Source organism: Enoplosus armatus, chromosome 7 (genome assembly GCF_043641665.1).
Source record: "Enoplosus armatus isolate fEnoArm2 chromosome 7, fEnoArm2.hap1, whole genome shotgun sequence".
NCBI lineage: Eukaryota > Metazoa > Chordata > Actinopteri > Centrarchiformes > Enoplosidae > Enoplosus > Enoplosus armatus.
The window spans coordinates 17,077,634-17,148,950 of record NC_092186.1 but is presented as its reverse complement, the minus strand read 5'-3'; the positions used below and the strand labels follow the sequence as shown (position 1 = coordinate 17,148,950).

Below are 71,317 nucleotides of genomic sequence, written 5' to 3'. Positions count from 1 at the left end.
CATAACTTGTTTTCCAGACAGCGAAAAGTTTGTTTTGTACAGGTTGAATATTTTGCTTGCACTATGATGCAGAACTAGTATCTTGCCTTTGAATGGATCTGTAGCTGTTGATGCACACCAGAAGAAACCACATGTTTATTCTCTAAAGGAACTTATTTACTGCCCTGTAGCAATAAAAACAAGAAGAGCACAAACGGATGTGTCACTTGTGAGATGGTAATACATTCTGTGGGAATCAGGAAGGCTGAACATGCACTCAGTGACTTTATGATTGGCTGGATGTTGGGGTTTGGGGGATTAATTACGATGCTTCCAGTATGTTATTTATCATGCCGCATTTTCAATGCCATAATAGTGTATTTCCACAGGCGAAACATCCCCTTAAAACCCAGTTTTCATACAGCATACAAGCATGTAATGACATGAATAATTACTATAAAGTAATATAATATATATGTGTGTGTGTGTGTGTGTGTGTTATACTGTATATCATGTTAAATAATAAATGTACCGTCTTCTAAAAAGTCAAGGTTGGGATGTTGGAGTGCTCAGTCATCCTTTCTGAGATCCCTAACATGATTTATGAGGCATTATGAATAATTCGTTTTTTTCTTAATAAAAGTCTTGATGTGTTTTTCAAAAGGTTATGTTCATTATATAATGTACAGCATCTATTTTATCACATTTTTATGATGGTTTTGCAGTGTCATCTTCTGCCCTTACTTTACTTTCGAAGCTATGACACCACATTTAAATGAAACTGCAGTATGTTCTTTGAAGACACCAAACGGAGCTACAGAGCTTTTCGGTTTAAAGGCTACGTATCTTAACAAAGGTCAACCTTAAGCAAGGGACTAAGAATTTCTGCAGAGTAGCAGTGACACCTCGGAAATCAATATACTGTCACTATCAGTCTTAAAGGTAGCTTACTTATCAAGCATCTGAACCAGGGTATAAGCAAAACTCTTCATATAGTTATTGTTGATGGCAATGCTTTGGCTTCTGGCTGCATGAGCACAGCTTTCTGGACACACACTAATTTATTCATGACAGTAATTTGAAGTATTTAAGTGTTTTATAACTATGAGAGCAGGGGAGCATCCTTCTTTTCAATGGTTTAGTGTTACTGACTTGTGTTTTTTGTGATGACAATATAGAAAGCAATGCACCTGCATGTAAGGCCAGCTTAGGACCTTAAATGCGGCTTAAATGGCTTAAATGTGTTAGTAGGAAACATTTCAAAATGTCATCATTTTAAGCGCTGCTGAGGTCTTGTAGCTGCAGGCTGAAAATATTAATATAATTACTTACCATTCAAAATTGTTTCAGTTTTTTTCCTTTTCAACCATCAAAACCTGAACGCAGATCTCGGCAGAAGCCCAGTGGACTTCAGGGTACCAAATCCATCAAAACGTAAATTGTGAGGTTCACTTACAAATTACTTTAAAGTCTTAAAGTCAAGATCTTCAAGTTTCAAAGAAAAGAAAATCATCAAAATCATTTTAAAGAACCTAGTCTGTAGTGTACAGTATCCACATGATGAACTTCATTTACTTCATCTATATTTATGTAAACAAGGAAAAAGACTCAGTCAAGATTGACCAACTTCAATATCTTCAGCATCAACCCTGACTTTTTAGGCATGTTGGTATTGTAGTCTGTCTCTTCAATTAAAAACACTTAAAAGTGGCCCCTGCTGGCTGTTACCTGTTGTTACCATTCAGAGCACTGGTAATGCGGATTTGGTGATCCTAAAAAGTTGGATTTTGGATCAATCCAATTTTCTTTGAAAAACTGGTACAAAAGTAAGACGGTTTACCTGATCCGGGTTAGAAAAAAGGGATTCCCAAATCCGGATAATTCTGATCCAGATTATGTTTTTCGAACAACTCGCCATATGCCATAAACACATTGCATCCAAAATTGGACTTCAAATCTCTTCCACCATTTACAACAGTGCCATGAACTACTGCTGCTGCAACCCCAGCACGAAGTTACCTATAATATGTAAAGTTATGTATACAGCATGTAATACTGCCCTCAAGTGGCAAAAACATAGCCTCTGAGGGGAAAAGAGAAAAAAGGTAAAAATTAAAATGCATTGTGTTTGTAGCATCCATCTGCCATCCTGCTCATATGTATGATGTGGCCTTTAGCTTGTCCAGTCAATACCGCTATCTGCCCACCCTTATGACTTAAGAAAATTAGCAACATGTGTCTGGCATGGCAGCTGTGAAACAGACACTGTTGACAGCCAGCATTACTACTGCATATGAATTGCTCCAGTAAACAAGGATAAAGACCACCATGGATAATGTTCCATGACTGCCAAAATAAGGGTTAAAACTTACCATGCCTAGTTCTTAAACACAACCTTTTACTTGAAAAGAGTTTATTTCTCCTTTCTATCAGATATTAGTAAAAAGTTTGGTAAAATTGTCCCTCTGCATTTCTTCTGAGAGTTGGTTTCCTGCCTCAGGAGTAAGTAAATGACACATACATAAATTGGAGAAACAGTGAGGTCACATAACAGTTGAGAACAGGAAAAGTGTTGTCCATCTGTGTTCATTCTTGACCAGTTTTGATATTAAAGTTTCTCTGGGGAGTTTTAGACCTCTGGTATGAAAGTGTTTTTCTATGAGTGGGTCCCTGTTTTGTTTATCTCTTGCATGAGGACGCACATGCATGCGTACGTGGGTGACACGATACAGTCCTATCAATGGTTTCACACTATTCCACTGATCAACAGGTGGCGGTAACACACAAAGATATGATGCAATGTGCCAGCAAAGGAAGGGAAGAAGAAGACTGCAAGCAAGCAAACGTGGATGTAAACAATGCTGACTTTCCAAATGTTTTATGAGGAAGGGAATGTACTCAACATATTCGTTAGACCTCAAGGATAAACACAATGTGTTTTGCTGAGTAACACTGAGTGTACACATAACTTTTGTTTGTTTACAAGAAAACTCCACAGGGCCCCTTTAATAGAGCCATAACATCCACCCACAGTCATAATCAATTGTGTGGAAGTGTGTGTGATTGTATTTTGCTGTGTGTTGAGTCTTGGATCATCTAGATCTGAACGTAAATGGCCTGAGGTGTGGAAGGTGGCTACATGTGAAATGGGGCCTGTCGACCGAGGTGGCAATTGATCCTGTGGCCGAAGGCATTTGCAGGCAATTGGCTCATCCTGAGTGACATCAGCCTATAAGCCAAGCTGACGCAGTGATCCTGCAGGGCAAACCTTGCCTTCCTCAACTCAGCCAGCTTTTTTTAGACATTGTCTACTTTGTGATTTGTAAGCTGAATGGGCCATGCTGATGGCATTCCTTGTTGGAGGTGTAGGGGTGGGCTGCAGGTTACTGGTTTTGCCTGTTTATTTTTAGCTATGCTAGCGGTGAGGCTCTAGAAATGGCAATGTCGGTCTGCCACCACCTCAGTCCACACTGACGTATCTCCACAACTATTGGATCGATAAACCTGACATTTTCTACAGACATTCATGGTCTCCAGACGAAGCCTCTACCGCATCCAATAGGTTAACATTTGTGTTTTTAAACAACTACTTGATGGAGTGCCGTGGAATTTGGCACAGATATCCATGGTGCCCAAGGGATGAACCCTAATGACATTGTTGGTCCCCTGACTTTTCCTCTAGCATCTCCATGAAGTTGAGTTGGTTTTCAGTGAAATGTTTAAGCAACTATTTAATGGATTGCTGTGACATTTGGTACAGAAATGCACGTACCCCACAGGATGAACTGTAATAACTTTGGTAATCGTCTGGACTTTTCATATAGCTCCACCATCATGTCAAAATATGAATTTGTCCAATACTTTGGTTTAATGACATTCCCATTTAGCCTCAGCTGTGCTTTATGTTTATTGCTAATTAGCTAACATGCTTAACTGAGATGGTGAACATGGTAAACCTTATTCAGTACCTGCTAAACATCAGCATTTTAGAGTTACACATTGAATGATGAAAACGTCCATTCAGGTGCCAGAGTACTTTGTTGTACTGAAAATACAATCAGACAAAGACAGATTTGGATAAATTACGGCTTCTTTTGCTGTTATCCTGACTGGGCTTACTTCGTTATTCTAAACAAGGATTTACGCCCAGTCACTCATGTACCAAAGCCGCTACCGCCATCTACTGGCAAAAGTGAATATCGCCCTCAGGTAAAGGAGGTGAGTTTTCCACTGTTTGGGAGTGACACAAGACATTTTAAATGTTACTAACAAGAAAAATTAATTATGGGGTGGACCAAGGTAACGACTAATCTAAGATAATAATAATTCTGGGCATAATCTTAGCCTAAAATGTCCAAGGTGCCACATTAGCATTGCTATTGTTAGCATGCTGATGTGAGCATTTAGCTCAAAGCACTGCTATGCATAAAACAGTCTCACAGAGCCACCAGCATGGCTGTAGATGCTTCATCTTTTTAGTTAGGCAAGTTTCAGTTATGTGGTTTTGTGAGGTGATTTATGTTACAACACTAGTTTGTATCTAATTTTGTTAATTTGTTGAGTTGACATTGATGTAAATCTTTTTGTTCCATTATTCTGAGAATTGTAATAAAATAAACAATTGTCCATCAACTCTGTGGCTTGGACTTGAGAGTTCATCTCATGTTGTGCCTTAGAAACCCATAAACAGTGCATAACAATCAGTCTTTTTCGGCCAACCAAATTTCCCATATCATGCCTGTCAAACTTATCCCACGTTCTTCCTGCTGTGCCACTGTTTGTCATGTGATTTCCCATTCCCAGTTATTTTCTCCTGCATCAACAAATTAGTACCTATTCATTAACTCCATCTGGACTGATGCATTATGTGTCATGTCAAATATTCCCCAACTGGACTCATTTCCAGAAATCAAATCAGCCTTTTCATGAGAAATCATTAAGTAAAGACATTTTGACCTTTCAGTCAATGATGACTTTTTACTTGCAGTGGCACTATGAGTAGCAATTTCCTATCCACACTGATTCCTAAACGGTTTCCTAATGTTCTTATTGAATAGGAATTTCGTGAAAGGCATACATACATATACAGCATATGTTCATTTACTTCTTTGGGTTGTTTATCAAAACATCATGCAGCATTAAAATTCATCATATTTACACAGCAGCCATTTTACTCTGCATGCATAAGAACGTGCAGTACACTTCAGGGTCCCTGTTTGGGGGTTTGAAAATATGGTCACCCGAGGTTGAATGCTGAGGTTAGCTGTTAACGATAGCTAATGGGTTATCAAATATGTTATTTTACCTTGAAATATGGCTCAATCTCCCTCTGGTTTTTCATTATCCATTGTATTTTCAGTTGCTGATCAATCGGTGAAATTATAACTTTTTGTCAGATTCCCTACGTTTATACGTGGTAACCCAAGTACAGCAACACAACATTATCCTATTGATAACAGCACTTAAGCTTCCCACCCTGAGCGTGACGTCTGAGGAAAAATGGCCGCCATGTGAATATGGGGGGTAGCACCTTATGTTACTGCAATATCATAACTATAGAGAAGTATACAGTGTTTATTTCTCGAGCAGAAAAGACATTGTGATAATAGCAAAGACAAGACAAGAACCATTTCTAAATAGTGGCTTCAGTCAATATCGTCTTCATTATGTACATTGTGGACATTGCAGCAATTTTGAGAACAGGCATATTATCTTTCTGCATCTATTTGTCAACCAGCTCTAAACACAAACTGAAACTGTGATTTTGTCACCATAACAGAAATGCATGAAAATAAAAGAACAAGAGGATTTCTTTCTCTTGTGTCTTTGCTGAAGCTGCTTTCATAAAATCATGCAGATGATTCTTTGATGGGAGGATTCAGTTTATAGGCCATTATATTTTAGCACTGGTGTGATGTGGGCGCTTCAGTAAAGTTGGGTGGTATTATGCCTCAGAGGATATTAATATAAGACACAAGTCTTTCACAGCTGAGAATATAGGCCTTTTTCACAGCAGACATATTATACTTGTCATAATTGGAAAGGTAAAGTTGCCAATAACATTAATGATGGCTCAAGTGTCCCACTGAATATGAGTGTGACAGTGAGCCAGCATGCACAATACCAGGAACCTTAAACTGAAGCAGCTAAATGTTATTAAGCCATTATTCATTTTATTATTTACACCTTCTCCTACTTTGACATGTCAAAATATCTTCTGTAAAAATGACTTCATTGTATTTAAAAAAAATCCTCTTACTTTAAGGTCTGAAGTGTATTATCTCATTATCTTGAAAAGTCATTTTCACATTGTTATGGTTAATTTTCCCAAGTTAACAACATGTTGTTTTCATCTAGTAAATAGATAATTAACTTGTTATCATGAGAAAATAACATCACACACCACTCTGACAAAGTGGGTGAGAATTCTGACCACTAACCACTTGTCCCTTCTGGGTTAATCTTACACATTACATTATCATTTTCTACATATGTTCATTTTGCTATAATTTACCATTGCTTTTGTAACATTGCATCACTTACTATCCCGGGTTTGTTTGTGTTAGCGTTAGGTTACAGGTCACATCAAAGCATATGTAGGTTAAAGCAAACACACAGTCATAAGTTAGTTTCAGTTACCTTTATTTGAGTTGCAAAGTTTGAACATGGTTTAATTGTTTGTTTCTTTGTTCATACTTACCATTGTTTGCTGGGGAGAGAGAGAGGGGAGGCCGTGTTGCCATTCAGATGTGCTGTTAGTTTGAGTTGCAATGAGCTAATTTTCTTATTTTTCGTTGTATTTTTTTTCCTATTTTTTTGAGTTGCATGTAAATGGAAAACACTGTAAATAAAAAACATCACCTCTGGGAAATCCTCATGACTGCTGAGTCTGTCTACCTACCACCTTCCTAGACGCTCGAGTTGTTGTAAACTATCTCACAACCACACAACACATATCCAGAGATAATGACAACTTGTATTCTTAAGATAACGCAATCACAAAAATTGCATCCATGGCTGCTTTCAGTTACACATAAGGCTTTGTGCGGTGCAAAACTATCCATCCTGCCACTTAAAAGTGTTTCATTTACTTTAGATAAGTGGATGGGCACTATGTTATGGTTATTTAGGATGAGGAGTGCTTCACAGACATCATTGAGCATGTTGACATCTCTTTTATTCTACAGGGTTTTTGTGATATATATATTTTTTTGTATATTTATTCTTTAATCCCATTATTGGCATTTTCTTATTGGCACATATTCCACAAAAGCTTTGCAATAGACTAGCAAGCACACCACCAATAGTGCCCCATTATCAATCTGAATGTATTATTAAGAGGAGTTTAGAGGAAAGTAAATTAATCAACCAACCACAGTACATGAGGTTGGTTGATTATTTTTGTTCATTTCATTAACTAATTGTAATAAGGTTATGATTACAGTCAAAATGGTAACCACCCTTGAAGAAAGTAAATTATGTGTGATTTGAGACCACTTTCTATGCGGTCGATCATCGTGGCAAGTATACAGCAATACAGCAGAATTCTTGTGGTAGCTCACAATACTGGCTGGGTGTTGACCATGTATTTATGTTGTGTGGATATGGGCAGTAAAAAAATCCTCATCCAATAAATTTAATCCTTATTTTGGGCCTACATAGAAAAATAAAAATAGGCCTGTTTAGCAAGGGTCAAAGTATGTGAGGAGAAAAAGTATTTAGGGATTTACTTTTTAACTGGCAAGTTACATTATTTCTGGAAACTGAAGTCTAGATTTCTGATACATGTGTAGTTGGTATTTTTGCCATTAAAAGCCAATGTGTGAACCTGCTTCATGCAATTTTAAAGACACTTGACAGACACATCAGTTGTTACAACCTCTAACCCCCAGGCATCTCAGCCAGCCGATATGTGGAACGATGTCAGAAATAATGGATTTCCCTGAACTGACAAACTGTCATGCTGTCATGGCCATAACTGAACCTAGCTTGACACCACGGTGCCAAAATCAAGAAATCTGACAATCCAGCTTAGCATGTCACCCTCGTAGTGCTGCACTATGAGTGAATTTGGTATGGAAATGGAATGGAAATGTCCTCAGTTTGCCTTAGCTTTGGTAGAGGATGAATACATAAAATGCATGCTTTTGAAAGCAAGAGCAACGTTTTGTTTAATTGTTGTGGTCCTACTAAATAGAGCTGCAAACATGCAGAAACTTGAATGTCAGGATTTAAATGCATCTGTAGCTGCTGTGATTGTCAGTGATAAGCAGAGGCATGAGCAGATATGTAGCTGGACATTTAATAGACCAATCTGGACTGACAATGACACTGGTGCCAATGACTTCGTGATCCCGCTCAACCTACACATTGAGCTCCATTTTGCACATTGCCATTCTATTATCTAGCTCAGTCGGTGGCATTATTCAAAAAGATATTCTCCTTTTCCGCTAGATCTGAAAGGTCAGTGTGATCACCTATTAACATGCACCATCATTCATCATTCACGAAAAACAAAAATGCTATGTGATACCTGTGTGCTATTAAATTATTCATTCTTGTTATCTGTATCTGTTACACCTGAAGTGAGGATTACTTCATGAAAGTTCATTAAATATGACAGGTCAGGTAACAGAATTACTTACCAATGTCAAATTGATCACTGAATAGGCAATCAGGCTCTATGAGGCTGTGTGATCACTGGAATACATTTAAAGAAGTCTGTATGATACACAGTTCAGTGAACTGGGAGCTCTCTCATGAAATAATCTTGCCCTAGGCTTCTGTGTCTTGATTATTCAGTCTTGATTAGCAGTATTCACTGGAAATTAAAAACCCACCAACTTTGTTAACGACTGCAGTAATGTTTTCTATAAAAAAATTAAAGATCTTGACAAATCATAAGAATGAATGTTTCCAGAATAATTACAGTCTTCAGGGGCTCTGGGAGTTAACGATTCATCACAAGGTTTCATCAGTGATTTATCTTAATAACCTGAACCATCAAAAAAGAAACGAGATCAGATTTAACTGACTGACTTTACGTTAATGAGTTAAACCTGAGGGTTTGGGATTGAAAATACAGCTGCCAGGCAGTAATATTTATCTACACAAGAAATGTAATTTCTCAATTTAATCTAACTTGGGACAAGTACCTGATATGAACAGCTCTGGCTTCTGCACTAATTACTTAGTGCTGTTATGAGTTCCATACTATGAGTTCCACTGTCATTTAACGCAAGACAATTTTAAAAGGTTTTTGTTAGTAATCTTACGAGGAGCATATTTCAGTAGCATGTTAGCAGCTTCACATTCATCCCTGGTTCACTCCAAAAAGCTGCCTGTTACAATCAGCTGCCAACTGCTGAGCAGTTACACTAAAGCAGCAGCAGAGTGCAGTTTGGCTCTGGAGGTTGAGTACCACTGATGACTTCCACTGACGTCACTGAAGTTAGCAGAATCAATGAATCAATCTTTTTAATCACTTCTCAAAGCGTATATTTTTAGAGAAGCTTTTTATTAATACTAGGACACTATTTTATCTGTTTTTATTATTATCATTATTATTGTTTTATCTTATATTATTATTGGGTATTTTATTCCATTGTATTTTTGTATTATTTTTATATTGTCTGATATTATTTCAATCCTGGTTCAACAATATAAAGCACTATATAACTTGAAAAGTGCTGTGTAGATACAGTTTATTATTTTCTATTATTATTACTACCTCATTCAACAGCACCTTGGCATCATTTACTGATAGCGATAGAGTGGGAACATTAGTTAGTCACTTTACCCGCCCAAATTTTCTCTGCAAGTCTCCAGTAACTTCTGACTTTAGTGACTGTTACACTACAGTATGTACGTATGTAACAGTACGTGTATTCAGCCAGGTTAGTCAAGCACAAATGAGAGACCAGAGCTTGAGTATCCTCCTGTGACATTTAGACTGAGCATGACGGTTACCCAGTTAGTTACAGTGGAAATTGACAATGATTAGTGTCAAACTGTATGCCGACATTGTTCAACAGAAGTCGGGTCTGTCTATGGAAACAATTCAAACATGTAATTTACGCTAGCATCACCCGAATGTGTCGATTAGCAGAACGAGACAAAACCAGACTGGAAGGCGAGTCCTTCTCCCCACTGGCTGGGGCCTTTTTGTGTAGCGTTTGCATGTTCTCCTCATGCCTACGTGGATTCTCTCCGGGTACTGGGTCTCCCTCCCACAATCCAAAGACATGTAGTTTAGGCTAATTAGCGGTTTAAATTGCCCGTAGGTGAGAGTGTGAATGGTTGTCTGACTCTGTGTGTCAGCCCTGTGATTGGCTGCCGACCTCTCCAGGGTGTACCCCGCCTCTTGGTTCAAAAATACTTACCATGCCAACATTAGCTTATTAGCACTTAATACAAAGCACAGCTGATGCTGATGCGAATGTCAGTAGTTTTGCAGGTATTTAGTCATAAACCAAAGTATTGGATCAAGTGAAATTTTGACCTGATGGAGGCACTAGAGGAAAAGTCAGCAGGCTTCATTCTCTGCGGTCCGTTAAATTTCAATTGCTGAGATATTTTAAGACTGGACCAAAGTGATGCACAAACCAACCAACCAACATTTCCAACCATTTCACTAGCAAGGCTAATGTGATTTTACATTATTTCACTGTCAAAAGCTTCTGACAAAGACATCATATAAAAATGTGCTAAATGGCATATTAATATTTGCCAAAACAGCACAATATCAATGCATGGTGCTACAGAATAATGGATCAGGACAGAGCTTGAGACTCATGTTGTGTCTGTAGATTTTTTGGTGGCACTCGAGTTTGAATGTCATTTTCATGGCCAACACTAAGAACACACTCAGAACACAGCTGAACATCGCTAAAGTAAGTAGTAATCTGCAACAAAGCAGCACAAGAAAGAATGGACAAAGTGGAAAATTAAGCTGCAGTGCACGATGCCACAGCTGAGGTTTTATAAAAGCATTGAGCAAAAGTAATTTGGGTGTATCATGAGACTTTAGCAACATCTATTCATCGTCACTTTGAATCTGGCTCCTTTATTTTAAGCATGCTTTCTCAGAGGTGATGTAGGTGACAGAGCTTTCAGTGTGTCCCTTCTTATGACAACAACACCAAGTACAATTAGGGTCAGATGAGGATATAGGAGATATATTTTGTCTATCTGCTGTGAGACATCTACTTCTGCAGTACATGTTGGTAAGAAACAGGCGGTAAAATAACAGAGAATGGGGTGAGAGTCAGATTAAGGAGGGTGCAAAGACAGACAGACAAATAACAGAAGCTGCTTGCAGGCACTGAAGAAACTGTGCTGTCTCTCATTGTTTGACATTTCCCTTAAATAGTTACATGATGCAAGTCACGTAACATTTTAATTAGAGATGGTTATATCTGATATTGCAACAACAGTAAAAGCTCATTTTCACACATCTCTGCTATTTGGCTTGTGTGATAAGCCAAAATGAGGAAAATACTGATTTAATTACCAACTATTTTTAATCTTCTAATTAATGCTATTTAAAGGGACAATCTCACATTTTGAGAAAAACACTTCTTTGCTATCTTAAACAGAGGCAGATGGAGGAACAGACTCTTTGCTGTGCATTCAATACAGAGATAGGGTCCAGGACAGTTAGCCTAGCTTGACTGTGGTGCTAGCATAGCTGCATCAGAAGTGAAAAAGAAAATGTAAATGTTAGTGTTACAGTTGCCTGGAGTGCTCACACACATGCTCACAGGTTGTGCACACTGACATGTTAACTAAGCAACTAAAAAATGAATTAAACACAAACTCGGACAGAAATTAAGGAAAGGAAAATAGGAAAGATAAACAGACATGGGCACTAATTACTAGCTGACACTGTGCCAGACATTGCTGCCTCCCTCCCAAGGGAACTACTGTAAAGGACGGAGTAACAGTCGATTTGCCTATAAATTGTCTCAGAAAGCCAGCACAATTAAACAAATTGGTAAATTCTTAAATGCTTGTGGCACTGCTGAGTCGACTGGACCAGAGGATGTGCACCTCTGAGTGACATCAATTTGGTTACTTGTCGATGCTGAAAAGTTAGGAGCCTTGGGCAAACTGGCAAAATGACAGGTCTCTTATCTCCAGGACGAGCACCTGCCCTTGGCCACCTGCGGACACTGCTCCCAGCTGTCAGCCACAATAGTGCCATTTACCCAATCTATGGGGCACTGCAATATGGCCAGGGTCACATGTAAATCCACACACAGAATCAGCCTTGTGTACTATGATGGGACTGCTACCTCTACAATTCGCCAGCAAATCAATCGCTGTTGGAGCAACTCATCGCATTTGCTCTCTGGGTCAGTGAGAGACGGTTGGAGGGTCAATTTTACAGTCTCTTGGCCCAAATTTATCTCTCTCCATAACTGATGTGACCAGAAAGTAAGACACTGGTCCCCTCCACGTTTTGAGAAGAACGGCATGGTACTGAGTTAATCTATCTCTCTCTGTTTTGTTAAATCTCTCCACCAGGCCATCTGTCTGGGGATGATAAATGCTAGTCTTGTTTTAATGGATACCCATTAATCTGTACAGCTGGTGCAATGTGCCTGACATAAAGGACTTGCATATGTCAGGCACATTTGGTGAATATGGGCTGCCTTGAAAATCCTCTCGCCAATCCTTTTAGGCACTGGCAACTGGTCAATATTCTCACCCGTTTGAGAGTCACAACTCTCTATAATAATTCTATATGGTCTATCTCTTGCCAAAACAAAGTGAAGGTGGGTGAGTACTGTGCCAGATTGTACTTGCTGACTATCAGCGTTGTGTATTGAAGTGAGACTGCTCCAACGGAAAATCTTCCATAGGTGAAAATTAAGAACATGAGGGCGCTCTGCCAAAGTCTCCACCCCTTTCCTCTCCCCCACAGGAGCAGCATCAGCCAGCTGTGTATCACCTGTTGCGACTGTGCTTCCTCTTTGTAGCTCATTGCCCCCTCGAAGCTGGTCAGTCAACCGAAATTTAGAAGGTGCGTAAGGTGGGAGCAAACTGAGCTCTTGATTATATGCCTGCTGCATGCACATACATATATAATGTGTAAGGTCACCATAAGTTATGCATGGGTATATGTTATGTGTACACATAACCTCCAACAATGTCTCTGGTTGCACAGGGCATTCATGAATCATGCGCTTTGACAGATTCTGGCTGTATGCAATCACAGCCAGAATCTGTCAAAGCGCAATATCTACCCCCTAGATCCTTACTGGTACTCAGTAGAGCCATTTATGGTTATTGCATAGGGATTGTTCCTGACACTATGTGACTGGTGTTAACTGTTCGTCAGAGTGATGGCTTGGTCGTTTTGGCGTACAGTGCTCTGTAGCACCTACCAGAGGGAAGAAGTGGGAACAGGTTGTGTCCAGGGTGGGATGGATCTGCAGTGATGTTTCCTGCGCGTTTCCTGACTCTGGAGATGAGTCCTGAATGGAGGGAAAACGAGACTGTGATGGATGTGCAGAGAACAGACTGAATCCCACTCATTCCCTAGTCACCCACAAGTTGTCATTACCTCCTCAAACATCTCCAGGAACGTCTTTAAGTCTGCCAGTCAATCTCCTGCGTCTCCTTATACTGGCCACCACTTTAACGAGGTTCCCTGTCTTTCTGGGGTTGCAGAAGCACACAGGGAAAGAGTAGTTATATGCCAGCACATTAACACAACTACCCAAAAAGAGGAACTTTTGGAGAGGAGATGAACAGACATGAGCGCCTATTGCCAATTGACTGCAGCACTGTGGGAGTCACTGCCACTTCCTTCCTCAGAAATAAAACCAACACCCAACTTTCACACCATGGCTGAAAGTATACTTGTATACTGGTGCCAGTGGATTGTGGTTTTTAACTAATATAGAAGCAGACTGCAAGACATTCAGACTAGAGGACTGGAAGCTCAATACCCAGAAGTTTTTTTTTCAGTGTCGTCTCAGCTTGAAAGGCAGCTCATATCATTACCCTATTAACATTACAGTAATTATACTGTAAGTGTGGGTAGAATTATAAATGCAGGAATATCTGCATGTTCATGTGTGGTATAGAGAGAGTGGAGGTGAGGGAGGATGACGAAGAGAGAGTGAGCGTGTGTGTGTGTGTGTGTGTGTGTGTGTGTGTGTGTGTGTGTGTACTATATGCATGTGTCTGTATGTGTGATCGAGATGAGGAGAGAGCGACAGACGAGGTGGAGAGTGGACTGAGAGAGCAGCACATTGTTCACACTCCACACAGGACACCAATCTGTGTTTCCACCAGGGAATAACAACAAAAGGAACACACTAGAGGTAAGAAGATTTATGCTCTTTGGAAAGCTAAATATCATGAGTTCAGGGATAAATCACTGTAATGTATATCTACTATCCATTATAAAAATTCCTCCATCATTCACTTATTCATATAGAGGATCAGCTAATTTATTCGCGTACAATATTTTGTATTCACCTTTTTTTTAAACTTTCTTTTCAATTCTAAACGTATTTCAACAGTTTGACTTTTTAATTAATAACTAAATGATTGATATCACATTTTGGGATTTAAATTGTTTACTTGATAAATTGGTGTTTCATATCAGGGACAGTGCACATTATTGGATATTTCTGTATTTCTGTTACATTAATATTTGTGCATGAAACCAACATAATTTGCTTTAGCTACAACACTGAGGCTATAATTTAATATTTGTCTCGTCTGTGAAGTTCAGTTATCTAAGTGGTGTCTTTCTGTTAAAGCCACTGCCAAGTTCAGCGTAACAGGATTGCGAGGGAAAGAGTCATTGAACTAAAACCAATGAAATGTAATTAGAGTACAGAATCTACATGAATGAATGCATCTCTGCTAAAAACACAAATAGGACCTTTGTTGAGTAGTCATCCCTCACCTAGATTCTGTTACCTCCTTTGTAACAATACCAAATACGAATAAATAAGTGTAACTGTACAAATAAAAAGTAAATGACAGTGACCAGAAAAGTACATCATCTTGGAGTAATAATTGTGAGGAGGGAGCATAAACATCTAATGAAGTCAGAAAAGGTGCAGCATACTTATGAAGATAGAGAGACAGAGATGTTCTGTGTCGTTAGTGCATCAAGTGATGGATCAAAATGTCTGCAGTGTTATTAAAGTGATACCTTAAGATGACTTGTGGGCAGAGAGGAGCGCCTGAGAAATTCCACATTCAGGTGTTGCACATTTCCTACAGACTGCTCTTGACTACAAAGTGAGTAAAGATAAGCAGAAGCAAGCGTTCATGCACTTAAACACATTTAGTCACAAAGCCACAAAGAAATAACATTTTTGACTCTCATATGAAGCAGTGTTGTTGATCTCAATGCAAAAGGTGGATCAGGTTGTTATTTTGGTCTGTTCACTTTTCTCTAGGCAGATTATGACATCTTTCTAGAGAAACATTAAAGCAGAGATGTTTGCACTCCAGGGATAAGAACTGACATGGGCACTAATTCTTACTAAGAATGTAAGATTTGTGCTGTTTTATTTTCTATGAAAGATGCACTATAGGCAGAGCATGTGCATCAGAGAACTTCCAGGAAAAGTATTGTTAATCAGAGATAATAACCAGGTTTATCAGTGGTGACAGACGGACTGTAGCCTGTTGTGAAAGGAGTGACACATAAATAGCGTTTTCTGCTATGTGCAAGGTTTCCTGCATTAAACCAATCCATGTTGAAATTCTGTTTTTTCATTTTTATTTTTCTTTGAATTATAATTTCGGTTGAAATAACTAATTTTGACTATTGCATGTCACAAACAATATGTAGTTGAAGGGCTCCTCTAAAAGTCGATGGCGGCGTGCTGTTGGTTTGAAAATGAGCGTTTTCTTCCACTGTTCCACTAATAGAAGTGTGGAATAGGTCTGGCAATGCACAGTCCGTTATTGATTATTTAGTTGTAAATATGCTTACTGATAAAAGCTGCAAACAATGATTATCCTCTCTGGTAGTAAAATTTAATAATATAATAATATAATCTAATATAATCTAACATGAGAGATTTCCATCTGTGGCCAACAAGGATCAAATGGGACAGTTTACAATTCTTTCCCTGACAGCCAATTTCTTCATCAGTTCTAGGAAAATGCGTGTTGTGATGTGTTACTCATTTGGGGTCAAGCTCAGCATCAAAATACATGGTTTTATAGTTGATTGCATATAAAACTTAGCATATTGCTGCATGGACAGCATTTAAAACAAACTGCAAGATGTATTAAGCATGAAAATATTCCAATACATCAAAAACAACAAAAGTATTGAAACTTTTATCAGAGATACGTGACTTGCAGATGAGGAAGATATGGTGTGTCATCCATAAATGCATCAAATCCACTGTAGATCCTGTTTCTTGCAGGACTGAAATATTCATTACAGTAGTAGATCTATATTTATAAAGCATACTATGTTATTCTCCGGAATATACATTGGACAGAATGCTAATATGCTCTTGCATCTTAAACCCCAAATCTTGTCTCTGAGCTTTCCATCTGCAGAAGATGCTAATATAATTATGCTAATTTAATAAACCATAATAAAACTCCTGTAAGTATGATGGGCAAGTAACCACTGGCTTGATGGACATAGTAGGAAAATCCTATTGACAAAAGAAGTTAATTATTGCACAGTAGGGGCTGCACCATAAAGCCACAAGGGTTTATGCAATTTGTTGTAATGATGTGGATGTGCTGCTACAATACACTGACAGCATGCCCTACCACTGATTGTGTTTCAAGCTCATTTTCTGTTTGGATTGAAGGCTTTAGACAACAGACGCAAAATGCATCCTGATGAAATACATAATACAGTAACTCTGCCAGAGACAGAAAAGACCTCTGACTGATATATGTACATGTATAGAAAAATCAATGTTTTGTTTTTCTGCTGCTTGCTTATTATCAACAGTCATTCATATGTAACAGAAAGGAAAGTGTTTCCCCATCTTTCTCATTATCCAGCTTTCCCTTGGAAAAAATGGCAGTGTTGTTACACCACCTCCTCGACCAGTTCTTTTTTTCTCCTTCGTCAGCACAAGCGTGACAGAAGGCAAATACTTTTTTTGGGGGGGGGCTAACGTCACTGCATCATATTGAAACGTCCCTTTGTAAATACTTCCCAGTAGTTCCTCTGCACATCAGTCAAATTTCCTTTACGTTATGAACTTACAAACCAATAATTTAACAAAATTCATTCATATGCAAGCAGCCACTTAATGATGGAATTATCAACAAGACAGATGTTCTGAATCTTGTCCAAGTTCCTATAAAGCCCTTCACCCAGGAATATAATTATTACCAAATTACTTTGCTCCGATTGGAACTTCAAAAGCCTCCAAAGGTTATATACGTAATGAGTCACTGCTTTCTGATGTGGGTTCCTTTGAACAGCAGGTACAGTATTTCTCAAGGACACACTGCTGGCATTGAGAAACTGCTGAGTTGTCCCTGTAATGCACAAGCAGTGGCCTAAAGGTTAGAGAAAGGGCACAGGTTTGATCCCTATACTGGCAGGATACAACTGGTCGGGGTAGTGAAAGAGCAGCGTTAGCATGCCCTAATTACCACTGTTGAGGTGGCCTTAAAGGAATAGCTTTTCACTCTCATGTCTGTGCGGTAAATTTAAGGCTATTGCCAGTGGTCAGTTAGCTTAGCTTAGCACAAAGACAGGAAACAGGGAGTAACTGCTAGATAGACAGATAGATAGATAGATAGATAGACAGATAGATAGATAGATAGATAGATACTATAAACACAAGGAGGCTGTAAAGGTGGACTAGTGAGTAGATGACTTTCCGTGTTCAGCATGAAGATGTTTAATATCCTCGACAACCACTGTAGTCTCATTTAGCCACTTGTTAGCAACTGCCTTTTTTCAGCTGTATTTAACATATTTTATGCCGTAGAACAAAACATGAAAATCTCTTCCCACAGAACTTATTTCAGGCATCTAACCAAAAACCCATTCAAAAAAACAAAGAAACCGAAAGTGTAAAAATGCTGCAGCACTCTTTGTACAGATTTCGCAAAATGTTGAACTATTCTTCTATGCAAAATCACAGTGCAGCTTCTTAGGTGCCAACAGATCAGAATAAATAATAAACTGAAATATGAAGAAGAATTATTTGGCACAGGATGTGACACATAATAGTGACTCATTGCTGCGAGTACATGCAGTACAATTAACAGAATGGATCTCTCTATTGGGAAAAAAAAATCAGAACAGCAACAGCGCTATTATGTACTGAGTCATTCAGGGAATGAAGCCTCCACCACTGCCACTGCCACTCTTCACCCAATGAGCATCAAAGTGTCAAGGTAATGGAATTTTAAAAAATGCAGAAGACCTTTCATTGCAGTCTTTAGGAGTGCTTTTGCTTCCTCCTGCGTATTCACCCCCATTCCACTGTGCTCCTGCCAGTGAAACATCTCCACTGATTGGGCAATTCAAAGAAATACTAAAATGGATTAAAGGCATACTATGCAGGATTTGTATAGACTCATACAAAAATAATCCCTCTTAATCATCACGTATGACCCACTAGATGTGTGAGGAGCTACTCAACAAGCTACTCTAGTGGAATCCCAGAACAAAAATATAGAGCTGAAATTACCATATTATGGGAGGCACTATGGCCGCGATTGGAAATAGCCCCCAATAAATGTGCTATTTACCCCTGCTTGATTAATGTTTGCTAAAAACTACATTACCCAGCTGTTGTAGCATTTAAAAAAAAACAAATAGAATTAAATATTTGTAATCCATTTTAAATATGCATTAATTGAATTCGTTTTTGGCCACTTTGGGGGCAATGCAACAAGCTGTAAACACAACACTGACACAGAGCAACATTAGAATTCATTTGGATTCTTCTTTCAGGCAAACGTCCAACATTCATTTTCTTTTCAGCTCCACCAAGTCCAGAGAAAACTATTGGTCTTTGAAGCATTCACCAGCTAGTCGCTAACGTTATGTCTCCTTTGGTGCTGAGCAGGTAGTTTTCAGTGGGTTTTTAGAGCTTTTTTAAATTAGAACAGCTGCAAAACAGCTCTAATGAGAGTGGTGACACAGAACTAAAGCAGTAAAGCCATAAAAACAAAACAATGAGTTGAGATAATCTAACACGCTCTGTAGAGCTGAGGGTAACTGCAGAGTCAGTGGTAATTATCTCGGAGTTGGTCGTATCTTCAAACGACCCCTCTCAAATTAAACTTGATTTCATGCTTGATAATATAAAAATATTAATTAGAGCAGGTTTAAAGGTTTATGTCTTTGTAGGAACAAATTGACTTTGGACCAGTCCCAAATCCATGGTTTTCCGATCATTGACCATAAGACAAATATAGAATAACACCAGGCTCAGGCTCAGTCTTATGTCTCTCACTATAGCACCTCTCATTGCAGATTAGTCCAGTCGATTGTATTTTGTGGCTGGCACCAACAAAACAGTCTCTCTGATGTTTACTTTGCAATTAGTTTCAAGGAAATTCTGCATATATGCGTTCATTGAAGCGCAGAGGCAAAGGTTGTAGAGATTCTGAGCTCTACTACAAGGGCAGGAAACAGATGGCACTTCAAGCTTATTCAATCACTTAGTCTTTTGTTTGCTGTCAGAAGTGAATTCAAACCTCATTGGCAGAAACAGCAGTCACAGCTAATCTAATTCAGAGTTTTGGGAATTGATCAGGAAACATAGAGAAGAGAGATGAATGTCAAGATGTGAAACAGCTCCTTCCCTATTTGTGCTGACACATTTGCAGAAATCGACAAAACTTTGATTACTGTTCAACCATAATTAGGAATCTATTTTGCAGAAAAAACGTTACCCACAAAAAGTTTGCTCTAAAATGGCCTTTGATACTGATTTCTGTTTCATCTTTTTTTTTTTTCTCATATAGCGAGTCTGACTACTTCAGCAGGATGTCAGCCTCTTACAACTGCTCTTTTGATCTAAAGGCTGAAAAAGGCGGGTGGCTTTGTCCCCTGGGGGAAAATTGTGCCAATCTGACCTCTGGCGTGAACAGCAGCCACAACAATCTGGAAGATGCATGTCTGACAGAGGAAGAGTACCTGGAGAAATATCTGGGGCCTCGTCGATCGTCTGTGTTCCTTCCCGTCTGCCTCATCTACCTGGTCATCTTCATGATAGGTGTGGTAGGGAATGTGCTGACGTGCACTGTCATCGCACGAAACAAAGTGATGTGGACGCCAACAAACTACTACTTGTTCAGCCTGGCTGTGTCAGACCTGCTGGTGCTGCTGCTCGGCATGCCATTAGAGCTGTATGAGCTGTGGCAGAACTACCCCTTCCTCCTGGGGAAGGGCGGCTGCTACTTCAAAACGTTCCTATTCGAGACTGTTTGCTTGGCGTCTATCCTCAACGTGACGGCACTGAGTGTGGAGCGTTACATTGCTGTGGTGCACCCGCTACGTGCAAAGTACGTTGTCACGCGCACCCATGCCAAGCGGGTCATCCTCACAGTGTGGGGTGTGTCGGTGTTGTGTGCGTTGCCTAACACAAGTCTGCATGGGATCGACATCCTTTCCAGTCGCTCCTTCGGCCCTTCTGGGAACATAAGTGTGGAGATCCCTGACTCTGCAATCTGTACTGTGGTGAAACCGCAATGGATGTACAACCTGACCATCCAGGTGACCACCTTGCTATTTTTCTTCCTGCCCATGCTCACCATCAGCGCTCTCTACATGCTCATCGGGCTGCAGCTGAAGCGGGAGAAGATGCATCAGGCGCTGGAGGCGAAGTCAGGCTTTGGACAGGACAGCTTCTGTAACGTCCGAACACAGCAGCAGAAGGCACGTCGACGGCAGGTCACTAAAATGTTATGTGAGTATCAAAATCTGATCTTCTTTTTTCCTTTAATCTTACCCAGAGCTGTGTGCCTAACTCTCCTGTAAGCAAACTACTAAGGGTTAGAGACAGTTAGAGCCCAGTTGATACTAGAGTTTTGAGGCTGATACCAATATTTGAGAGTTTTGATGATGTTGTGATGCTCAGAAAAATGTATTCATTGTTTTACAACCGCCTTTTCTAATGATTGTGTATGAGGAACATGCTTTTTGGGACAGTGTGCACCACATGATACTGCAGTACCCTGTGAAGCCACTATGCCAAAATCACCTGACAGCCCAGACTTGTTCCTGAGGGCTTGCTTTTTAATAAAAGGGGGACCACCTCACCACCTAACGAGCGAAACTGGGCGGAGTCATCGGCTCTCATTTATTTTCTGAGAAGAGGTAAATCCCTCGCAAGGAGCACCATAGGGAGGACAGCGGCGAGAAATGGTCTCAAATAAATGCATTACTTCAACGATTAGTCCGTCACTTTGTCAAGAAAAAAGTAATGGTGAACAATTTTAATAGTTGATTAATATTTCAAGTCATTTATCAAGCTAAAAGGGCGTCTTAAATGTGAGGTTTTGTTGCTTTTCTCTGTTTTATATTATTGAATATTGAACTTTCAGTCTGAACTTTTGATTGATTGAACTAAGTCATTTGAAAACATCACATTAGGCACTTGTGATTGACCTCTTCACTTTTTTCCACATTTTACAGATTTGTTTTGATCAATCAAACAACAGTAATTAAACTGTGACCTAAAAGGAAAGGACAGTCAAGCACACCTGACATCTGCTGCCTTTTAATGTACATTTATATTGCAGCTGCTGTACCCATCTGTATCATGGGGATTAACCATTAAATACATTAAATACTCCCTGTGTTATCACTGTTTCATATGTTGATAAAGGTGTAATCCATGAGGCATTACATTCCCCCCAAACACATCTGACTGAAAGTTGCTTATGATCATGAATAAATAGTGATGATGAAAGGTGACACCAACCATGCAAATAATATTAGCCACTTTCCTCCATATGAAACCAAGACATTCAGATCTGACAGGGTTTGTCACGGACATATAAGCTCATATAAGCTTACAGCCTTCGTGCTTTTGTATCGCTCAGAGGTGAAGGTGAAGGCAAATTTAGAGGTCGACATTTTTCATTATGCATAAGCATGAGCTGTGTGAAGATATTAATCTGTACCTTATCTTAACATGCTGTGACATTGATTTACATGCTCTCAGATGCTTGGCTGTACAGGCACTTACTTGCAAATGTAAAACAAAATAAAACGGATAAATAATCTTGCAAGACTTGTTTTACTCAGATGTCACTTTGTATGATTTATTGAATTCTGTTTCAGCACAATCATGTCATGTCCACTGCCGTGCTCTAGTATTTCTTTTTTATTGTCTGTCTGTCTGTATCTGTGTGTGTGGGCATGGCACTCCGTCTCCTCACTCTCCCGACTCCCGATTACCTGCCCACCTGACACCTCTCAGATCATCAGCCTTGCAGTATTTCAACCCCGGCTCTTCACCTACACAGTGCCAGATCGTTATCTCGACTAGCCTCCGTCCTTCTTCCAGTCCACCTGCCATGTGGTTTGTTAGCCTTGGGTTAATAAGCCTGCAGCCTGCCTGCATTGAGCCGTCTAGCCCGCCACCTGCCTGTCCTGAGTCAGCCTTCAATGTCATCTTTCGAGGGTACTTGCCTGGACATTTTCACGGGACCCAGTGGAGGCCACAAAGGACAACGTGGTCATCATGGCTCCCATTGGCAGTCTCAGCTGCCCAGCACCCCAGAGCCTCAGCCACCCAGCATCCCAGAGTCCCAATCGGCCACCCGGACTGAAGCCCTGCCTGATTCCTAGTCAGCCAAGCCCACCGACGCCAAGCACAAGTTGCCTGATTCCCTGTCACTGTACATTGGATATTTTGATGTGCGTATGAAGTGACTATTTTACCTCTAGCCACACAGTCAGATGTCTTGCAAGCTCAGTTGCATGTATTGGACCAATCAGCATGGGATCTATGAGATGGTTACATGAGTCACCACCTCTTGAAACTCTCAAACCTCAGGAGACTTTACGTGTTACAGATGTACAATAAAGCATGACTCAGCATGGCCTATTTCTTGCGTAAATGAAAACTGATTTCAGTGAGTAGTTGCGTGGTGCGTTTGGTATAGGGCCAGTATCATGTTTATATCTGTGAGAAGGGGATATATAGAGATAGATATATATAGATAGTATAGCCTTTAAATATTCTAACCCCCTCCATGGATTTGTGATCTTGTGTTTGAAAACATTTTTTTGTTGTAATTTTCTCCAATACTCAAAATATTACCACAAAAAAAGTTTTAAGGATACTTTAATTTTCTTTCTAATTACTGCTATTTTACAAAGGAATTATTCTAAGTCATGGCTGTAACAAGCCTTGCTCAAACAAAAATGAAACCTCGACTTTGTCAAACTATCTTCCCTGGAATGTAAATGCTGCAACATTTGCTTGTTAGGGACAACCGCATAAGTTAGCATTCTGCCCTAACAAGCTGCATCAATTCAGATCTTCAAACCAACGACACACTGATTCTCTAGTGTAAAACTGGAATCTTTGAAGGAGCTTGCAGGGAGCAGTACAGCCTTTTCAACATCATTGCAGTCTGGGTTTTTTTTCATGGAAATCTTTTATAAAAAGCTGCTAAATTGAGTCTTTTTGGGCCACAATAATCCCTTTCAAGAACTCTGTGAGACAGAATAATTTCTCCCACAAGCACATTCCCCAATAACTTTCAAACCACAATGGGAGTGGTGAAAATGTAGGGTTCTCCTCCTTCAGTCTTCATGCACTGTTTTTATTCTGCTTTTGGTTTCTGATCATGTGTTGAAATTATGACTGGTGTTTCATTTATTTAACACAGGGCTAAATCAAAGGCTGTGTGCCCAGGACAGAATATCTCTGCATCACTGACACACAGCCCCCAGAGGGACAATTTAATTGAGACCAGAGAGAGCATGTTGGCAACATCGATCAATGTACTGCTACTAAAATCTCCATACCCATGCCTTCCATTGTCTCTTTCTCTCTGTCTCTGTTTTTCCAGTCATTTTAGTGGTGGTTTTCGGGATCTGCTGGGCCCCGTTTCACACTGACCGCCTCATGTGGAGTTTCATCAATGACTGGACTGACAACCACCTGGAAGTCTTCCAGTACGTGCACATCATCTCCGGAGTGTTTTTCTACCTCAGCTCAGCAGTCAACCCAATCCTGTACAACCTCATGTCCACACGTTTTAGAGAAATGTTCAAGGAGGTCATGTGCCATCGGCCACATCACATCGCTCCCAGAAAACACTCGCTCAGTGTCACCCGAGTGACGCTCCGCAGCACCCTAAGTGATGCGCCGCTCAGCAACGGAGCCGCTGTCGTTGAAGCTGAGGCAGATGATGGAGAAGTGAGGATGAAAGATGAGACCACTTTTTCATGTTAAAAAAAGAAGTCATGGGAGACATATTGTTGGTAGGATGGTATGGTGTTTAGAAAGACTGTCCCGCTTTGAGCCACTGCATCCATCTACTGTCATCAACAAGAATGCCACATTGAGTCACCTGGCAAACCAAGCGTTTGCCAGCGTAACACCCAATGTTCAATGTTGAAAAGCAATTTAAATGAAAAAAAATTTGTGAGTACTTTATTACTTGTACTTTATTTATTTAGTACTTTAGTTTTGGAAAATGAGTTTAAATTATGACAATATAGTTTGCAAATCCTGGCATTTATAAGTTGAGACGAACCTGGCGTACCAATGAACACAAAAGTTTATCTAATTCAGAAAGAGATTGAAACATTTATGTACTTGGTCATGTGCAGTAAAGATAAGTGAAACACAATATTGTAAAGTAACAATAAACTGAAGTTCCTGGGTTAACAAGAGAGGGAAAAAACATTAAAAAAGGGACCAACATGTAAAAAATGATGATGGATATAAGATATAATATCATGGAAAAGTGATTGTCTCTTTTTATTCACGATACTGCTACTGTAATTGTCAATTATGTAACAGAAAAAATACACTGTATGTCAAATAATTTCGTATTATCTTATCACTTGCATTGTTCTGTCAGGATATGTGCTGTATAGAAAATGTTCAGAAAACAAAAATGCTCGTCAGTCCTGTGTACTTTCAGTAGTGTTTGTGTGTAAAAGTAATTTCTGCTAAATGTCTTGATGTTTTTTATTGTTCAAAGTGTACTTGCTGCTGAGACATCATATTGTTATAAACACACAATAAAATACAAATACCGACACATTCGGACCAGTCACAATGATTATTACAGTAAGATGACCAGCTGATCCCGGCGCTGTGTGGAGAACTGGTCTATTTAGCACTGCTGTGTAAATAGCAAGCGATGTTCGTCAGACTGCTGTCTGAATGTTATCAAATAACTGGTCACATATTTGCTGAAATACAGGCACAAGGTGATCGCAAGCAATAAATTTTAATCTACACAACGTAACACATTCACACCTCCAGTGTAGACAGGAAGTTGGGAGACAAAATAACGGTGTCGGAGCACTTCCTTGTTGTTGAGTCACATGAGGTCAATAGGTCGTCACCTCTCAAGTTGTGCTTGTCGTACTGAACATCTTGTGATTTCGTAGGAAGAATCACAAGGGGAATGGCTTTTGGAAGCATTTAAAAACTATCAAATTTTTCAGAGCAGACAACCACAGCAGTGCTGGAGGCAGTGCAGGGTAGACATTGTTGTGGCCAGAATGTAATGACTGCACTTTTCTTCCTCTCTAATACTCTGTTAGACCAGAGGCATTATCACCATCATCACCAGTATGTACTATTATTATTATGTTGTGTACCTCCTTGATGTTATTTAAAAGGGGGATGTGTTCATTCACTCCCAAATAGATGTACTCTTCCACGGTGGGGGATTCACAGCTGTCACAGTTTTGTTGCAAATGCAATGCTGTGTGAAAGGTTGTCTCATGTTGTGAATCTTGTGTGATAAATCAAAATTTCAATCTCAGTCCTGATGTGGCTTTCTGCCCTAGCAGCTGGTGAGGTAAAATTGAGTCTTCTTGGCTAAAAGTGAAACAAAATGCTCTGACTTCCAAATCTGGATATTCCCATTTTTATCTGTGAGGATTTTTTGAGCTACTATTACAGCATTTTGTTAGTATTTCATCTTTTAGTAGAAGCCATGAAAATCCCAAAACATAGAATATTTTCTGCACTGGATGCCAAACAGTGTAACTAGTAAACATTCTAAATTGAGATTGACAGCAAATTGTGATATATTCTGCCAGACCACTTCAGAAAGTGATCATATATCAGACAAGCACATCAGCCAGGTGGAAATGCAACCACACCGCATGTTCATGTTTGTGAAAAAGAACACAGTTTGGACAGATCTGCCTCAGATCAAAATATAAGCTGTACCGGTGCCATGTCTAATGGCCCTAAACCCACTATGTTTTTGCAGACTGTTGTTTGCCAAAGCAGTGGTCAAGAAAATCTGAGCAAGGAGGTTGATGTACTGTACTGAGGAAGGCATGGATGTCAAGTTATTATCTCTCCAGGGTGTAAACCCAGGTAAAACACACTGAACCATAAAATAAGTGCCTGTAGCAATGCGCCGGGCTCTTTTGTGATTGTGGCAGCAGCTGGTCAGCAAACACTCTCTGAAAAGACAGACCACTCCAATCCCATTTCATGCCATATCTAATGCCTGTGCACAAGGGGTTGCCAAGAGCATGAACCTGCATGACTATATAACATTCAGTAAGATGGAGGCATCTTCAAGTGTCTAGTCTACATATATAGAATGCCTGGTACTTCATGGATATTAACTATTAACAATGTATCTCACCAAGAGATACATTGTTAACAGGCAAGGGACATGATTTGTGCTTAAAAAACAGAAAATGCTCTAGCAGGGCCCTCCGCACTTCATAATATCACAACTACCCGTCCCGAGTTGATTCTGTGTTTCTAAAACTAATAAATGGTATCAACACTTAATCATGCTCTGCAGGAAAATCAGGACCTGTATACTCTGTTCTGTCATGTGGAAGTGATCCAGTTTCTCAGAGCTACTAGAGCTTCTTCAACACAACACAAGTCCAGTCAGAGCTCAGAGGAAATGCCAGGTGCAAAACAAACACTCTAAATTATGGAAGTGCGATTGACTAACACAGGGCTGGACTGGCCATCTGGCAGACCGGGCACAAGGAGGAGAAGTGGTCGGACATGGCCACTCCAGGCAGAGGAGCAGAGAGAAGAGCAGGAGACTGTAGTTGAAGCGGTAAGCAGAGAGACAGGGACTCAGTGAGGGTGCAGGGAGGTAGTGCATGTGCCACGATGACGATGATGAATGATGATTAATTCAATGACTATGATAATAAAGCGATCATAAAGTGAGACCACCAGACTATTCTAACATTAACTAGCTAACGTTAGCGTTGGCTAAGCAGTGAGTGACTGAGGTCCATATCGTTTCATCACCTTAGATGTATGCCTGCTTATGTATTAGCATTAGAAAAATACAAAACACACAGTATACATGGTCTGTTATTAATGTATAGAGATTGACCTTGGCTGACGTTAGATTCCCGGCCTGAATTATTATCCCATGGAGGAAAGTAAGGGTGTGGAGGTCAAGATGGTGGATGGGTGTGAAGCATATCTGACTTTCATGCAGGAGAACATAATTCATGGCCTGTCACAGACCTGCATGCAACAACCTTTTACAACAGTAAACATGATCTTTTCCTAACCTTGACCAAGTGTTAAAATTTCCTAACCCTAACCTTACACTATAACTACAGGTCATTTACCCATGTCTAACCTTCAGAATTTGAAAAACATTGGCATTGAACGTAATCAGGAGTTTTGCAGAATCTCTGAGTACTGACGTTCTTCTTAACTTAATTTTCTTAATTAGCCGAACAGCCACAGCGGTGCAGGTTCACAGATGAGTCACCAAATGGGAAGAAGAAAAGGACGAGAGTCAGAGAAGCTCATCAGAAATAAACAGGCGCACTGACCATACAGACCATGATATTCAGTAACAAAACGTCATTCAATATAATCACATTACATACATTCTATTACTCAAGTGCATTTGGCTCTTTATCAATGAGCAATGATACTAATAAACTTGCACTAACAAAATAGCTTCTGGTGATTCATCTTGATTGATCAAATGAATCATGAAAAGCTTTTGCATCTGATTATTTCTCATCACACTACTGATTTATCTACCTTTACCATACAGTCACAAAGACACAGCATATCTTTAAACTACACTTATACTTACATTTATTGTGCACGTCTTTTTCTCACAAATATTTAATTCAAGGTACTATTGCACATGCAATCCAATGTAGGACATTTGCATTGCACAAATGTCCATTTTAGAGAGATTTTATGCTCTTGCCCATCTTATTGCCCCTGGTCAGATGAATAATGAGGTACTTCACTGAAGGCTGTAGCTGGGCATGATTGCCTGAAATGCTTGTCAAGGCTTCAAATTATACCTTTCAGCTAAGTGAGAGGCTCAGCTTAGAACGCGCATCGGGAACATCACAGGAAATCTTCTCTTTTCTTTTATTTCACCTTACACAATGCACTTGATTTGAGTATTATCCGACTGCCTTAGCCCTCAGCTGCACCACCACTCACTTTTCTTTCTTTAAATGCTCAGACTGGACTCAGAAGTACATGTTCTACACATGGTTAAAGGAGCTGTATGCTTTAGACCCAAGGTCATTAATACTCCAACCGTGATCCAGGTCCAGCTCCAGACACTGTCCTATCTGAACTTGGACATATAACCGATACATTATTGAGAATTATTACATTTTGAAGAGGAGTTGATCTCTAAATTTGCATATTGCAAATTATTGCTTTAATTAGCTAATTTTGCACTTCAATTTAAAGAAATAGTTTGACATTTTGGGAAATACACATTCACGTTCTGGTGAAGAGTTAGACAATAAGATTATTATCATTTGCGTCCATCAAACATAAGGCTACAACCAGCTGCCAGTTAGCTTAGCTTAGAACAAAGGCTGGAAACATGGAGAAACAAGTCACATACCCGGGTAAAAAAGACAAAATGTTGAGCGTTAACTTTAATACACTTCGTAAGCAAAAATGCATGATGAGGTGTTCCACTATGAGAAACATTTAATGGATGAGGTGGGGATGAAGAACATCACAATGTAAAGAAGTCCATGTCAGTACACCTCAGAGTGAGTCATTAAACCATTATTTAAAAGTTTATTTTAATGGGTTTAACCTATGCTTTGGTTGGGTTAACCAGTTACTTAACCGGTAACATACTGTGAGTGCAAAACTGTGACATCTGCACAAACAAAATCATTGCCGAAATGAGACTCAATGGATCACTAGTATTGTACTGCACACATTATATCAGACAAAATGTTATCTCAAATGCCTCTAAACTGTTTGAAATGAATCCCCAAGCCATAAATGACTTCAATAATGCCAGGTGCTTGAAACCCTTGGACCAGTTGTTAAGATAAATTAGGCATAGTTAAAAGTCTGGGCACAATATTGATACCACCGAAATACTCCTCTTGTAAATAACAGCCAGTGATCACCTCATAGCCAGCTCTCCCCAGAAGTGGAGATGAACATTGAAAATAAGGCCTCATCAATGCACAGGCACAACTCTCAACTGAGTCCCTCAGTAACTTGTGAATGCACACACACAGACTTCACTTGGAGCCATCTGGAAGAGCACAGACAAAAGCTTAACTCTGAGGTGAAATGATGTTGTCACAGAGGAAGCATATTAACTTCAGATTGCTGCCTGTTGAGCCTGTTGATCTTGTTTGAGTTCTCACATGAAAACAAAATGGACTATATCTCCATTGTGCAAGTTGCATATTTTTGGGCACCGTCGTCACTGTGTCTTTTTTGTAAGATGTCACTGTCAGCATTTTCAACTAAATTTAAGATAGCACTCAGTGGGTAGGAGTAATTGGGGACAAAAGACAGAGGCAAGTGTAGGGCAGACTGAAGCTAAGGTGCCACAATAACATGTGGATTATTCAGCACATTAACTCTACACATGATTGAAAATTATGCGGCTGAAGAGCAGACTGCCTGAAGTCGCTCCACTTCTGAAACATTTCCAGTGGATATTGAAACGACGAAAAAGATGTGATGAAGATGGCACCAACGCAGCTGAATCCAGTGGATGTGAGGAGTAGGAGTCTTTCTGCGCAAGCACTCGACCGAAGAGTCACTAATGCAGCGACAAGGATGTGATTCCTCAGGGCATGATTCCTCACCAGCTTCACACCCACAAACAGAGCGAATTGTGTTTGTTGGAAAGCAAGGTACCAAAGAAGTATTGTTATCAGGATTTACTCTGAGATGGTGATAATTACCACTTGGACACCAAATAGACTCTAACAATGTGGATTTATCTTGATTATTATTTCTCTTGATCTCCATGATTATTCAGAGTTGGTGCAATTTACAGCTCTATAACAATGCCCTTGTTCACAGATTACTGTTTCCATACACCAAAATCTGACATTTATCATTCATCATTATTATTTTATAGCTGGAAATCTTTATCTAACTCAATTGTAGCTTAGCCAGTGATCTGCAGCATCAACAAAATGGACCCAGGAACTGAAGGTACTACACGATAACCAGCAGCTGTGCTCATGTTTAAAATATTTTTTTCACATTATCAACTGCCTTGCAACCCCAAAGTACTCTTCCAAATACTGGAGAGCTCTGAAGCTTATGCTATGTGCTCTGGTCTCTGGGTACTGACAGCAATCAGATGATGTTGCTATAGAAACTGGATAATGTCTCAATGAACTCGAAGGTGAAGGCAAGCCAATTGTCAAGTCAAGTCAGTTTTATTTATATAGCCAAATATCACAAATCACAATTTGCCTCAAGGGGGCTTTACAACCTGTACAGCATACAACGCCCTCTGTCCTTAGACCCTCCATTCGAATGAGGAAAGAAAAGAAAGAAAAAACAAAACAGGAAAAATGGAAGAAACCTCAGGAAGAGCAAGAGAGGAGGAATCCCTCTCCAGGACGGACAGACATGCAATAGATGTCGTGTGCACAGAATAGATTAACAATTATCATACAATTATGACGACAAAATGTAGATTGTAAAATATAAGTGAAGAGGATGGATCAAGGAGGACAATTGAGGAGATTCAGGTGTCGCCCACTAAGTAGGATCTGAGCCCCCACCACCTCCTAGAAAGAGGACAGGCCACACAAACACAGAAGAGGACAACAGCAATCACACAGAGAGAGAAAGAGTATCATGCAAAATAGGGAGGGAAGAGGAGAGGCTGAATGTCCTGGAGGATGAATGAAATACAAAAAAACATGTTCTGTCCCCTGTGTCCTCCACAGGTCCATCTATAACAAAGAGAGAGAATTGTTCTCTGACATGATGCCTCCTCCTTACATTGTTTTCTGAGAGAATGTAAAGTGAATTGGGGTCTAATGGCAGAAAGCAAGGGAGAAAAACACTCATGTAAAAGCTTTCTACTCAATTCAAAGGCCATGGCTGGCTGCCAGGCCCCAAATGGTGACAAAATGATGATCAACAATTGATTCACAATCCCCAACAGGTTGAGTGGCAATTTATACAATGAGTTTTCTCTACTTCATTTTTGCCTGACAAAACCTTTTTGAGTTGCCTTTTTGTTGGGAGAATCATTTGCATAACAATTGCTAATGTCCTTTTCAGAGGTGGAATTAGCCAAATATCAGCAAGCACAATACTAATCAAAATGCAATGATACTTCATATGGTGACTTATTCATTGGTCAGCTTTATCTGCAGTTTCTGCAGCCGATGGAGATTGTTGTGAGTGAAGGCAACGTAAAAGAAATGCTCAGTAATCATCTTTTCAGTAACACACATCTAACAGAGCCATTGCAAACCTTCTCACCATGATGTCCATTATCTACAACAAAGTGAATGAATGTAATGACCACAAATGACTGCACAACAATATTCTCCTATTCAGCAGCAGGACAGACTTTCCCATGATCCCTCTATGTAACCAAGTGAACAACAGGATGTAAACAAAATTACTTTGTCGAATGTAATTAAAGCACAGTATCCATATAGTGTTCCATGGGTGAAATCTGACACAGGAGGCACCGACCTATGCATAAGTCTAATATCGCCTTCAGGCTTTCAGCAATCAGTGAGTGACAATAAATAATTGTCATTTTTCTCCATCTAAAAAAATACAACAGTCCTGAAATTGCTAATAAGATTATCCTTTTTTTAATGCTGGGAAAGAAGAGTGCTTTATTAGGACTAAAGGGAGAACACCCAAATCGTAACCAATTATCATTTTTCACCTATTGAGCATCCCTAATTATGCTAACCACCAGTTCTTAATAGCCAGCCTGGAAATGATGCTAAACACTGCATTGATGCAAATCCTGAATTCCGGTAATTAGAGCTGATTTATAAATATCTACTGAGCTACTGAGTAGTCTGATTATCACTTCACAAGGAGACAGCCATATCCATGTTTTATGCTAATTACACATTACCTATTTAAACAATACTTTAGACAATACATGACAGAGTATAAAAAGAAGCCACAAGTCTCAGTTATTCTGATCAGTGTTTTAAGATTTCCACTAGGGATAGGTGAACATGTCCTCCTCACTTTTCAAATCCTGATTTTGTTACCTACACTTTTACAGTTTCAGTGTCATTTACTTCTCTTAACAGTGTCCTCGAGTTGATAAAAATGTTGATATGTTGAGGCTGCCTCTGATTCATGGAGCAGGGGACACCTGCAGACTCTACTCAGTGCTGGAAAACTACCTGTACCTCCTCTGCAACTTTTTGGAAGGGAAAAAAAACTAAATTGTACAAGTGACAATCGGCATTTATAATATTCACCTTAAAACACACTACCACAGAACATCAAACAAAGATATGACAGTACATGACAGTAAATGCTACATTATGTACCATTGAGTGTGTGTACATGTGCACATGTATCCTGGTTATTATCGGATCTTTAGAAAATCTCAGTTATATGTTGCACATGCAAACACCTCATCCCGGTTTTGAGAAACCTGGATATGCTAGCTGGAGTACTCCAGTAGAAACCAGGATACTGTCCAGGTTTCTGACAATTCTCTGTCATGTTTGCAGGTGCATCCTCAACTCACGTTATGTGGTAGTTAGTCATGATGGTCAACATGCTGAAAGGGAAAGTCAAATTTGGCAATGCAGATAATGAAATGTGTTCCATCACCGGTGATCAGATGGAGAAGCCAAATCCAGCAGAATATTAAATGCAGCAGAGTCCAGAAATCAAACCAACCTGTGCTCATTCTCAGTTGTTGACGTAATTCAGTCAGTACAGAAATAAGAGGGTGAGATGTTAAGGAATCAGGACACCTGCACAAAGTCCAGAAACCTGCATACTGTGAAGATCATGTAAACAGGTGAAACAACCTTAACCTACCCTCTGTGTTTAGTTTATTCAAAGCCTTAACAAACAACATTTGAAAAGTGAAATCTTCAGACCCTGAAAAACCTAAATACTGATGCAGGGTTGAATTTCTTGGAAGCTAACATTAGCTGCTCAGTTTTTCTTGTCGTTGCAATATAACAAACTCCAGTGGTCAGATGCATAATTTCTCACGGTCAAAATCCTATATGAGACATCACCAGTGACAAATGGACAAATTATGTACAGATTGGATTAGCTAAATCTGGTTTACATTTTTAATACTCTTAATAAGACCAAAACAGGCAATTAAGCGTGTGATATTTTTCTTCCACTGCTGTCTCCCTTGATGAATAACCTTATTAATATGCAAATCCTCAAAAGGAGTGGCAGCTGCATAAAAAAATACTATAATGTGAAAACTGTGAATCCAACCCAAAGATCATGACTTACTATGTCTTTGCAGCACTGTTCAATCTCAGTGGGAACCAATTAGAAAAGCTATCTGTGAAGTAGTTGAGAGTGATGTGACACTCTATACCAGGATGGTTTTAAAGTGGTATGTCTTTTGCATTTTTTAAGCAGTTTATCCATTATAGAAGTAGTGTAGTATGTAGTCATGGTGGGCTGAAGGGAAATACTCCCCTGAACGTCACTCAGGATTGTACAGAGAAGTCTTCTGCTTTTGGCCTGAAGCATCTCCATCGAGAGCAGCTCTGGATTACTTTCTGAAGGGCAGGTATTTAGGTACATCTGTTGGCGTTAAGCCGGAAAAGCAATTAAGGGTCAGGAGAAAATCAATACTGCTTAATCACTGCACAGGCTCATGGGAATAGTCAATGGACTGCAGGTGGAAGAATAACAGAAGATGACATACAGTAAATGGTGTGGAAAGCTGACCTGTCTGTATACTTTACAAATATAATATGGTTAAACATGTCCCATATTGATCAGCTGTTATGTATGTTTATATTAAGTTCATGATGTTTTACAAGTATGTTTTATTTGTTAAATAGAGTGGATTTCGTGTGATACAGCATTCCACAAGGTCGCATTTTTCTTGAGCATATACATTTTTCTCACCTTTGCCTGTAAAGCATTTCGGCAACTTACAGAGAGCTCGACTGCAGATAATAGATGGGAAGAAAGTGAAAGCACGCGCATGTTCATAGAGAGCAAGCAGCACAGTGCAATTTCAGAGTAAGGATGTCTTGTGATTTTCAGTTGAACTGCCAGCCTGCTCAGACTGGGTCAAAGGCACAGGTGAATTTTTTGATATTGCTTTAAAGAGAGAGGAACTCATGACCAGAAGTTGTTGACATAAATATTTCAAACAGGAAATAATAAGGCACTGTTCCACTCTTAAAGGACAAGGTGGGCGATTTTAAATATCTTACTCAAACATAAGTAAATTGTGTATTTATATAGACTAAAACCAAATAAATAATAATAATAGATAATAATTAATAATAATTAAAACCATTAAAATTTAAATTCTGCAAATTGGCCTAATTTTAATTATTCCACTAACTGTTCATTCAGGGTCAATTTCAAAAATGCCCCACCATGATGTGTTTTGTGGAGTTTGTCTGACTCTTGTAAAAAAAAACTAAGGAATTCTGTGAAAGCAATAACTTTAAATTCACCAAATAAAAAAACCCACTTTGAGTTTAGCATCTTATCTATTCAAGCCACTTCAGCAAATCAAGTCAGTCACAATATTCTCCAGTATCCAATATTCTATATAGTCTAACACCATCGCATTGCATCCAAAACAGCAGACAGTAGGGAGGAGATAGCAGAGTATAATAGAGGGTGTGCAGAAGTCGCCATGATCACTGCTCCCTGAGCGGCAAACATCCAACAGTCAGCATCTGTCATCGTGCATTCACATGAAAAACAATATCAAAACCACTGCTTAAAATTGTAAATAGCTGCTGTGCAAGAGATTGCACAAACAGATTCAGAACGAATTCGGGCACAAGTTTATTATAGACTGCAGAAATAGAAGAGAAGTAATGTGAGGCTGCAGTGCACTTCTAAGGGGTTTTATAAATGTTAACTAACAAGGTGCATAGTTTTATGAATGTAATAAAACCTAAATATTTTTACATTTTGACAGCCAGAATTTGATCAGGCTGAGAAATCCTGCTTTGTCGTGCCTTTAGGCTTTGTTTAATGTATTATTTCCCTGATACTATCTGTATAATATATGGTGTGATCCACTTTTGGTGAGCATCCAACTGCAACGGGACACTGGTCACCAGTCGACTGCCAGTTTATAGTTGACCCAATATTAAAAAGTGAAGAAAAAATGAGGAGAAAATGCAAACACCTGCTGATTATGCTGGTTATGTTGTGTTTTTTTATGTTCAATATGCAATAAATCCTGGATCAAAAATAAGGAGCATTTGAAAGTGTATGCAGTGCAATTATAACAAATGCTCTGTCTGTGGTTTTGTCAAATAATCCAGCAGTCAAATGCCAATTTGATTTACAAATTAATGAGAGTGATTCACTTCAATTACCGTTTCTACTGACATTCTTGAAATGCTCTCAGACTTGCAATGCATTATGGGTACATTCTGATGTCAACAACAGGCACAGTGAAGCAGTGTATTTGCTGATGCGATTGCTATCACTACTGAGATGTACAGTAGGCTGAGTTGCCTGAACTGCTGACAATAATCTAATTATCATCCCCTTCACTGGCAGAGATGAAACGTTCCAGAAAGCACCTGGTAAATTCTTGTAAAACAAAATCACTACTGTATCCCTCCAGAATCACATACGCTGGACTCTAAAACCTTTTACTATTAACAAAATCTTGTATCTTGTTCAAAACAAGACATTATCTACTAGTATACCATTGTTTTGTCTAGTATTGAAAACTGCAGCCCTTACAAGACCCTCAAATTTGGTTATATGACTATCAGATCGCTATTTTACTGAACTTCTTCTACTTAACCTCCAAACTGGAAAATCAATTTAATTCTTTTTAGGCTCTGGTATTAAAACCATCACCATCAATAAATTGCTTTGTCTAAGTAAATGGCTTGTATCTTGTGGCATTTTCTAATTAAATAAAATCAAAAGTAACACTTGCCCATCTGATGTTTTTACTACTCGCCACATCAGCCCGGCAACTTTAATGGCACTTAATGAACAATTGCTCCTTGCTCTTGGCTCCTTTCTCGACAGCAACAGAACCTGTTGAAAATTGCTCTAGGAGTTTTCTTGGAATGAAAGAGGCACCATTCTCCCTATTACAAGTTAATGAACCATCTAAATGATACTGAAGCCAATATTGTGAGGTAAAATAGGTATATAATGTTGCTTTAAGCAAGCCTGCAGGAGATTAAATGGCAAATGGCAAACCTTTTGATATTTGGTTTTGTTTCTGTGCCATAACAGCTGCCAAGATATGCAAATACTATATTTACTGCCCCGTCAAACACAAAACAGTTTGAAAGTTGAGACATTAAAGTGGAAGGAAACAGGAATGGCACGAAAAACCTGCATTATCATTTCTGGATTAATAATTTAATCCATTATGCTTCATATTAATTGAGAATCATCAGGAGGGTGTTTTATGATTCATTCATGAAAATACTTGGGATGTGGTTTTGCAGCAGATTATAGTATTCAACAATATGTATGACACACTATCACTGACTATTACTACAAATTGCAGCTAAATTATTATAGTACTTGAGTAGGAATTATGATGGCCAGAGCATATTTGTGATGTATTTGAGCTTCTACAAGTTAATTCACAACTCAGCTGTGCTTTGCAACCAGAAATAGCAGGGCAAAACCTACTTTGGCATCTATATGTAATCACAGTATGAGTCATTTGACTAATTGATTCAGCTACACTTGATCACTTCAACTGCTCAATTCTGTCTCATTAAGTCTTTATATAGAGTCTGAAAAGCGTCTAGTTTTCCAGTTGGGGGCCGGTTTGCTGAAATTAATGGAAAAGACCCAAGAGTAATTACAAAAACACAGGAATATCTGAAAGTGACCTCCTGTCTAATTGAAGACAGACGTCTCAATTTCACCAACAAATTACAGGGAAGAGTTGGCAAACGTTTCACTGTTGGACTCAGTTATCTTTGTCAGGCAGATAACTGGCAATAGTTGCAAATACTGCAGTTAAAGGGAAAGTGTGTTGTGTGAAAATCATATTAAGACGCTCTTTGAGGAGTCATACATCTAAAGTGAAATGAGCAAAAGCAGGCAAACCTACGACAACATCACCACTAAAACACACAAAAACAAAAGTGAAATCAACTTTATCTAAGCTAACATTTCAGTCAATATATCTAGCATTGTATTTCAAAATATTTTTGAAGCAACATACAAACATTAAGCCAACCTATAAGCTGTGCATGTGATTTATTATTCTGTTTTTAAGATGATCGGAAATGGCCTTCTTTGTCACTCACTATGTTTTGAAATATTTACTTCAACTCTCATGGTCAAACTCTGTCTTTTCATTGTTTGGAGCTTTGTGATGACTTACAGTTTGATGGGCTGGCACTGGCCATCTGGTGTGCTCCAAAGATCCAGTGATGTGAAGCACCTCTTCACTAAATCTATAATCCGTGTAAATGTAGACAGCTACTTACAGCGGATTCTGATGGAATAAATTGATGGTAATCATGTAAAACAAAGAGCATATATGAGAGTATAATGGTACCAGTGCTTGGTAACAGTTTAAAATGTAATTAAACCTCCCTATCATGTTGTTGCTATTTGTTTTAGACCGAGTATGTGACTTCATTTTGGCTTGGCTCGGCATTACATTTGCAGTTTCAGGCACGTGTCCCGGGTACAGGATATTTTATTTGATCTTACAAAACATGTACTGACGCATAAGGTCATGCTGACGCTGTCTCAAGGAAGCCACCATCACTTGTGGGTGTTGCAAAGTAGACATTAAGTGTGTTTGCATCCACCAGTTTGTATGCGCTTTTTCAATTTGCGTATAATAATGGAAGTTGATGTATCGATAAAGACTTTTTGCACTATTTGGATTGAAACTTGCTATTGTATTTGTTGGGTTTTGACTTTATTATCTTTTGTCTGGTTCATAGTGTTTTGCTAGATTGGGTTATTTTGTTTTGTGTATTTCTTTTCCTTACTGCTGTGTGGCACACAGCCTTTCCCCTAACTTAGAGCAACTCGCTTGCCCAAATATCAGCTGGACTTATTATGCTACCACTGACAGACTTAATTGTGGGCCTGTCCTGGCCAAGGGCATGACCGTGAGGGAACAGAGAATCGTGTTAGTGGAGGCAGAAGTTGTGCTTGCATCAGCTAATCAGCCATCAGTGACAAACAGTTTCCAAATCAATCTCAAACTGAAAATACGAGAGAGGACAGATTGCCTGAAGAGGAAGACACAAAGAGACAGAGAGACTGGAGAACATCGAAAGGAGAGTAGAGCCAGTTGATCACGCCGGGAGAGGAACGAAATGAAGGTCCCAAGATAGATTTCTGAGAGTCTTGGGAGGAAGATACTTCCTCCATCATGACCACTTTAGTATTCATCGTGTCATGATGTTGTCAATCAGAAACAAATACTGGCCTCTACTGTCAGTCAGACACCTAAAGTGTATTACAAATGTGGATTGTACTGCATCACATTCAGTTGCTTTTACTGTGCTTTGCAGCTAAAAGTACTCCTTAGTTCTGGATACAACAACTGCTGCAGTCCTCCATAATGCCTGTCATCACAAACAATCTACTAATCTAGCAGGTCTGCTAAATACACAATAAAATGTTTCTGGAAATATTGGTGGAGACATTTTTAATCTGTTAACCACTCAAAGTAAGCAGCTGGTCACTTTGCTATTTTAAGGATTTATCTTGTAAAATAAAATAAATTGTGGTAAAGTTGACATTTTCACTGATTGATGTGAAGGTCAACTGCCTTCTCAAGTAAACACAGTGAAATGCTTCATTTTAAAATCACTACAGTATCAGCACAGATATCCATCACTTCTACAATGGACGGCATCTGTGTTGATCTCAAGAAGCAACAAATCCATACACAGTTACTTCAGATCAAAGCACCGTGGACCCAAAATACCGACGGTGAACAGTCTCATTTGGATATTCCCCTCACATCTTTTCATCTGAAAGAATTCTCTGTCGTCCATCCTGTTGTCTTCAGTAGAAATAGCCTCCGAAAACTGCCACCACACAGAACAAGCTGTCCTACAGGGTAAAACACAGTTAACTGAAAAATAAACTGTCTTTGAGAAGTCTGTTTTCCCCCCTCACATCCAAGTGAACAGAACAAAGGCACCTACGTTCATGAAAACATCTTCTGCATAGTTGTCTGTGTCAGAATCCCACAAACACCTTGAAGACATCCTGGTAAAACACGAGAGAAGACAATGCATCATGTTTGAAGGTCTGAACTACTTTCTGAAAAACCTTATACAATGTAATGTAATCAAAAGGAATCAAAACTATTTTTATATTTACCAAATAAACGTTTTTGTTGACAATAAGTCAGAGGGACGATTCAACTCTGTGGTATTTAGATTTGGATTTAGAGATATTTTGTCCAACCCATTTACGTACATGACGTGGGCAGAATATGAGAAACACCTTTCAATATAAAGCAATCTAATAAAACACTACCTTCTTAATACTTTTAAATGTATTGGAGTAAAAGTTCTTGTGTCACTCAGTTGACAAAATGCAACTGCAGGACACCAGTGAGGGAAGACAAATTGTGCTACAGTAATACTGCTAGAAATCCTGTGAAATATAGCACTGTTATTGTATCGCTGGTCTTTTGGCTTGCATTGCAGCTTGAGCATCCATAAACTGCACTATCCGTACACACAAACTCTAATTTGCTTCAATTGAGAGGTTGATGGTAAGAAGGGCCAAAGTTATATAATCTCTCGCTGCCTCTCAATCTCTGTTCCCTATAAAACAGTCAACAGTGCAACACATTTTACGCCCGCTTTCCCCAGACAATAGAGTATCCCACTAAAATATAGTAGTTTTACAAATTGTTACAGCTATTTTTTTGTTTACCAGTACCAAATGATCACTCACTTGACTCCTTGTCCTCGTTGTTCCCCAATGACCACCTGCACGACAAGCTTATATCTGTCAAAGCCTGCATCTGTTGAGGAAGAGAAATGAGCTGTAATAGTGTAGTAATCAGTAGCTGAGCATACATTGTGCAGGCACAATACAGGGGCGGGTACTAATACTCTCTACATTTACTGTGTAGCATTTAGTTAAGTAGAACATTTTCCAAGAAGGACGATATTTTACTGTTGACTATATTCAGTTTACATTGTACTTGTTTCCTTCTCCAAGGGATTCAGCCTGGTTCTGTACTGCCAGCTACATCCATAAAAAGCAGCATTTCATAAGTGGCAAAACATCTTTAGTCTGTTGCCTTGGCAATCGGGAGGATAGTTTCCAAGGTGATCTAGTTTAACCCAAAACGATTACCACTTTTTCACAATATAGTTTTGTTTACGTTTCATTTTGTTGGAGGAGTCCTTTGCTGTGTATTTAGCCAACATCAGGCAGTTTTGTAGCCATTTCACTGGTACTCTGAATATTAAAGCCGACCATTTCTTACTGTTATTCAAATAGGTACCTGAATGACCATTTTCAACGATACTTGAACACTCTGTTGAGTTGTCTGAGTTATAATAACACAAGATAGGGAGAGAGCATCACTCACTCTTCACTTTGTCCTTAATGCAGTCCGCCAGAGAACGGGACAGCTCTGGGACTTCCTCTGGGTCGTACCGCATCCCGGACAGTCGCTCCCTCACAATTTCCCGAATACACTCCTTCACAATGGTTGGTTTAAACCTGAAAGATTTAACAGTAAGCAAAAAAGGCAGACAATTTACTTCAGTCCGTTTCTACAGTTCACAGACGTCAATTAACACGCCAGGGTAACTAACTAGCTAACTACACTATTGACGCCAAAAAACTGTTTGAAAATAGTAACCTCGTTATTTAGACTAAAGCCAATCTTAAACGCTAATCTTAAAATGGCACCAACAACAAGTTTAGTTACACTGCTAGTGGCTAACTAGCAACTCGCTGGCTAAAAGCTAACTTCACCTGCTTGAAATGATATTTAACCACTATAACCAACTCACTTGTGCTGATGATTAGGTCGTATGAGGTATGTATCTGACCCCTCCATCGCAATGTCAATAATATAACGCTAGCTACAACAAGAGGGAGGACATAACGAAGGGAGACGGTTGCTAACAAGCTAATATTATCAGAGTTGTATCCGTTACCATAGCGACGTCTTTTCCTAATTTCCGGTTTCAAAATAAGAGTACGGTAAAGACGCTTGTACGGGACTGTTTTAGCTTTAATGGTGTACTCTAACCAGCAATTCGTGGGGTATTTCTTTTAAGTTTAGCTATATCAGAGTCTTCTAAGGATCTTGTTATGCCTTTTTTAGTCAAATCGCCTTCTAGTTATGGGTTATTCCTCCTGCTGAAAAAGAAGATGATATTCTGTTGAAAGCTCCAGAAAATATGAGTAAAAGCACTCTGAGTTAGTAATTTTGGGTCAAACTGGCATTTTTAAGATCAAGAATAAACATTTCATCCTCCAGTTGTATTTAACCCTTTTCAGTGCTTCAATGGTGATTTTACTACTTTAAGTTAGAAGTTTTCTCAATGCTCTTTTCCTTATAATTTTTTAATAGTCAGTAGGTAAATGAGGACAACTGAGCCATCTCTTTGACAACTGAGCAAACTCCACCGGCTGATGACGACCAAGAGATGCAGTTGACACACAGAATGTGCTGGGTCTGACCCTAGATGTCATTGTCTTCTAAATGTCACTTTTACCTCGACCATTTCTACCATTTCACCCCCTTCCCTTTACTCCCACATGGATGAGTATCTGTACAGGGATGTTATCCAAAGACAGCGGATCCAGTTCACTGCTGTCTTCATCATGATTTTTGAACTCCTCTGCTTTCAAGGCCTCTTCAACTGCAGTCAAATCAGAACGTATCTCTTTTGGCTTCACTTGCCTGAGAAAAGGAGCACAAAAGAGCAGAAAAGCACTTTTAGGATGAAATTTAAGACTACTTTCTGGCTTTAAAGATCAGTGACTAGCTTTGATAGCAGGAGGGATAGCACTGTCCTGACACATTCTCACCTTGCAAATCTCCCATCTTTGCTTGCTTGGTCCAAGATAGGAAGGTTGGATTTAAATCACACATAACTAAAAGGAAAAGGTAAGGCGTTTTCCACACACACTGTACCAACCAAAGTAAGTTTTTTTTATTCAATCCACAAGTATTTTATCAGAAATCTCATATAGATCTGTATAATAAGGTTTTCCCTTAGCTGCACCATCCAACATCTACAGTCGCTAAATGCGGTGTCGAACTACACCAGCAAGTCAAACAACACAAATCCAATGATTATGTTTAAAATGTACATGAAGATGTATTAGAATAATTAAAGTTTCTTATTTTGAATTCCTGATCAATTGTGTTTGTGTCAAAAAGCCAGAGGGGTAAACACTGTGTGCTCAGTTTAATCATTTAGGAGACTGCAGGCCAAACAGGAGGGGGAGGGGTAAGCCTATACATGTCTGATAATATTGAGGGTAACAGTTGAACATGGTGTGATTCATTACATTCGGTATTGATCATCGTTATCTACAGGCCCCAGATTAGGTACGAATTGCAAATAACAGTAATTGAATTACTCTCTCTTCTTACATTAAATCTGCAAATGAGGTTAAATGAGCCATTAGACCATAATGTTTTTTATATTGGTTTGTTATAATGAGCTTGCATGCAGAGTTCACCAAAACAGATTAAAGATTTATGTTCATTATTTAATGTTAAGCACCATTTACTCTTGTAGTTTCTTCACTGATTGCTGATAAAGACTTTTAATCTCCTGTTTCAAACAATACATTTTTCAGACAGAACAGAAGTTAAATTTGGACTTAAAGTTGAAGTGGAACCCATGCACAGGAGAAGGTGGTGGACCTTTTTGAAAAGTTACTGTATATCTATTTCTATGGAAATTATGATAACAGGAAATCAATTACAGTAAACTAAAATTAGACCATCCTCTGAAAAGTTATTTTCTGAAAATGCCATCTATTTTAATAAAATATAGTGAATATTAGAATATGTTTTTATTGGTTGGGAGACAGAGAAGAGTGTGGTGCAGCATATCTCCAGCAGGTGGAAGTGTTGCATGAAGACAAATGGGAACCGTTTCAGATAAATTTCTCTTGCAGTCCTTCACCAGCGAGTGCAATTTAAGTTTTTATGAAACACATAAAGGCAGCCATCTTATTTAACTTAATCCACACTAATCACATTTATTATGTGATATATTAGCAAATGAATGATAATACCAGACAATGATAATCATAAGGCACCCTAACTACCCAAACACACAAAGCCGTTACATTTTCATTACATGGGCTTTCCTTTCTGTGTATAAATGGGCTTTTAGACAATTAGCCATTCTAGTGACTAATGTCTTTTTATGCTCAACATCTGCCCTGAGGAAACAAGCTCGGCATTCTCCATCCCATCTACAGTACAACAGGAAACCAGGTTTGCACTTTTAAGTTTCATTTTCCCTCTCTATTCTCTCTCTATTGGAAGAGTCATGATCAAAGTGATGAGTCATTCTCGCAAGTTGTTTGTGTACTGTATGGATCAGCTGTCAGAGTTTTTCCTTCCTCCTCAGCCATTAGCACCACTGACACTGGCAGAATGGCACTATCGGAGTGGAGAAGTATCTTCAGCATCAAAGGGAAGAAACTTAAACAAGGAGACTACTGGCTTCTGATGTTTGATGAAAATCTTGTGCCTGACAGTCCAGACCTGGGTTGGAAGCAGTACATCAGGAACACATGTGCAAGGTCAGTGTGCTGGTAGACTACTGTTAGTAACATACACTAGTCTATGTGTTAGGTTAATTTAAATGACCAGTTCTGAAAGTTTTGCAGCTAACCTAATGTGATAGGCACATTACTGGGATAAGAAGAGAGGTGCACAATTGAGAAACAGGCTATGGCGATGTGCACGAGAAAAACGTAATAAATATGAGAACATTTCCACCTGAAGTAATAATGCAATAAAAGTAATGGGCTAATTAAATAAATATCTTTCTCCAGTCACATCACATTACGATTCATATGACATGTGACATGCATGAAGTTAAAACACATGAGCTCACAGTGGACACTGGGCCTAAACTACACCAATATTTCCTGTCAGCAAAAATGTTTTATATCTAGGCTTTGTGGATAATGCAGTTATTTATTGTTTTACTGTAACATATTGCACAATAACATCAGCATTTAATGCAGCACTAGAGAAGAAAAGCATTACAGATTTATAAAAAGATGATAGATGATAAAAAGCAGGCTTCTTGGACTTTTATTGCACACCTATGAGGCTAAAATGTGTTGTGGTGCCTCAGCCCTAGTCTCGAAAGGCTGCTATAAGTTTTCCAAACCACCAGATGTCACTGTGCTGTATTTGAAGATCCAAAGCTTTGAATCTTTTTTTCGCCACAAATAGAAAGAAAGCCCCAAAGCTTCCTAAGGCTTCATCTGCCCATCACTAGTAAGCTGGAAGGAGGTGACGTCAAATTGCTCTTTCTCCTCCCATTTACCTTTTGCACTGGCTTCAGTCAAACAACATTATTTAGCCAGATAGTCAATAATTTGACTTTTAAACCCAGTTATATTGATCCTTCTTCCAGAGCATCGATGCTTCCAAGTAGTGTGTCTATAGCTAAAATTTGAGTTCCAAGTGTAACTTGGATCCTCTGTCATTTTCAAGGTTCAATTGCACCAAGTGCGGAAGAGGCTGGCCTTCGAACCGGGTGATGGTGGTCTTCCACATGTGCCTGACACGCGGGGTGGGAATTGTCAAGGTGAGGCGCTTCCGTCAGAACTGCAAGATGTGTGACGAAGCTCCAATGGAGACGGCCAGCATCTCCTCCGAGAACATCGGCATCCTCCTGGAGAATCTGGTGGAGAAGATAAGAATAAAATGCTACCATGAAAACCTGGGCACAGGGAACAGGCATTTTGTAAGCCTGGATGTCAAAAGTCCCCATGAGCCTGAGCATTGTGAGGCCTGTAAGCTAGGCATCTGTGCAAGGAGTTGAGCTTGTGTCACTTTTTACTCAGCCTTTCATTAATTAAAAAAATGTGTCATATTTATCTCAGACTGTCTGTATTTATTCTTGAAGCTTTGTCATTTCATTAGTTTTAATGCTTTTTTATGCCTAAACTCATATTAGCAAAGCATCAATTGTGTAAGACTTTTCCTCATGTCATTCTCTGTCATTGTATTGCTTCCTCTATCAAATCAATACAATAATCAAGTGCATGTAAGCTTTCACATTTATTCTTGTTGGAGGTCAGTTTTCTCAAAAGCTTGTTTGTTCAAAACAAACAAACCTTCTTATAAACAGAAATGTAATAGATAAATAAAGCTTATACAAGCAATAAACTAAATGTATTTGTGATTTGTAGTATGGTTATTTTCCATTTTCAAATAAATTGGTTTCATTTATTAATTATTTAATGTGTAAATATGGCACTAAATGAGAGAATAAAGGTCCAACATTAATCTGATAAATCTGATTTTATTTCAGTTAACCCACACTAATCACATTCCTCATGTGTGATATATTAGTGAATGATAATCATAAGGCACCCAAACTACCCAAACACACACAAAGCAGTTGCATTTTCATTACATGGGCTTTACTTAATTTAATTTCTGTGTATAAATAGGCAATTAGTGAAGCAAACCTGTTGTACCCCATTCTATTCATTGCACAAAACTAGACCTGAAACTTAAGGAAACCAGTTTTCAACTTTAAGTTTCATTTTCCTCAGACTCTCTATTGGTAGGCTCACAGTTAAAGTCCCTCAACCAAGAGATGATGAGTGATTCTCACAGGTTGTTTGTACACTGTACAGATCAGCTGTCAGGGTTGTTTTTCTTCTTCAACCAGCGGCACCACTGACACTGACAGGATGGCACAATCGGAGTGGACACGTATCTTTGAGATTAAAGCAAATAATCTTAAACAAGAAGACTCCTGGCGTCTGGAGTTTGATGAAAGTCTTGTGCCTGACCGCCCAAAGCTGGGTTAGTTTAGAGTTAGAGTTATATTGAGAGAAGTAATACCAGACAATGATAATCATAAGGCACCATAACTACCCAAATACAAACAAAGCTGTTACATTTTTATTACATGGGCTTTACTGTCTCTTAATTTCTGTGTATAAATAGGCTATTAGGCAATTAGACTGTCTGGTGACTAATGCCTTTTATATGCTTAACATCTGCCCTAGCAAAACAAACTTGTTCTGCGTTCCGTACGAAACTTAAGGAAACAAGTCTTCAACAGTTTTACTTTCTATGATCACGATTAAAGGGCCAGTTCATATTTTCTATAACTATGCCTTCTGTCATTATCAAGGTTTGACTGCAGGGAGTGTGGAAGAGGCTGGCCTTCGAACCGGGTGATGGTGGTCTTCCACATGCGCCTGATAGACAGGCAGGGCGTTGTCAAGGTGAGGCGCTTCCGTCAGAACTGCAAGATGTGTGACGAAGCTCCAATGGAGACGGCCAGCATCTCCTCCGAGAACATCGGCATCCTCCTGGAGAATCTGGTGGAGAAGATAAGAATAAAATGCTACCATGAAAACCTGGGCACAGGGAACAGGCCTTTTGTAAGCCTGGATGTCAAAAGTCCCCATGAGCCTGAGCATTGTGAGGCCTGTAAGCTAGGCATCTGTGCAAGGAGTTGAGCTTGTGTCACTTTTCACTCAGCCTTTCATTAATTAAAAAAATGTGTCATATTTATCTCAGACTGTCTGTATTTATTCTTGAAGCTTTGTCATTTCATTAGTTTTAATGCTTTTTTATGCCTAAACTCATATTAGCAAAGCATCAATTGTGTAAGACTTTACCTCATGTCATTCTCTGTCATTGTATTGCTTCCTCTATCAAATCAATACAATAATCAAGTGCATGTAAGCTTTCACATTTATTCTTGTTGGAGGTCAGTTTTCTCAAAAGCTTGTTTGTTCAGAACAAACAAACCTTCTTATAAACAGAAGTGTAATAGATAAATAAAGCTTATACAAGCAATAAACTAAATGTATTTTTGATTTGTAGTATGGTTATTTTCCATTTTCAAATAAATTGGTTTCATTTATTAATTATTTAATGTGTAAATATGGCACTAAATGAGAGAATAAAGGCCCAACATTAATCTGATAAATCTGATTTTATTTCAGTTAACCCACACTAATCACATTTCTCATGTGTGATATATTAGTGAATGGTAATCATAAGGCACCCAAACTACCCAAACACACACAAAGCAGTTGCATTTTCATTACATGGGCTTTACTTAATTTAATTTCTGTGTATAAATAGGCTATTAGGCAATTAGTGAAGCAAACCTGTTGTACCCCATTCTATTCATTGCACAAAACTAGACCTGAAACTTAAGGAAACCAGTTTTCAACTTTTAGTTTCATTTTCCTCAGACTCTCTATTGGTAGGCTCACAGTTAAAGTCCCTCAACCAAGAGATGATGAGTGATTCTCACAGGTTGTTTGTACACTGTACAGATCAGCTGTCAGGGTTGTTTTTCTTCTTCAACCAGCGGCACCACTGACACTGACAGGATGGCACAATCGGAGTGGACACGTATCTTTGAGATTAAAGCAAATAATCTTAAACAAGAAGACTCCTGGCGTCTGGAGTTTGATGAAAGTCTTGTGCCTGACCGCCCAAAGCTGGGTTAGTTTAGAGTTAGAGTTATATTGAGAGAAGTAATACCAGACAATGATAATCATAAGGCACCATAACTACCCAAATACAAACAAAGCTGTTACATTTTTATTACATGGGCTTTACTTTCTCTTAATTTCTGTGTATAAATAGGCTATTAGGCAATTAGACTGTCTGGTGACTAATGCCTTTTATATGCTTAACATCTGCCCTAGCAAAACAAACTTGTTCTGCGTTCCGTACGAAACTTAAGGAAACAAGTCTTCAACAGTTTTACTTTCTATGATCACGATTAAAGGGCCAGTTCATATTTTCTATAACTATGCCTTCTGTCATTATCAAGGTTTGACTGCAGGGAGTGTGGAAGAGGCTGGCCTTCCAACCGGGTGATGGTGGTCTTCCACATGCGCCTGATAGACAGGCAGGGCGTTGTCAAGGTGAGGCGCCTCCGCCAGAGCTGCAAGATGTGTGACGAAGCTCCAATGGAGATGGCCAGCATCTCCCCCGAGAACATCGGCATCCTCCTGGAGAATCTGGTGGAGAAGATAAGAATAAAATGTTACCATGAAAACCTGGGCACAGGGAACAGGCCTTTTGTAAGCCTGGATGTCAAAAGTCCCCATGAGCCTGAGCATTGTGAGGCCTGTAAGCTAGGCATCTGTACAAAGACTTGAGCTCGTGTTACTTTTAACTCAGCCTATTAATCTAAAAAAACAAGTCTTATTTATCTCAGACTGTCTTGTGTTTATTCTTGATTTATTCTTTTATTTGCTTTCATCAAAAGTTTTAATGATGTTTTATGCCTAAACTCATATTAGCAAAGCATCAATTGTACTAGACTTCCCCTCATGTCACTGTCATTGTATTTCTTCTTCTGTCAAATCAACACAATAATCAAGTGCATGTACTTGGTGGTCAGTTTTTCTTTAATATATTAGTTTGTTTGCTCAAAAGTATTAAACAAGCCTATTTATAAACATAAATGTAATACATAAATAAAGCTTATACAAGTGAATATGGCACTAAATGAGAGAATGAAGCCCTGTCAATGAATTATGAGACTTATAAAAAGTAATTAAGGTAAACAGTAGAATAATGAAATATTAAATATAATATTTGGACATGTGCAGGTGACAATTTTAGAAAACGGGATATTGTACACAAAGTAGGTTCCTTCTATTATGCATGGTGTCAGCTCAAGAGTCTATGGCACACAGAAAGTGATAAACTACATTTATGACAGCAGCAATTATAAGCAGTTTCTTTGAAATAAATATAAGAACTGCACAGTCAGCACTCGCAGCAATGTCAGGAAGGTGGAACAGACAAAGGAAAGAGTGCCACCTACACTGTCTCACACTTCACTAACAGGGGATTCAAAGAAAAGGCCACGACTGTCGTAGTTTCTCTCTGTGACTGTCAGGAACACCGCTGCAATGAAGGCTTGACAGCCTCAAAGTTTCAACAAAGTCAATGTCCTTCCTAATAGTTACTTCTTTCAATGTGGGAGGCTTGAATTGACTATTTCTGTCCATTTGTAGTCAACACTAAGTTCTTTAGAGAACAACATTGTGACAACTTGTTGAACAGCAATTATATAACACGAAGAAAGGTTTGGTTTGCAGGAGGAGCAGAGTTGTGCAACCTGTTTAATTTTTTTTAAAACTAAAAAAGGTGGCCCGACAGGATGCTTGAGATGACACCAGAGGACACGTTTCTCACAGGCCAACCACTGTTTATTTGCGTACGACCAGCAGGTGTGACACTGAAGCCACCGTGGTCAGTCTTCACCTCCTGCAAGTCACACACTGCGGTACAACACATTAACTGTGGTTTATCTGTGTTTTGTATGAAACCACTTGCAGGGAAAGCAGCTGCCTTGCAGAGTTTTCCATTTCCCACATCATTTGCCAGGGGGTTTGTCCACATCACGCGTGGTTTACAGGGGCACTATGTATATCTTGGCCACTAAGGCTGAATTTAGTCTTGCAAGAGTTAGTTTGGCAGGTAAGTGGTGGGGTATGCCTTTTCTGTCTGGCAATGGTTATTTATGGATCAGCCCAGCCGTCTATTTAGATTAGATTTAGTGTGATGATCATTCTGTGTGCTCTACAGACAAGTGATACAGAAGAAACTGCTTTCACCTGACAACTGTAGAAAGATAAAGATTTAACTCTTGACAACATGACATCCAAGGATACTGCACTGAAGGTATCTTCTCCTGATGCATATTCTCTATGTTATTTCTGAGACTTAATGCAGTACTAGTTATAATAAATCATCTCTATAACCAATGATGTTTCTTAAATAATGAATCCCTCAACCTCAATTCTTTTAAACATTTTAATTGTTTTGTTGTAATTGTTGTTTTATTCTAGTGTCTCCCTCCATCAGTCTGGCCCACTCTGGTCATGTTTCTCATTCTTATGCCAGGTAAGCTTCTTAGTAAGCACAACACTGAGCGTTAGGCATGATGTCATGTACAATTATACAATGTATTATGTATGTGCAATATTGAATAGCCAAATACTTTTAAGTTAGTTAATCGAAATCCCAATGCTTACAGGGAACTAACGCTGAGACAATCTCCATATTTTTTAATACATTTTGATAGTTGCAGGTCTGCTGTTTTGTTGAAAATCAAAAGCATGTTTAAGACTGCGCTTTTTTTTTATCTTCTCATCAGCTCTGTGCAGTGCCATTGAGGTGAACTGCTCTCAACCAAACCAACCCGCCCTGCTGGAGGCTCTGAATCCAGTCTTTAACCTGAGCGCCATACGACCCGTCATGGATATGACAACCCGCACCAATATCAGCACATTCTTCACCATGTATGGGATACTAGGAGTGGTATGTTCAGCACTCAGTAGATAAGGATAAGTAGCATTCTACAGTACACTGAGTGTGTATATGCATTGTACCACTGAATGAAACTCTTCAGAAGTCATTTTTATACCAGGAGGGGCTTTTATACATGGATAATTTAATAATAGTCAACAGAAGAGCGACACATTTTATCACTCTGCTGCTGTCTTCAACCAAATGTAACCTGAATTAAAAAACGTCTTTATGTCGTTGTGCTCCACCTTAAGGATTCATGCTGTCCCCAAAAAGCACATCAGGTAACACTGTCATCATAGCTCTTCTTGTCTTCCAGGATGAAAAGACTCAACTCTTGATGACTTACATTTGGCTACATTATGTAAGTACTGCAATCATCCATTGTAATTTTGCAGTCAGTGATGTAAGGATAATTGTGGGATTATCTTTTGTGAATGATGTGATTATTACTTATGGCATACCTGCTCTGTGCTTTGTTGTTTTAGTGGTGGATGAACGAGTTTGTCCGCTGGGACCCAATCCAGTGCGGCACCGACAAGATTTCTCTTCCCCGAAACAAATTTTGGGTGCCAGATATTGTAATCAATGAATTGTGAGTTGCATTGTATAAATATATAAAACCATGCACTGTATGATCTGTATATACAATAGAGTCATCCTAGCACACTCTTATCTTACAATACATCTTAATTAAGGGATAAGGCTGGTATTATGCTATATTTTTCTTAATCTCAGCCGCAGATTAATATACATTTGGTTCTGTAGTGAGTATTTCAGGCAGCAGGATGGTTTATGTCAGACTGACTCAAAATAAACTATAGTGCCCATGTTAGATGTAATGAAGGAACATGTCATCCAACAGTGAAGCCCTGTAGCACAGAGGAAAAAAAACATATCAGATTCTGGCTAAACAGGCAATGCTTTTTTATGGGATTTGTTGACAATAATTAAGAGGAACAAGAGGTGACACATTTAAATCCTGAAATGCAAACTGCATGTCTCTTCAACGTTATGCCTCTTTTGTCTCTGTGGCATCTTCAGTGTGAAGCATCACATAGCAGCCGAGTTGGTTAACATAAATGAGCTTTGTGCCACTTACTGACAAGTTAGCGCAGCTGCATATCATATATATAATATGACATTTTTTGAACAGTCTGTAAAAATGGCACTTTGACTGGAAGAAAGAAAAATGTGCAATTTGTTTCCTCTGCTTTCATGCTGCAATTTAGAAATAGGGCTAAATCTATTTCCTGTTTGTAGCAGTGGATAAATTAAAAGGTGCAATGCTCTCATTTTGCAGACAATTCTCTCATAACTCCTCTGCTTGCTTCTGTCCTGCAGTATGGATGAAAACACAGCTCCCTCTGTCCCGTATGTGTACCTGTACAGCGATGGTAGGATACATGACTCTCATCCAGTTAAAGTTGTCAGCTCCTGTAACCTCGATATCTACACCTTCCCCTTCGACATACAAAACTGCTCTTTGACTTTCAACTCCTACATCCACTGGGGTAAGGCACTCCACTTCACAATGAACTGTCCTGGTGTCAATTTCTATTTTTACATTACAGTTTAAATAATCATGTATTTTGTTTGTTTGTTGGGAAGTAACCCAAAGTTAAACTGTAACAAGAATATTGTGTGGTGTGTGATATCTTAGACTCACTGTGTTTTTGGGCAATGTTTTATTGTTGATACATTATGAGCCAATTTCAGTTACTGAAAATGTATTTACCTGTAATCTATGCATATCAGAGAGTTTGAAATAGTGTTCTGCTGTCTCTACCATGTTTCCTTTTCTGTCGGGATGATGAGATGTTGGAATGATTGATGAACATGAATGAAATAGATATAATATATATAGTATATAATCTATACGGATTTCATGAAACTATGAATTCCTAGATCTCTGTAATGTGGATATGTGTGGCCTTGACTTTACGGAATTGCATATTTCATCATTATTCTCTCCCCAGCGCTGGACATAAAGATTTTCCTGGGGAAGTCTGTAGAGCACATCACAGAGCACTCCAAGGAAGTAATGACCACCATGGGGGAATGGGAGCTGCTGGATATCTCCTCCTACAAGCACAGCAACGGACTTGATGATGGTCATTACATTGATGATCTTGCATTTCATGTAGGTTGATTGTAATGTCCTTAAATTGGAGTAAAAGGACAGTCAATTGCATTTCAGGCTCAGATTAAAGTAGTGCATATTTGGTAGGAAAGTAAGCAAACTGATATTGTGCAATTTCTTTACTTACATTTTAAAAAGCTCTGAAATGTGTTAATAGACTTCGCATTCACACCCAGCTCATTTTGCTCTGCTCAACTTTACTTGAGAACAATAAGGGCCACACTAGATATCTACCAACTATGACTGAAGATGTTTCTAACATTGGATGTTTTTTTATCATCATTAAGCTTTAAGGAGCGTATACTTTGTTATACGTTATTTGTTATAAGTTATTTTACTAATGGAGAGTTTCTGCATACCAATCAATAATTTCATGTCATGTTGAATAATCTAATAGCTAGCTTGAACACTGTGTGGCATTCTCTCAGAAGAACAAGCAAAAAAAGCTTAATTTAAAAGAAGACAGTTTTCAAATGTGCACAGAAAGGGTACCTTTTTTTCCTTCCCTCTGCAGATCAGAGTGAGGCGCAGAGCCACCCTGTACGTGGTGAACCTCCTGATCCCCAGCTGCTTCCTCATCACAGTGGACCTTTTCAGCTTCCTGCTGCCTCCCCAGAGTGTGGACCGGTCCTCCTTCAAGATGACCCTCATCCTGGGCTACACAGTCTTCCTGCTCATCATGAACGACCTGCTGCCTATCACTGGAAACACCATACCTCTCATAAGTCAGCGTTATTCAGACTCAGCAAAGGTTCTCTGTATCTACTGAAACCTGTTACATCTGTAGCTTGCTCTAGTTGTTGCTAAGAAGCATCATACATCTTTTGACTCAGTACATCTGTCCCCTGTCTCTCTCTGCCAGATGTCTTCTTCTCTATCTGCTTGGCTCTGATGGTGGCCAGTCTACTGGAGACTATCCTCATCACCAATCTGCTGTGTGGCTCCGCTGACTTCTCTCCCGTCCCTCGCTGGATCCAAGTGTTTGTTCTGCAAATTCTGGGCCGTCTTGTTTTCCTGCCTCAGAAGACTAAAGAGCCAAAGGATTCAGGTATACAGTTTATAGGTAGTTTTACAGTGGTTAATTATATGTATGAAATTTAGAAATGTAAGATTACAGAAAATGACTGAATATACTGAGTGGATCGGCTCAACGTGATTGTTTTTACACATACACCACATTGAAGGAGTAAATGTAATGAAAGAAAATACGTTTTTTTCTTAAAAACTAGACATGAAAACTGTGGTGGCACAGCAAACAGCTGATGAGGGGCCTCCAGAGGAGAGTGGGCCAGCGGTGGAGGGCAAGGCCCTGCAGGAGCTGAGGAGCCTGGGTAGGGACCTCCAGGCCATCCGCCTCCAGGTGGAGCAGCAGCTGGGTGGAAGCCAGAAATCGGAGGAATGGATCCAGGTGGGTTTCATCATAGACCGCCTGCTGTTCGGCCTCTACGTCCTCTTCATATCAGTCAGCTTCATTACCATCATCATTATCTGGGTGAACTCATACAGTCAGTAGATAACTGCTGTCTGTTCTAAGAGGCTCCTTTTATTTAGCCAGTGCCTCAAATGTTTGTTGAATTTTGATCAATACGTGATCATTTTTGATGATGTGTTTTGGAGCCAAGACATTTATACATACTCTAAAGTTATTGTACTATTGTTAATAATATCAATGGTAATATTATCATTATTGGACATTAAATTAGCTCTACTACATTAACTAGATGTAGTTTTAAGCCTTTTGTGTGATATTGTGCCATTTTAAAATGGAGGAAACCATTGTACACAAAATAAAATTACTTGAAGAAATTTCATTCAGTTTTCGATTGACATTCATTTCAAACATAATAATCATGTTCCAATTGTTTTTTTTTTTTAATTCATTTAAGTGTCCGTTTTTAATCCATAAACAGTCAACAGCCAACATCATTAAAAAGTGTAGTTATCTGCTGTCAATGGCTCCCCCAAAACAAAATATAACGATGAAATAAATCATGTAAGATAAATTGCAGATATCATTTGATCTCTATAGAATATGATCATACTTTTAACAAAACTCTAAAGAAAAGGTTGCAGAAATAAGCATAACAAATACCAAAAGATAATGACTTGATCGAGACGCCTATTAACCAAACATCTGAAAAATATCTACATGTTTAATGATGTTTGTTCTGGAGACATGTAGCTAATGCCTTTACCTCTTGTAATCATGGAATGTTATTTTAATTTTGAGAATGTAATTGTTATTGATTCATATTACATAGACCGAAACTCTACAATTATGAAATAATAAACTAAAGACCAGTTTTAGAAATCAAAGCAATAAACATTCGTGTAGTTACACACAGAGTGAACAAATCATTTGGCACACTCAAAAAACAGAAGGGGCCTAGCCCAAAGAATCTTGTATCCAAACTCTATAGAATATATTTACCCACTTGCAAATAACATAATAAGCCAACTATATACTATTTTCTTATCTTGAAGGATATTATATGATTGTTTCCTATTGCCTGGATTTTGTGGGATTCAGGCGTTTTCAGGCATGCCACATTTGAAATGAACTCATCTCTAGATGTAGGTCTTAAAGTGCACTTACATTAACAAATACATTTAAAAATTTCCACACTTATCTACATCATGTCTGTATTTGCCACAAAAAATGTGTGAAGACAACTTTATAGGACAGCCCTAACCACCAGCACACTGCTCAAACTAACAACCGCTTTTGACTCAATGTTAATGTTTTTAGTGCTGCCCGCTGAAAGTCAGGCCTTCTAAGGTTCTATTCATCTTCATCTCTGTGCTCATGCATGGTAAGTAAAGCTCCTATGATACGGTGATATCTATAAATCTCCTGCTTGTTATTGATTTCCAAGAGTTAATTATCTCACACTTATGATTCAAGTCAGTTACAGTCTGCCAACTGTCCAGTATCCGAACATATAAAGGCACTGCAATAGTTTTGCCACATGCCACTGTGTGCAATCAAGTAAAGAGAAAAAGGTGATATTTCTTGATTTATCTGAAACATACACCTGTTTTATTAACAAAGTGAAGCTGCAACAGAGAAAAGTGTTGAGTGCCTGTTGCCTCACAGATTTTAATACCTGTTAAAAGGGTAAAAGTTTATGGGGGTTTAAGTTGTCCGACTATAATATATGGAGAGCGCTTGAGGGCTGTGTCACTGATTATTTTGGAGAAATAACCCCTACTTCATTCAGTATCATTCTTCAGGACAGAGGGAAGATATTGTGATAAGGCTCTTCTGAAGGGTTTGGTCATTGGCAAAAAAAACCCTCCACCCACAAAAAGTAACACAGTTTATTTATTTAAATGGATCACCGTTAGTTGATGCCGATGGCACCAGCTAGTCTTCCTAGGGTCTGAACAGTACATTATATTCATCATACAAATTAATCACAGAATTAGTTTCAAAATAGTATCATGAATTAGTGTCAGGGACCATCACCAAAGAACAAGAACACGACATCATACATGACTAACACTGGGCTATTGATCAGCTGCTTAAGTAATGCATAACATTACATTATTAAAAACATTACCAAGTCTTACTTCCAAAACATGCTGACTCACCATCATTGCATATTTTGCCTCTCTTATGTTGTTTAATTACACATACTTTGTGCAGGTTACTTAAGTTACTATACAATTTTTGTTTTTTGAAATTCATACATTTGGGAAATACCTTTACTTGCTGCTAGTTGTTGCAGCCATTGTGAGGTCTATTTTAACGATCATAATGACACATTTCTTCTTTCCTCTGTAGCACCGTGCAGTTCCATCATGCTGAACTGCTCTCAACCTGACCCACCTTCCCTGCTGGAGGCCCTCAGGCCGGTCTTCAACCTGAGCTCCATTCGACCTGTTATGGATATGTCAACCCCCACCAACGTCAGCATTGGCTTCACCCTGTTTGGTATTTTGGGGGTGGTAAGGGACACTACATAAACCTAAAACCAATTCACTATCAGGCCAAGTTCGATTGCTTCGAAGTGTAAGGAGTGTAAACTAATCTATTTCTATCAATTGGTTCATTTTATTTTTTTAAGTTAACTTAAGACCACTTCACTGAGGTAGTCAGCCAACAGGAACATTTCACTGGACCTAAAATGGTCATCGTTTTGAGTTTCTATATGGTCAAAACAACTTTCCATAAAAGAAAATGTCTGTAAAGAAGGAATCTTTCCCCAATTTCAACCAAATGTTGGTTCTTTTTTCAGGATGAAAAGGCCCAAGTCCTGACAACATATATCTGGCAATCTTTAGTAAGTACTTCCTTTACAATCCACTTCACAGTTTACTAGCAATAATGAAATAACTCACCTCTATCCAGGCTTCATAATCAGTTTAGATCATAGTGGCTGATACCAGCAACAGGACAGTAGATGATGTAATTTACCAAATGAACTAATTAGATAGTGTAACTTATTATTGGCAAAATAAGTTTTCAGTAAAAAAAGAACGAAAGACGAATGTAACCAGCTGGTCACACTTGTGACCATTTGAGCAGCATACAGTATGTCCACCATCTATCACCCGAAATCTCTAGTCGTATACTTAATGTAGTCAGGTACGTATGTGTTGTATCTGTCTGATTTGTGCTGCAGGAATGGAGAAATGAGTTTGTCAGCTGGGACCCAGAACAGTGCGGTTCTTCATGGATTACAATTCCAAGGAAACAACTCTGGGTACCAGATGTGGTCATCAATGAATTGTAAGTACCATGTACTCTGCAGAACAGCTGAGGGTTGACTTAAGCAGCATGGATTACCAACAATTTAAGGTTGTCATCAAATTTAAGTGTTTGATATCTTGAGATAATAAGTTAATTGTTTTGTGTTTGACTAAAAAAGTAAATATAGGCTAAAAAGTAATATAACCACAAAATAGTATTTCTAGAAAAACTTTAGATATTCCTCGTCAAAATGTAATCTTGGAGAGGAATTTCTCAAAGAAAAAGGGTTTGTTTGATTGATTGATTTCTTTTTAATTACAGTAGGCTAATTTGTGGTTTTAGGTATGACAACACAGATAATGAGATAATTAAACCGTGATCTCATTAGCTGCTACAAGCATAAACTGTCTGCAGTGGGGTTGCATTGTGGGTAATGTGGGCACCAGACTTAGACAAGGATGGTGTCATATTGTAATGCTCTGCCATGCCTATACTGCTTCTGCCACTGTCACTTCTTGCTTGTTTCAAGTCCGCGCTTTAACCTCATAGTCGTTTAATTTCAAATTCAACGTGTTTTAGCGCAGAGCCAAAACAGAAACCTAACCCTAACCCTTATTTTCAACTTTCAATGTTGAAACTTGTTGTCATTCCTCAGTATTCTTAATCCAAAAAGCTGTGTATATGTTATTTGTGTTTTTTTACTGAGACCAATCATATTTACTGGGTTTTATGTATTTTCTCATCCTGCAGTATGGAGAAGAACTCAGCTCCGTTTGTCCCGTACTGCTATCTGTATTCTGATGGCTTTGTAGTTGATGAACAGCCTGTCAAAGTGGTCAGCTCCTGCAGGCTCGACATCTACATGTTTCCATTTGACATCCAGAGCTGCAGTTTAAGCTTCAACTCCTACTTATACCGTAGTAAGTAGAAACATTTCTTGTTAATGGAACTTACACAATACTTGAGATATACAGACTGATTTGTTGCATCTTTTTTGACAGGAATTCTGTAAATTGAATGGGGCAGATAAGCATTTTGTTTACATGTAATTATAAATTAATTGAATCTCACCAAAGCTTTGACCAGATTATATTTTCCTTTCAGTGACTGCTCTGCAGCTTGGCCTCACATTATCTGTAGAGAAAATATTAAAACACTCTAAAGAAGTGATGACAACTACGGGTGAGTGGGAACTAGTTGGAATCACAGTGAAGGCGAACCAACTACCAGCCTCGGATGGAGAAATGTACGAAGAGATTCGCTTCTTTGTAAGGAAATACTTTAGACAGTAACCTAAGCCCCATATTGTACTGTTTCATTTATTCACACAAGAGGAAAGATGACAGAGGAACATAACTGAACATAATTGGTCTTTTGGGAAGTGATCCAAAAACAATAGTTTATTATTAATATTGTACAAAAAGAGTAGGGTTAGGGTATGAATATGAATCCATCACAGTGCTTAATATGAACCATGACAGTAGTATAACAGGTACCCTGCATCACCATCATCATACAGAGTCACATGAACATGAACACTGTCTGTAAAACCATTACACTATAGGCATTAAACTCTCCAAATGTTATTATTTTTACCTCAAGAATTGACTTGCATGCTGTGTTCAAATGTCAAGTCTGTGTTTTAGGTTGTATTGATGTGAACTGGTGTTGACCTACTAGATGCTGTGAATTGTGTTCAAGCTTTTTGTGTTTCTTTAATCAAATCTTGACTCAAAAGATATTTTCCAAGCATTTCGAACATAATAAAACTTCTTAGAGACGTATAATACGTATAATACTTGTTTTATCATGTAAAATGGAGAAAAGCAAATAGCTAAACAGTGTCACATAATTAGTTCATCAGTTAATTACAGTTGTATTTGGTGATAATAGCACAGTCTATCACCAGCAGCAGAGAAAAGAGAAGTGAGATTTACATGCTGCTGTACATCTGTTGACACTGCTACAGGTCTCAGTGAGGCGCCGGGCCACCCTGTATGTGGTGAACCTGATGATCCCCAGCTGCTTCCTCATCACAGTGGACCTCTTCAGCTTCCTGCTGCCTCCCCAGAGCGTCGACCGGTCCTTGTTCAAGATGACCCTCATCCTGGGCTACACAGTCTTCCTGCTCATCATGAACGACCTGCTGCCTGTCACTGGAAACACCATACCTCTCATAAGTCAGTTGACAATACCTTCTACTAGTGCAAGAGTCACTAGTAGCCATTCTGACTCTTGCACCCAGTACTGTTTGGTTACTTGTACTCTTGTTGTCTTCACTTGCAAAAGTGTGTTCTCTGCACTCCGTGTTCTGAGCTTGAAATCTGTATCTGTTCATGTGGGTTAACTGGACCGTCACTGTTATCTGGAGTTCACCTATGCATATTATTTCAGCAGAGAAAGACAACACCCCAGTCCAAATATTTTCACCCCCATGCCACCCCTTTAGCCCCTGTTGCCAGAGGATCTCAAAGTGCACGAAACATTTCAAATGTATGAAGTCATGAAGACCAATAGGGCTCCAAGTGTACTTAATGACCTCAAAAGTACCTAAGAAAGTTAAGCATTGACCCTCATTATGTTTATTTCCCCCAAAAAAACTTATCTTGCAGCAAAAACTATGCAAATGCAGACATTTACCATTTTAACATAGTGGAGCAGTGAGCAGCTGAAGAGCCAAATATTTCCCTCAGAGGTTAGTGGATTTAACTCGTGTTTGTCTGTGAAGCAGCAAGGATTTTAAAAAGCACTTACTATTATTATCCCAGATGTGTTCCTGTGTCTGTGCCTGGCTATGATGGTGGCTAGTCTACTGGAGACTATCCTCATCACCAACCTGCTGTGTGGCTCCGCTCACTACTCTCCAGTCCCTCGCTGGGTCAGAGTGTTTGTTCTTCACATCCTGGGCCGCCTGGTACGGCTTCCTCCAAAGCCCAGAGATCTAGAGGACACAGTCATCCAAAATCCTGCTGCACAAGGTAGGATGTCAGACCTGGGATGTGGTTTTACACAGGCCAACTATTCGTGCAGTCATGTGCATTATGACTTCCTCCCTCATCTCCTCTGTGACAGAAATTAAAGTCTCCTCTCTGGTGGCAGAGGACAGCGAGGCTCCAGAACAGAAAGGGCCGCTGGATGAGGACAAGGCCCTGCAGGGGCTGAGGAGCCTGGGCAGGGACCTCCAGGCCCTTCACTTTATGGTGGAGCAGCAGCTAGGTGGAGGTCAGAGTTCAGAGGAGTGGACCCAGGTTGGTTTCGTCATAGACCGCCTGCTGTTCGGCTTCTACATCCTCTTCATATCAGTCAGCTTCGTTACCATCATCATTATCTGGGTGCAGTCATACAACACATCCTGATTTTGTTTTGGGGTTTTGTTGTGAATTATTATTTGGTAACATTCTTTGTCATATTCCATGTTAATCATTACTAAGCATAGAGGAAACATAAAGGTTGGTTTAAGTTTTGTATCTGAAAGTAATGTGTTACAGCTCTCCACTGAACTGCCCCCCTTTCATAATCAATTTTAATGTATTTATTTTCTTTTATTTAAATGATATTGTTAACAGTTATGTTTTAGGGAACTGAAGCTCTGAAACCAATATCTGAGAGATCTTGAAATTCCTGCTGATTCCTCTTTTGCATGGTTCAGTTAAGCAACAAATATTTGCATGTTTCAATTAACAATTGGACCCAAAGCAATCACTCTACCCTGGAGGTTACAGCAGGACAACTCCATTCATGTGTCTCACAAGTTCTTCTATTTCCCCTTTTGCCTGAGTCTAAGTCCAGGGTCTCGTTTCCCAAAAGCATCTTAAGGCTAATATGGCCGTAAAATACATTTTACAAACCTTCTTAAGCTTAAGAGGTGTTTCCTAAAAGCATAATTAACTGAAGACACTTCACTTTGTTTCTGACCAAGACCAAAAGAACAGCCCAAATCACCCCAGTTCATAAATCTCTACACTGGTTGCCAATAAGCCCCAGAATTGATTTAAAATCTTACTACTTGTTTATAACTCTCTACATGAAGTTGGCCTTTAGTACTTGACTGATATGCTTGAGCAATATAACCCTGCGAGACCTCTTGGATCACTGGGGAGCTGCTAGTGGTGCCCAGAGCAAAATCTAAACAAGGAGAAGCGGCTTTTAGTCATAATAACCAACAGCCTGATGGTCTTAGAAATGCCCCAACCAGCTTTTAAATCCAGACTGAAAACCTTATTGTTCTCAAGCACTTTTAACTAAATGTTTTTGAAAGCCAAGGCCTCATTATCATTGCATTATTATTTCAAACCTCTATATTTTTATACTTTTACTCTTTTATTGTTGCTTTAACTATGAATTGTGTTGTTTTAACTTCTCTGTACAGCACTTTGAATCTTCCTGTGTATGAAACGTGCTTTATTAACTGCCTTGCTTTGAATGGGGTGTTGAACATACTTCTGAGTATACTGTGTAAAAACACATGTTGAGAAGCTTTTTGCCTCAGATTGTTTAGAATTGAAGAGTTTACTGCAAGACATGCCCTTTGTACGTGACACCAAATTATTTGCAGCATTAATTCCTACCAGACTGCGCTTCATTTCTCAAAATCATCTTCAGGCTCAAAAGATCTTAGTCCATGGAGTTACAATTAGACGAAGATTGTCTCAGCCTCAAAATGCTTTTTGGAAATGGGGTTTTGGTCTGCAACCACACATTTTTCTAATTTAACTTATTACAATATGGATTAAAAAAAGCTGTTTAGTTTAGTTGTGCTTGTTTTTGCAACACTGTTGCTTTGACCAACAAGACGTGCAGGCAAATAATTCAGAGGGAAAATGTGTGAGTTGAGACTGAATTTAGCCAATCAGAAACAAGATACACCATTTGTTCACACTGTTGACATTATGCTTTGAACACGGTGGGACTAGTTATGAAAGACGTTGAGCTGACAAAGACAAAATGACAGAGGTAAAGACAGCTGGGCTCTTCTTCAAAAAAAGCTGTTTTTGAACAAGGGTCAGAATAAAAAGAAAGACAAGGCATGACACTGGAGGCATCATTCCCTTTTGGGGATTTTTTATTGGGCAAAATCCTGTACAGAATCAAAGGCTGTGTCTGTCGAATACTGAAGCATTAACATTTGGACTGAAGAGGCTTAAAGCGGCTGTTTTCAGTAACTGCCTCATTAAAAGAAGTATAAAGGACAAAGGATGAATCACCTTTGCAACTGTGTGTAATAACAATATATAGGTTAGCAGCTAAATGATGGAAAGACTTGTATCAAAACACGTTTTTAAAGACAGCTGTAAATGCGTTGTAAAAGTGTTTGTTGCAAAGGAGAGCTGAAGGAATGTCCTGAGTTGAGATAGGAGGATCTGCAGGGAGCAGCTGAACAGCCAGGGAGCAGGATGACCACAGCATCACTGCAGGAGACATGTGAGGGAAAAGAAGGATTTTAATTCAGCAGATTAGATGATACATTGCTAAACTGCTGGAGCAGCTACACACAAACATTTAGACATGTATTGCACCAAGTCCTCCTGACTGACAGTATGCAACTCATCAACTTTACAGTGATGGTCTAACTTCTACAATCAGACTTTGTATTTTATTTCAATCTGTGCAGCGGCTGCATCTGCAAGTGTTCATGAAGCATGGACACGCTGCATAACAAGGCTAACGTTAGCTACAGAGGCTAGCGTGTTTAGCTTTTTCGTCCTGGGCAACACGGGAAAATCACTATTTATGGCTGTGAAGTTATATGCTATATGTTTACATAAACACATAGTCTTCCTCATGAGTTCGCGCCTCTGCCAAATGTGCATTTAGAGGGGAAAAACCGACGACACTCACCTTCAACAGCGGGATGCGTGCGCCTTAACCATGACCGGATGTAATCCTTGAATGCAGGTGTGACGATAGGTGAGACAAGCGCTTGCGCTCAGCCAATCAGATGTAAGTTAAGTAGTCCCAATGGGTAGTCAGTGTGCAGTGTGCGGATTGGCTAGTCAGCTCAGGCGTAAACAGAGGGCCAAAATTCGTGCTTGTAGTTTGTCACTTCATTGTCGCATAGACAGATAGGAACTTTGTGCGTCCGTCTCTCAGACTTTGTGAAACCTCACTGTTGAAAATATTCCTGCACAAATTTTAATTAAACAAACACAACATATTTCTACAGCTACAAAAACGTTTTTACACATGTGCAATTATATCGGTGTGTACAAAACCTTTTCACACAAGCCCAAAATATTTCTACAGCTGTATAATTCACACATTCAGATACATGCATGCAGTTTTTTTTCATATGCACACAAAAGGTGATATACAACTGCAGGCTGTGAAATTATTTGTGAGCATCATTTCACAAGCTCAAAATATTAATGACATTCATTTGCTTCACACTTTTGTATTGTGTTTGATGAAAAGGTGAGTGCTGATTCAGGCTCATTGCATGCTGAGGTGTGTGTTTATCATATTTGTTCAGGACAGGCAAACTGCTAAAATAATCAGACTTGTGACAAGTGAGATGAAGTTCAAAAGGACAATATCAAACATCCTTGTTTGATTAGTTGTGCTTGTTTTTGCAACACTGTTGCCTTGACCAACAAGACGTGCAGGCAAATAATTCAGAGGGAAAATGTGTGAGTTGAGACTGAATTTAGCCAATCAGAAACGAGATACACCATTTGTTCACACTGTTGACATTTTGCTTTGAACACGGTGGGACACGTTATGAAAGAGTTTGAGCTGACACAGACAAAATGACAGAGGTAAAGACAGCTGGGCTCTTCTTCATCTGTTTTTTACTGCCTTACCGTAAGTAAGAAATCATTTTCTATTAAATTAGCAAATTAAAAAAGGTGGGGCTAAACCTATTCCCATGGAAATGATTTAAGAAACATTAAATTTCAAGATTATTTGTTAGAAAATACAAGCTAAACTGAAAACCAAAAATGTGCCTTTTCTCACTTTGTTTTCATATATATCAATAAGGAAGACAAAAGCTGTTGTTTAAAATACAAAAAAAATTCATGATATTAGAGTTTATAATATGATGATAGTTTCCGTGAAATTCTAAACACATTATGACTGAATATGAGTTTTCAACTGTTTTGTGGCACATCCATGAATACTGTGATAAGATCAATCAATCAATACATTGATTTGTCACATGCAATCATACAAGGTACAATTACAGCAAAATGCAATCCCATCAGTCCCTTCAATTCAAAACCTCAAGTTTAAAAAAAATCATTCAGGATCGTAGTGGCCTGAGGGTTGAAGCTCTTCCTGAGCCTCTCAGTGCTGGCTTGGTGTATCTGGTACCTTCTTCCAGATGATCTAATGAATTTAGATTTCTTCTTTCTCTTTTTGGACTCAGGTTTTGTTGCAGCATTGAACTGCACCAGCCCAACTCGCCCATCCTTGTATAATGCACTTGACAAGGAATTATTTCCTCAAAATCTGGTGCCTCCTGTTCAAAGCTTTTCAGATCCAGTTAACATAACCGTCAATATGACTGTGGTGGGAATTATAGGAGTGGTGAGTCCATGAGCTACACATACATACATTCATGCCTGCACATATACATGCATAACTTTTTAAGTATACTGTAAGGGAATTGTACTCATCATTGATTATCGTAAATATGTCTCATCCCTAGAATGAAAAAGAACAATCCCTGACAACATTCATATGGCAAATACTGGTAAGTTTTCAGAGCACAGAAAAAATATGAATAGAAATTTGTCAAAAGTATTTTTCATTCTGAAAAAGAAAAACGCTGAGAAATACAATGAGAGGCAAATTCTCCTTGTCCCACATGCATTTAAATAGTCTAAACTAAAAATACAATGATCATGACAATGTTAAATGTCATAATGACTTATTGTAAAAAGCAACATACTGAAAACATAAACCACACAACATCACACATTAAAAGCAACTCTGAAAAGGTGAGTTTTGGTTAGTGATTCGAACATGGGCAGTTCAGTGCAGTCTCAAACGTGTTTGAGACAGGAGGTTGGCATCAGAGGAACGGAGGCTGCGGAAAGGAATATGGTGGTGGAGGAGATCAGTGAACTAGGAGGGGGCCTGGTTATGGAGGACTTTATGAGTGAGGAGAAGGACTTGAAAATGGATCCATTGTTGGACAGGGAGCCAGTGAAGGTTCTGGAGGACAGGGGTGATGAGGCCACGGGAGCGGGAGTGGGTGAGCAGGCAAGCAGCAGAGTTCTGGAAAAAAATTAAAAATGTACAATATCACCTGACTTATCCTTTAAATTAAAGTATGTAGTCATATGGTTAAAATGTTATTTTCTAAGCTGTACATCACATTGGTATTGTTCTGTTTAATGTAGGAGTGGGATATAGAGGGACTGAGCTGGGATGAGAAGGAATGTGGAACTAAAAGAGTCTCTGTCCCTCGAGAAAAGCTTTGGGTCCCAGACGTCCAAATCGCAGAGTTGTAAGTTCAAGGATGTTCAGTAGTCAGTCTAAACATGTTCAATCTTCATTAGAAAACAAAAACAGACCTTTAATGAGACTTATCTCCTTCAAAACAAATATCTGGCAGCACTTTTATACAGCTTTATACAGCTGTTTTGGCCACATATTGGTCTTTTATGCTTCTTTTGACCATGAAATGTTTTTTTTTATTCTATTCTTTTCCAGCATGGACGAGGACAAATCTCCCAAAACTCCCTATGTCTACTTATACAACACAGGTCGTGTTTTTGATGATAAGACAATCAGAGTGGTCAGCACCTGCCGATTAGTAATCTACACTTTCCCCTTCGATATCCAAAACTGCACGCTGACGTTTGGATCATATCTACACTTTGGTAAGCCTGCCCAAAAAACAACAACAAAATCAAATCTGATCTCAGATCTGCAGGTCCACCTCACATTCGCTTTCATCATAATTATGGCAGGTTTATACTTGGAGTACACTGAAAATTGTCACTTGAGTTTAATTAAAATATTTTGCAGTATTTATGCATTTTCAAAAATGACAACTGAATATTTTACACAAAAGTCAAATTAAATTTCAGTAGGATTAAGTTAAATTAATTTATTTAAATATCTTCGGTCCTGAACTCCCATAAATTCAACTTTCATGTTGACAACTTAGTCTCAACTCATTTGCAGAAGACCACAAGTAAAACACAGACTTGGCATCTAATTTGGAATAACTATTCTTACATTTTATTCTAGCCGGAGACGTGAGGATGATTCAAGGCACCACAGCTGCACAGATCCTGGAGGAGTCCAGAAACGTGATACAGACCAATGGGGAGTGGGAGCTTGTAGATATCAAAGTGGATCCATCTGCCCTGAAGATATTTGATGAAAGCTACTCTGAGATCAAATACTATGTAAGCACTTTTAGTTATCTTATTTTATTCTGTATTCATATGATCAATACTGGTAATTATCAATTTTAAATCAGCTGTGATACATTTCAAAAAATGTGTGTAGAATTTCTATGGCAATATAATTTATGTGATTCATCTCTGACATTATTCTGATGAAATTTTAGTTTGTAGAAAAATGTTACACTCCCAGTGAAAACTTCCAAGTCATGTGATGTTTTCAACTCACATTCAACCCAGTCAAGTCATATCAGCATGCCAGGTCAGAGTGGCTGGTGCTGTACCACCAGGTCTTTTTTGATACTACCACTGGGAGTGGCAAAGTCTGAAATTTAGTAATTATTTATTTATGCAAAAGAACATTACATTACAATGTGCTTAATCTGGATCAAAATATTTCAATGCAAAAAAAGATAAAAGATAGTCAAAATCAAGTAATTGAAAACATAAAAATAATTTAAGTAACTTAAAACAAGATAAGATAAAAGTGATACGACTGCAGGATAGCACAAGCTGGCAAGATGAAAGAGCTATTTTTTTAAATTTAAAAATAAGTTTTAGTAAGTGACTTTAGTGGATGTAGTTTTTGTCTTTTTTTGTGGATAATTTGTCATCCTGGAAGCATGTGTTTAAATAATACACATCACATGTAAACAGAAAATATAGGGGGACTGAGCATGGATCCTTGGGGAACACCAAAGGTCAAAGGTCTCATTTAATAATGGTAATTAGACCAATATCGTAAAGTGTGACTAAATACTTGAGGCTTTCTACTTGTGTCTCATCCCAAGATCATTTTGAGACGAAGGCCACTGCTTTATGTGGTGAACCTCGTGATCCCCAGCTGCTTCCTCATCACAGTGGACCTCTTCAGCTTCCTGCTGCCTCCCCATAGTGTGGACCGGTCCTCCTTCAAGATGACCCTCATCCTGGGCTACACAGTCTTCCTGCTCATCATGAACGACCTGCTGCCTGTCACTGGAAATGCAACACCTCTCATTAGTAAGGGAAACCTATGATAAGTAGATTTCAAATTAGCCAAACTATAGCTCTTATTTATTTATATTTTATATTTAGACTAGTGTTTGCGCTGAACCATTGTTAGTAGTTGATACCTTGTCCTCTGAAAAGCTGGTTCTCCTGCTCTGCCCACTGAATTTTAACTCAACCAATGAGATTTCTTCTATCCTCATCGCAATTTATATGTCAATATACACATATACATGCATATAACATAATCTGTTACAAAAAAAAGTTTGAATGAAAAATGTCTCTTTATTTTTTAACCCTTCCTTTTTTGTTTACCGCAGACGTTTTCTTCTCAGTCAGTCTCGCTCTGATGGTGGCCAGCCTGTTGGAGACAGTGTTTATCACTAATATCCAGTTCAGCTCCAGCCAGTACAGTGCGGTGCCTCACTGGCTCAGTGTTCTGGTGTTACGATATCTAGCTATTGTTGTTTGTCTCCCTCCAAAAAAGAAGAGCAACCGCATCACAGTCTCCCTACACCCACCTACTATAGGTATAATAACATTATTATTTTTTTATTATTATTTCTGTCACTACTACATCTTATTTTGATAGTTCTGTATGCGTTTGAAGTTCCAATGACATGAACTAAATGCTGCAGGACTGAGTTCCCTCATCTCGAAGTCAGTGGGTTTTTTGAGTGGGTTCTTTGTTAGATGCCTGAAATAAGGTCTGTGGTTAACACAAGCTTAAGAGATATAAAACATTTAGTTCTACAACATAAAATATGTCAGTAGATACCCCATTCGTGAATTTTGAAGCTTTTACGTGTCTTAAAAAGACACTTGTGTAAGTAGCACATGTACTTGCACCCATCTGTACGCCCATGGGCGTGTTGGTCTTAAAATGAGGTGTGGATAGGAGCATTGTTGGCGCATTGCTATCTTGAGGCAGCAGAAAGTGATAGCGCCATTGACCGACAAAAACCTGGTCTAAAGTCTGGCACATTATTCAGACAGTAAGATGCGCCTACAGAACGCGCATACACTCTGCTTGTTACCAGGGATTAAATTAGATTTTTTTAATGGGGGGGGGTGAAGGATGAAGCAGGATATAGTCTAATACAGACCCTCACTAGATACCACAAGCACAAACACACACCCACTTCATGAGATGAAACAATAAGGGCTCCATGCCCCGCCACTGCGCCGTGCGTAATAGCGCATAGAACGCTATGTGCGCCCCAGTCGCACCGCACAATAGAATACCTGACATTCTCCATGAGGGGATGAAGCCTGGGAACAAAATAAAGCCTACTGCTGTGAGAAAGAGGAGATTAAGACATGAATAATTAAGAGACTAAATACAACCCCTTTCCGCCTTGCAAAAGGGGAATAGGACACGCCCTAAATGTATTTGCACCATGCGCTTTAGACCATGCACTATAGATCATTTAAATACGGCCCATATCTATCTATATATTTATATCTATCTCTATTCTCTTAAAAGTTAAGCTTAGTGGTGGTGACGATGAAGTAATGCAACCATGGCGTTGTTCATTTATAGCCTAACATTAGCTTTTTACTTCTGGCAATTACATTTATGGTGGTGTTCATTATTCATTTATAAATTAAGTCTCCTTGTTTGTTGAATTGTTGGCATAGAATTAATTATTTAGAAGTATACCAATAACAACATGTATGTACAGCATGTACAACACCAAATTACAGAGACCAGAGTTGGTGGTGAAGCCATTTGAAGCATAAGTTAAACTTAATGGAGAAAATATTTGATGGGACCAAATGTTTAGTTAAAGAAAACAAATTAAACATGATACTTATATTCATTATAATTTAATAACCTATTTCTTATAATTTAATAAAAAAATATATATAATAAGATCAGAACTTGGATTGACCAAACTTACAAGCTTTTTCCAGAGCTTTCAACCGCATCTTGGGGTATTCCTCAGCAGATGGATTTTGCTGTGTTCATGGTGATAGCTCAGTTGTTATCACATGAACTGCCACTCATCACCATGTGACATACATACCTCCACCTTCACACCTTCATACTTTGGTCACTTGATGACAACTACTAAGGAAGATGACGAGATATGGTTTAAAGCTCTGGAAAGAGCTATGAAGTCGACCTGTGGGTTTGTTTGTTTTTTTAAGTTTTTGCTGTTTCCACAGTCAAGGTTGAAGTTTCACGCTTTATTTTAAGACAGGGTGTCAAAAGAGTTGTTTATTTATTAATTATTCATATTGTGATCATCATAATTAGTATTAGTACCTGGCTTTTTAAATAATGTGGCACACCATGTATCACAGTATCACTCTACTCTTGATTTTTAACATACCCAGTGACGAATACCAGCATCATCTCTTCAAGAGATCTTGAGAGCGTCTCTGGTGATACACCTCCAGTGAAACCCCCTCCGGAGCCGGCCCTGGATGAACTGAGGAAGCTGAGCAGAGATCTCATGGCCATCCGCCTCCTGATGGACAAACACTTCCAGGGGAGCAAAACCTCGCAGGAATGGGAAATGATTGGGATAATTGTTGACCGTCTGCTGTTCGGCTTGTACATTCTCTTCATCTCTTTCAGCTTTATCACAATCGTATGTATCTGGATCTGGAGTAACGCGTTTGAACATTGACTTGGAAGGAAAATTAAAGTTTGACTGGCTGGCAGCTCGAAGGTAGAACACTTATGAAAATAATACTAACATGATGTAGCATTTCTTGGAAATTTGTATCACAAATGCCTTCCACCCAATTCAGTTCAATCTAGAGCTGCATCTTGTGCTGTTTGGTCATGAGGCTGTGAGACAAATATAATTTCCCTTTTCTGTACAGACCACTGTGAGACCCCCTGGGGCTGACACAGAATACACATCCTGGGTGCTGGCAGTTTGAATGTCTCTTTGCCTTTCTCAGAGAATTAGCTTAGCCCAGCCCATACCTTTTGTTTAGCCAGCTGTTTCCTGTAACCCTCAATATAAACCTGGCCAGAAGCTCTGGCTTTCAAGCTTTGTTGTGAACTTCTGTCTC

At 39.0% G+C, this 71,317-nt stretch overlaps 6 protein-coding genes and 2 pseudogenes across 6 annotated transcripts; 7 read left to right on the top strand and 1 right to left on the bottom strand.

Annotated features, from left to right (window-relative positions):
• The first annotated feature begins 19,954 nt into the window (after positions 1-19,954).
• nmur1a (neuromedin U receptor 1a) lies at positions 19,955-24,383 on the top strand. The gene is made up of 2 exons (XM_070909303.1): positions 19,955-20,876; positions 23,998-24,383. The coding sequence occupies exons 1-2, from the start codon at positions 19,955-19,957 to the stop codon at positions 24,381-24,383; spliced, it is 1,308 nt and encodes a 435-aa protein (XP_070765404.1).
• Positions 24,384-39,219: 14,836 nt separating this feature from the next.
• Positions 39,220-41,715, bottom strand: dynlt2b (dynein light chain Tctex-type 2B). Its single transcript, XM_070909414.1, has 5 exons — positions 41,579-41,715; positions 41,149-41,282; positions 40,503-40,572; positions 39,740-39,803; positions 39,220-39,644 (listed from the first exon to the last, which is right to left on the bottom strand). The coding sequence occupies exons 1-5, from the start codon at positions 41,623-41,625 to the stop codon at positions 39,597-39,599; spliced, it is 363 nt and encodes a 120-aa protein (XP_070765515.1). The 5' UTR covers positions 41,626-41,715; the 3' UTR covers positions 39,220-39,596.
• A 2,424-nt stretch (positions 41,716-44,139) lies between these two features.
• Positions 44,140-45,917, top strand: LOC139287937 (receptor-transporting protein 2-like). The gene is made up of 2 exons (XM_070909154.1): positions 44,140-44,345; positions 45,274-45,917. The coding sequence occupies exons 1-2, from the start codon at positions 44,197-44,199 to the stop codon at positions 45,602-45,604; spliced, it is 480 nt and encodes a 159-aa protein (XP_070765255.1). The 5' UTR covers positions 44,140-44,196; the 3' UTR covers positions 45,605-45,917.
• Positions 45,918-46,470: 553 nt separating this feature from the next.
• On the top strand, positions 46,471-47,339 carry LOC139288065 (receptor-transporting protein 3-like; annotated as a pseudogene).
• Positions 47,340-48,138: 799 nt separating this feature from the next.
• Positions 48,139-48,932, top strand: LOC139288153 (receptor-transporting protein 3-like; annotated as a pseudogene).
• Positions 48,933-50,210: 1,278 nt separating this feature from the next.
• On the top strand, positions 50,211-54,752 carry LOC139287758 (5-hydroxytryptamine receptor 3A-like). Its single transcript, XM_070908927.1, has 9 exons — positions 50,211-50,265; positions 50,945-51,108; positions 51,416-51,460; positions 51,585-51,691; positions 52,441-52,610; positions 53,076-53,239; positions 53,754-53,964; positions 54,102-54,287; positions 54,469-54,752. The coding sequence occupies exons 1-9, from the start codon at positions 50,211-50,213 to the stop codon at positions 54,750-54,752; spliced, it is 1,386 nt and encodes a 461-aa protein (XP_070765028.1).
• Positions 54,753-57,043: 2,291 nt separating this feature from the next.
• LOC139287757 (5-hydroxytryptamine receptor 3C-like) lies at positions 57,044-61,291 on the top strand. Its single transcript, XM_070908925.1, has 8 exons — positions 57,044-57,190; positions 57,481-57,525; positions 57,868-57,974; positions 58,686-58,855; positions 59,040-59,203; positions 59,905-60,115; positions 60,704-60,913; positions 61,035-61,291. The coding sequence occupies exons 1-8, from the start codon at positions 57,044-57,046 to the stop codon at positions 61,289-61,291; spliced, it is 1,311 nt and encodes a 436-aa protein (XP_070765026.1).
• Positions 61,292-64,681: 3,390 nt separating this feature from the next.
• On the top strand, positions 64,682-70,923 carry LOC139287756 (5-hydroxytryptamine receptor 3A-like). The gene is made up of 9 exons (XM_070908924.1): positions 64,682-64,736; positions 65,302-65,462; positions 65,584-65,628; positions 66,281-66,387; positions 66,594-66,763; positions 67,137-67,297; positions 68,086-68,296; positions 68,605-68,816; positions 70,624-70,923. Exons 1-9 carry the CDS (start codon positions 64,682-64,684, stop codon positions 70,921-70,923), a joined length of 1,422 nt encoding a protein of 473 aa, XP_070765025.1.
• Positions 70,924-71,317: the final 394 nt, after the last annotated feature.

Excerpts from the sequence above, each read along its gene's own strand:
- nmur1a (XM_070909303.1), top strand. The coding sequence starts at position 19,955 with ATGTCAGCCTCTTACAACTGCTCTTTTGATCTAAAGGCTGAAAAAGGC. Across the intron at positions 20,877-23,997 it reads GCAGGTCACTAAAATGTTAT|TCATTTTAGTGGTGGTTTTC; the intron begins GTGAGTATCAAA and ends CTGTTTTTCCAG.
- dynlt2b (XM_070909414.1), bottom strand. The coding sequence starts at position 41,625 with ATGGAGGGGTCAGATACATACCTCATACGACCTAATCATCAGCACAA. Across the intron at positions 40,573-41,148 it reads CATTAAGGACAAAGTGAAGA|ATGCAGGCTTTGACAGATAT; the intron begins GTGAGTGATGCT and ends CTTCCTCAACAG. Across the intron at positions 39,645-39,739 it reads CAGAAGATGTTTTCATGAAC|GACAGCTTGTTCTGTGTGGT; the intron begins GTAGGTGCCTTT and ends TTTACCCTGTAG.
- LOC139287937 (XM_070909154.1), top strand. The coding sequence starts at position 44,197 with ATGGCACTATCGGAGTGGAGAAGTATCTTCAGCATCAAAGGGAAGAAA. Across the intron at positions 44,346-45,273 it reads ATCAGGAACACATGTGCAAG|GTTCAATTGCACCAAGTGCG; the intron begins GTCAGTGTGCTG and ends GTCATTTTCAAG.
- LOC139287758 (XM_070908927.1), top strand. The coding sequence starts at position 50,211 with ATGTATATCTTGGCCACTAAGGCTGAATTTAGTCTTGCAAGAGTTAGT. Across the intron at positions 50,266-50,944 it reads TGCAAGAGTTAGTTTGGCAG|CTCTGTGCAGTGCCATTGAG; the intron begins GTAAGTGGTGGG and ends TCTTCTCATCAG. Across the intron at positions 54,288-54,468 it reads TAAAGAGCCAAAGGATTCAG|ACATGAAAACTGTGGTGGCA; the intron begins GTATACAGTTTA and ends CTTAAAAACTAG.
- LOC139287757 (XM_070908925.1), top strand. The coding sequence starts at position 57,044 with ATGCTGAACTGCTCTCAACCTGACCCACCTTCCCTGCTGGAGGCCCTC. Across the intron at positions 58,856-59,039 it reads CAACTCCTACTTATACCGTA|TGACTGCTCTGCAGCTTGGC; the intron begins GTAAGTAGAAAC and ends TTTTCCTTTCAG. Across the intron at positions 59,204-59,904 it reads ACGAAGAGATTCGCTTCTTT|GTCTCAGTGAGGCGCCGGGC; the intron begins GTAAGGAAATAC and ends ACACTGCTACAG.
- LOC139287756 (XM_070908924.1), top strand. The coding sequence starts at position 64,682 with ATGACAGAGGTAAAGACAGCTGGGCTCTTCTTCATCTGTTTTTTACTG. Across the intron at positions 66,388-66,593 it reads GACGTCCAAATCGCAGAGTT|CATGGACGAGGACAAATCTC; the intron begins GTAAGTTCAAGG and ends ATTCTTTTCCAG. Across the intron at positions 68,297-68,604 it reads AAATGCAACACCTCTCATTA|ACGTTTTCTTCTCAGTCAGT; the intron begins GTAAGGGAAACC and ends TGTTTACCGCAG.